Source organism: Hordeum vulgare, chromosome 7H (genome assembly GCF_904849725.1).
Source record: "Hordeum vulgare subsp. vulgare chromosome 7H, MorexV3_pseudomolecules_assembly, whole genome shotgun sequence".
In the NCBI taxonomy this organism is placed as follows: Eukaryota; Viridiplantae; Streptophyta; class Magnoliopsida; order Poales; family Poaceae; genus Hordeum; species Hordeum vulgare.
Window position 1 is genome coordinate 65,034,088 of NC_058524.1, and position 72,089 is coordinate 65,106,176.

The following is a 72,089-nucleotide window of genomic DNA, read 5'->3' on the forward strand; positions in this document are numbered from 1 at the left end:
CTCCACGTTTATTAGTTAGTTCTATCCCGATTATCTACACGACGATATTAATGTTGTCAAACATGCAAGAGGTGAAGCGGAAAATAAACTACCTATCTAGGCATTTTAAGTGAGGTCGGAAATGACATATAGCATCTCCGAGACGTCCTCACAAGTTAATTTACAATTCTGTCCAGATCTGAATTAACACATTTAATTGGTTGTTAAACAGCACAACAAATAGGTTCACGTGATTCTACGCTTCAAGGCAAGCAATCTACACGTAAAGAACATCTCCAACGGAGCTACGGAACAAAAGATACAAGCACCGCAAGATATGATGGCATGAATGCAAAATGTGTGCAACGGCGGCTACGAGCACTCCAAAACGTACAAACAGCAAGAGAAAATGAAGCTACACGAGATTCTAAACAAGTTTCATGTAGGACACGATCAAAACGGAGCTACGGTTCGAAAACTACGAGCAAAACGAGAAAACACTACAATCTGCCAAGAACAGCCACATAGCACTTTCTACGCCTTACAACTTCGGCTACACAACTCCGAGGAGCTCAAGCAAGGCACGGCATGAAAGAGGGCAAGACACACTACTACAAACAACTAACAACTACTAGCATGGCAGCAAGGAGCACTAGGAAAAGAAGACACAAAATGGCATCTGACGCACTATTTCAGACTTAGTGAAAATAACACCTCGTCAAAGTGCAGTTTTCAGCCTGAAGCAATATTGACAGAAGAAAAACCTTTAGCTACAGGAGTCCAAATGGCATGAAACTTAACAGCATGCTAGAGAAACATAAGGTGTACAAATAACTCCATTGGACCAACCTCAAAAGAGCTACAGATCACAAGATGCAAGCTAGACAAGACAGCAACAAAAAAATAACAGATTCCAGACTTAGAAATATTTCAGCTCCTCTGAAACAACACTATTCAAGCAACTCGAGGGCAGTCAAACAACACCTAAACATGCATTTCTATTGCAACCAAAAATACCAGAGGCTATACAAAACATCCAAGATCAAATCACTAGTTGACAACTAACTCAAACGAGGCCCGGAATAAAACCTACGGATTAAACAAAAGGGCTTCACGTCAAAATATCTCGCGAACTAACTTCCTTAAAAGCTAAAACTAATTGCACAGAAAAATCCATGAGATTTTTCTACCCCGGAAACATATATAATATGTGGGGTTTGCAACACAAAATTACGCTACACAATAATGCGAGATAATACCTCTAAACGGGAAAAATAAACTACCGGCAAAACCCTACATGGAAAAATACGAGTGACCGCTCTAAAATGTATGCAAAAATGAATCCTAAAACATGGACATTTATGCCACGACATCCGGGCTATCCGAACACGCGCGAAAATTATATACCGGTCGTTCCCCTATTGGGACAGCACGCCAAACAAAGCATTTGACGCGTTAAACTACGTCGAATGAAAATGCAAGTCTTATAATCGGGTTCTACGCGAGAAAATACACGTTTTACATCTATAAAACGTTGCAAACCGACTAACGGTTGAAAAGATACACGCGTTTTAAAAAATACGTCTATATCCTGAAGAGATAACTAAATTCGGAAAATCCTAAATTCTAACGGGCCGATTTGCAACCAGGCCCGAAACGGAGGCATGGCACGATTTAACTAAACTGTGCCCTGCGAGGAAAATAGAGGGGCTCGGGGTGCTCCTCACCTTGGGCTTGGAGGCGCTGGGCCTCGCGTGAAGGTGGCCTGAAGGAGGCTGGGCGACTGGGCCTCGGGCGCTTCTGGGCCGAGCGGGAGGCTTGGGGCAGGCCGGGACACCTGGGGGGGGGAGCTGGGCCGGCCTGCCCGGCAGGTCAAGGCCCAGGCGAGCAGCCTCGGCTCTCTCCCGAGCGAAGCGAGCAGCTGCGGCGGCGCAGCGCTGCCCGAGGGAGCTCCGGCGAGCGGACGAGAGCGGCGCTGGCTGGAGATGGAACACACCCCCTCGGGTCGGAGTCCGCCGGATCTGGGCGGCGACGACGGGGATCAACCTGGGCTCGGTCGCTGCAGAGAGAGAGGAAGAGAGGTGGTGAGGGAGAGGAGGTAGGAGGAGAAGGGAGAGGAGGCTTGGGGCACCGGTTGGACGGAGTCGGGGTCAGCGCGGTGGCGGCCTGCCGGAGCACCGGTGGCCGGCCGACGTGGAAGGAAGCAGGAGGGTCTCCGACGAGGGAGAGGCGAGGGGAGGCACCGGCATCGAGGGAACTCTCGGGCACGGGCGGCGCGGAGTGCTGCGGGCGGCGGCGCGATGCGGGCTCGGGCGGGCCCCGGATGGGCTCAGCGGGCCCGCGGCGGCTGGAGGCTGGTGGGAGGAGAGAGAGAGGTGGATCTAGGGTTTGGTGCGGAAATCGAGGAGGGATTAGGGGGAGGCTGTCCCAAAATAATAGGAGGTCTATTTATAGACAAATGGGGGGCTCGGTTAGCCGGAATTTCGTTCCGGATCCAACCGCGGGGTCGGATTCGGACGATTCCGGACGCGGGTATGGGTACGCGACCGTGTTGTGTAGATGTCCGGAGACGAGAGGAAGAACGGCGGCGCGGCAACAATTTTTAAAACACCGATAACCGTCCGACGGTAGACCGAATACGGTGCCGCTACGGTCGACTGTTCGGGTACCAAACGGTCTCCGATTGCGACGAAACTTGACAGGCGGCCTACCTATATTAAAATAAGACCGCGTGCCAAGTTTCACCTTGATCAGAGAAAGTTTTTAAACGCACTTTAAAAACAGGGTTTCCGACCGTGCCGCGGGCGCGTGCGTGTGCGGTCGGACTCAGAACGGACGACGACAAGAACCGGCAACTACTAACGAATGCAAGTTTTGAAAACGGGCGGCAACGGAGACGCCGATGCAATGCAGATGATGCGCATGATGCGATGATGATGTGGCAACTGAAAATACCCACACGACGAAAACGGAAAGAAAAGGGGAAGCTTCTGGAACGTCGGTCTCGGGCTGTCACAACACTCCTACACTACAAGAGGATCTCGCCCCGAGATCCAAGAATGAAAGGGGAAGAGGATGAGAAAGAACAAGAGGTAAAATTTAGTCGCTTCTTTGACAAACGAGTGAAACCAACAATCCTTAAAGGTTGCAAAGAGATGAGGACTGATATGAGAAGGTAAGAATTCACGGAAAATTTCGGCAGCACTTCGGTAGGAAAAAGGGACAAAAGATTCGAAAAGGTGGAAGAAATAGACAATATTCACCACAAACAAGTAAATAGAGCAAGAGAACACCATGATCTTGATAGAACAACATAATAGATCCAAAAGAGCAATACCACAATGCCTCCAGAACAAGAGAATATGAACTAGCTCAAGCGGAAGAAGAGAATGAAGAAAAGAATGACAACTACCATCTCAAATGAACTTGACAAGCATCCTTGCAAGAAGAATTGGACGAAGTTGTTGGGAAAAACAACAATGAAAAGAACAAGATAGTAGTGGGCTTATGAAAATCATCTCAACAAATATGAGGTGACAACCAACCACTACAAGAACCAGGGATAGATTGGGAACAACAAGATAAGAACAACTCTAACACGAAGAGGATACATTGAGAACTGGGATTAAAGACAAGCACCATGATAGCACAATCCCTAGGAAAAGCTTTAGGTGCAATCCAAACCAAAATAGCTCAATGAAGAAATCATGGGTAGAAAATATCTCAACACCATAGAATCGGTGGGTTTAATTATCTCATCCTTGAAAGGAAAACTCTTCGAGGCTCCTACACTAACAAGAATGCTATAATACCACCTCAAAGGATAAAGGAAGGACAAATGCACTGAAATGCAAGGGAAAGAATGCTTGAGGTTCTCCAACAAGAATCTTGAAGAACACTTTGAGAATGAATTGAAATCTTGATGAATCACCATGAAGGACCTCCGTATACAAATGAACGAAGCAAAGATATCAAGGTAGAAAAGACTAAGATTATACCCTGCCAAGATTTAGATGAAGCTTCGTAAAGAGATACTTAAGAGAACTTGGAACTCCGGAAAACAAAGATAGTACACGAGAAAAGAATTGAAACCATGAGCCAGTCCGGAAGAAGAATTCAGACTACTTATGAACAAGAATGAGAATTATGTTATGCTTATCCTTCATCAAGTTAAAGTGATGACAATCAACGGATTTAGCATAGCACTTATTCTTATAGAAATGAATCTTGAAGAGGCAGAGAGATAAGCACCATTTGAAGCATGATTAAAGGAAGCACCGGTATGAATTCACGATTGAATGGGAACACCACGAATTAATGGAAATGCAAGATAACGAAGAGATCATGAGCCAGCTGAGAGAAAACCAGAACAAGGCACCAAAATAATTGAGAGACGAACGAAGAGACAACAATTGAGAAGATTTGAGGATGAAAGCTGAAAGCTGAGAACGAAGAAGTCTTCTGAAATGATGGCCTTCGGAGGATCGAGAATGAAAACAACTCAGAAAAGCACCGGATAGCACGAAAGGGATTACTCACAATAGAAACAATTGAGAGGAAAACACGAAGCTGAGATGATAATCTTCACAAGAATGGAGCAAGATTGAGAATGATGACGAGAAACAACCCACGAATAACTGAGGCACTCCGGAATAAATAATAATGAAAGGTTGAGCCAAATAAGAGAATTAATTCAAATAGAACTCGAAGAAGGGATATGACTGATGAAATTCATACTTACGTCATAGTTGAAAAGAATTAATGATCTCCGGAAAAGATTAAAGAGCCAGGTAAGATCCTGGGAAAGAGCCTGTGGGTTATGGGCCCACTCAAGAAAATCACCGTTGGAAAAGATTGCTAGACCGAGAGATATTGCACCGGTACAAATGAGAACTAGATGAGGTTGAGAACCTCGAAATAATAAAAGAATTGAAAACTCAAAACTCAGAGATATCTTCAGCACTCCGGATAGAATAGCGATAACTGAATAAACAAGATAGGCTGAAACGAATCTCCAACATAGGAAAGAATTACAAGCACGAAAAGGATATGATGAACACGGATAGCTGAATTAAATTCGCCAGTAAGGATGACAAAATTGAACAAATATGACCCGAAGCTCCTGAAAATCTTCACGATGAATCACCAGATAAAAGAGAAAAGAACACATAGCGGAAGCACAATGAAAAGAAACTCTTGGATGGAAATTGAATCACTGAGAAAAGGGCGGGAGGGCGGGGAAAAACAAAGTCAACTTGAGACGGATGAGACAACTCCAGTAAGAATGAGAGAACGATTTTACGAAACTGGAGAGGATAGAATTCACTGAAGAGAAGCACACCGGTTGGAAGGACTTGATACGATGACTCCGGTTGAAAGGAATTGATAAGACAACTGATTAAACAAAAGGATTTGCATTCTCACATAAAAATATGAGAACACCTCTTAAAAAAGATCTGAAATCACCACTTGACATCGAAGCAACTGAATTACCATATCCAACAAAACAAAGGATGAGGCTTATGAAACAAGCCCGAACAAACTCATGAGAAAGATTTCCGTTCGATATTTTCGTGGACAGGATCGCACGGGCACGATTTACAGTAGCCACCAAGTGCAAGGCAGTGCACCTGAAATACGAAGCGTCCCCGAGTCGTAGCAAGCTACAAGGACTCTTTAAGACACAACATGTACCGTTGTAAGTCGACCGTGAACAAACGAATCCACTAGATGTCGAACCCCAACCTAACATCATTCATTTGTTGGAAGATTATCCTATAAGCAACTACTTGAATTCCCACCTATGAATTCCCGAAATATCTGGTCATGCAATCTGGTACACGGATACAAGGAGTAATATCACACAACTCCTATACTAATCCGTCACTTGTATCACATCCGTCAACACACGACCAGAATCTCGGACCTTCATCTACAACAGACCCTCGTGATCACAACGATACAAAGTATGGCAGTACTCCCGAACAATCTGCACCAGTACTGGGGACATCGGGGTTATCTCGCCACTACTAGTATTGAAGCAATTACGAACATCCTTCGTCCTGAGATACTAAGAAATCTGAATGATAACGATGTGCCCAAGAATCCCCTGGAGCTCAACTCCCCGGAAGAAAATCAAGTCAGACAGGAGGCACCAAGACAGAACTCCGTCACATCGGCATCATAGATTCCAACAATATCCGCGTGATCCTAAATTTTTTTTTGAGTGATAAGAGGAGTAGAGTAAATTATTACGTTAAGATTCCTCACCAGAGCATAGAAGAGGAGAAAAAGAATCCTACTCTCCGATATATAACTAAGACTCAAATAGTTTTTCACTAGACTCGACTCGGCCAAGTTCGATCAATCAAGGGGGCTCCTAGGTCGGTCCTTACTCTGATACCAACTTGTCACGCCCAATATGCGACCCTATCCTCAATTTGGCACGGGGCCTCGTCAGGGATAGAAGCGCATCTCGTCGTGTCGCAAGAATGGATATCGTTACAAGTACATTTACTGAAAAGGAGAGATATATAAAGAGTTGGCTTACACTCGCCACAAGCTACATCAGAGTCACCTCAGTACATTACATAATCATCAAAAAGTAAGAGCAGGGTCCGACTACGGACGAAAACAAACGACAAAAGAAGAACGACGTCCATCCTTGCTATCCCAGGCTGCCGGCCTGGAACCCATCCTAGATCGATGAAGAAGAAGAAGAAGAAGAAGAAGAAGTAACTCCAAATGAACAATCAACGCGCTCGCGTCATGTGACCTTTACCTGTACCTGCAACTGGTGTTGTAGTGATCTGTGAGCCACAGGGGACTCAGCAATCTCATTTCCAAAGGTATCAAGACTAGCAAAGCTTAATGGGTGAGGCATGGTTAAGTGGTGAGGTTGCAGCAGCGTCTAAGCATATATTTGGTGGCTAACTTACGAATACAAGAAACAAGAGGGGGAAGATCTACGCATAACAGACGTCACTACAGATGATCAAAAGAATGATCCTGAACACCTACCTACGTCAGACATAACCCCATCGTGTCCTCAATCGGAGCAGGAACTCACGAAAGAGACAGTCACGGTTACGCACATAGTTGGCATATTTTAATTAAGTTAACTTCAAGTTATCTAGAACCAGTGTTAAACAAAGCTTCCACGTTGCCACATAACCGCGGGCACGGCTTTCCGAAAGATTTAACCCTGCAGGGGTGCTCCAACTAGTCCATCACAAATTACCACAAGCCGCATAGAAATCCTCAATCACGAAGCTCGCGATCTCGTCGGATTCCCTAGTGGAAGACCTCAACTCTGAGATTACCCAAAGCATCACCAGAATCCCGATGCACAAGATATCTCGTCAAAGGTAAAACTAATCCAGCAAGGCCGCCCGCCGTGTCGACGATCCCGATAGGAGTCGCGTACGTCTTTCTCAGGACACGACGGATGAGCGATGGTTACCACGCCAAACGCCGAGTTGCCCCGGGTAGCGTTAATAAGCTGCTCTGTTTTGGACCAACACTCATGAGGAGCACTGGCCCGGGGGTTGATTAAATTATCCTCGGGGTCCGGAAAGTCCCTATGCACTTTTATTAGGTGAATAGGCAAATGTAGTACCAAAGTTGGGCCTTGCCAGACCAGCTTTAATCTAAAACGAATTATCAAGGGGGTCCCCATAACAACCCCGATCGTGTTAGGAGCGCTCAATTATGGAACATAACACCGGTAGCCGGTAACTAAAGGGGGCAAAGGTGGAACAAAACACCAGGCTAGAAAGGCCGAGCCTTCCACCTTTTACCAAGTATATAGGTGCATTAAATTAAATAGCATTAATATGGTGATATAACAAGGAACCCATGCTTTGCATGGAAGCAACTGCCCTGCAACTAGCAACGCTATCAACAGGGTTAAGCAAGCAGTAACATAGCCAATCAGTGGTTTGCTAGGTTGAACAGGTTAAAGGTTTCATGGCATTGTTGAGAGGCTGATATTTAACATGTGGTAGGCAACGAGAGATAAACGATAGCACCGACATAACTAGCATGGCAATGATAGTAATGGTATCTGGGGAAATGATCATCTTGCCTGAGATCCCGCTTGGAAGAAGAATGAATCCGTGAAGCAGACGAACCGACGTAGTCGAACGGGTCCTCACATCCGACACGCTTGCGGGCTCTATCGAGACGGGGAAAACCAGAAACAGGAATCAACACACGATATTCACCACACGATGCACAACACATATGATGCATGAGCTACTGAATACATGCAAGTCACGGCATGACAATTCACACAATCAAACACTACACATTAAGTGAAGTTCAATATGCACGAGTTGCATATTGACGAAACTCCACGTTTATTAGTTAGTTCTATCCCGATTATCTACACGACGATATTAATGTTGTCAAACATGCAAGAGGTGAAGCGGAAAATAAACTACCTATCTAGGCATTTTAAGTGAGGTCGGAAATGACATATAGCATCTCCGAGACGTCCTCACAAGTTAATTTACAATTCTGTCCAGATCTGAATTAACACATTTAATTGGTTGTTAAACAGCACAACAAATAGGTTCACGTGATTCTACGCTTCAAGGCAAGCAATCTACACGTAAAGAACATCTCCAACGGAGCTACGGAACAAAAGATACAAGCACCGCAAGATATGATGGCATGAATGCAAAATGTGTGCAACGGCGGCTACGAGCACTCCACAACATACAAACAGCAAGAGAAAATGAAGCTACACGAGATTCTAAGCAAGTTTCATGTAGGACACGATCAAAACGGAGCTACGGTTCGAAAACTACGAGCAAAACGAGAAAACACTACAATCTGCCAAGAACAGCCATATAGCACTTTCTACGCCTCACAACTTCGGCTACACAACTCCGAGGAGCTCAAGCAAGGCACGGCATGAAAGAGGGCAAGACACACTACTACAAACAACTAACAACTACTAGCATGGCAGCAAGGAGCACTAGGAAAAGAAGACACAAAATGGCATCTGACGCACTATTTCAGACTTAGTGAAAATAACACCTCGTCAAAGTGCAGTTTTCAGCCTGAAGCAATATTGACAGCAGCAAAACCTTTAGCTACAGGAGTCCAAATGGCATGAAACTTAACAGCATGCTAGAGAAACATAAGGTGTACAACTAACTCCATTGGACCAACCTCAAAAGAGCTACAGATCACAAGATGCAAGCTAGACAAGACAGCAACAAAAAAATAACAGATTCCAGACTTAGAAATATTTCAGCTCCTCTGAAACAGCACTATTCAAGCAACTCGAGGGCAGTCAAACAACACCTAAACATGCATTTCTATTGCAACCAAAAATACCAGAGGCTATACAAAACATCCAAGATCAAATCACTAGTTGACAACTAACTCAAACGAGGCCCGGAATAAAACCTACGGATTAAACAAAAGGGCTTCACGTCAAAATATCTCGCGAACTAACTTCCTTAAAAGCTATAACTAATTGCACAGAAAAATCCATGAGATTTTTCTACCCCAGAAACATATATAATATGTGGGGTTTGCAACACAAAATAACGCTACACAATAATGCGAGATAATACCTCTAAACGGGAAAAATAAACTACCGGCAAAACCCTACATGGAAAAATACGAGTGACCGCTCTAAAATGTATGCAAAAATGAATCCTAAAACATGGACATTTATGCCACGACATCCGGGCTATCCGAACACGCGCGAAAATTATATACCGGTCGTTCCCTTATTGGGACAGCACGCCAAACAAAGCATTTGACGCGTTAAACTACGTCGAATGAAAATGCAAGTCTTATAATCGGGTTTTACGCGAGAAAATACACGTTTTACATCTATAAAACGTTGCGAACCGACTAACGGTTGAAAAGATACACGCGTTTTAAAAAATACGTCTATATCCTGAAAAGATAACTAAATTCGGAAAATCCTAAATTCTAACGGGCCGATTTGCAACCAGGCCCGAAACGGAGGCATGGCACGATTTAACTAAACTGTGCCCTGCGAGGAAAATAGAGGGGCTCGGGGTGCTCCTCACCTTGGGCTTGGAGGCGCTGGGCCTCGCGTGAAGGTGGCCTGAAGGAGGCTGGGCGACTGGGCCTCGGGCGCTTCTGGGCCGAGCGGGAGGCTTGGGGCAGGCCGGGACACCTGGGGGGGGGGGGGGGGGGGGCTGGGTCGGCCTGCCCGGCAGGTCAAGGCCCAGGCGAGCAGCCTCGGCTCTCTCCCGAGCGAAGCGAGCAGCTGCGGCGGCGCAACGCTGCCCGAGGGAGCTCCGGCGAGCGGACGAGAGCGGCGCAGCGCTGCCCGAGGGAGCTCCGCGAGCGGACGAGAGCGGCGCTGGCTGGAGATGGAACACACCCCCTCGGGTCGGAGTCCGCCGGATCTGGGCGGCGACGACGGGGATCAACCTGGGCTCGGTCGCTGCAGAGAGAGGGGAAGAGAGGTGGTGAGGGAGAGGAGGTAGGAGGAGAAGGGAGAGGAGGCTTGGGGCACCGGTTGGACGGAGTCGGGGTCAGCGCGGTGGCGGCCTGCCGGAGCACCGGTGGCCGGCCGACGTGGAAGGAAGCAGGAGGGTCTCCGACGAGGGAGAGGCGAGGGGAGGCACCGGCGTCGAGGGAACTCTCGGGCACGGGCGGCGCGGAGTGCTGCGGGCGGCGGCGCGATCCGGGCTCGGGCGGGCCCCGGATGGGCTCGGCGGGCCCGCGGCGGCTGGAGGCTGGTGGGAGGAGAGAGAGAGGTGGATCTAGGGTTTGGTGCGGAAATCGAGGAGGGATTAGGGGGAGGCTGTCCCAAAATAATAGGAGGTCTATTTATAGACAAATGGGGGGCTCGGTTAGCCGGAATTTCGTTCCGGATCCAACCGCGAGGTCGGATTCGGACGATTCCGGACGCGGGTATGGCTACGCGACCGTGTTGTGTAGATGTCCGGAGACGAGAGGGAGAACGGAGGCGCGGCAACAATTTTTAAAACACCGATAACCGTCCGACGGTAGACCGAATACGGTGCCGCTACGGTCGACCGTTCGGGTACCAAACGGTCTCCGATTGCGACGAAACTTGACAGGCGGCCTACCTATATTAAAATAAGACCGCGTGCCAAGTTTCACCTCGATCAGAGAAAGTTTTTAAACGCACTTTAAAAACAGGGTTTCCGACGGTGCCGCGGGCGCGTGCGTGTGCGGTCGGACTCAGAACGGACGACGACAAGAACCGGCAACTACTAACGAATGCAAGTTTTGAAAACGGGCGGCAACGGAGACGCCGATGCAATGCAGATGATGCGCATGATGCGATGATGATGCGGCAACTGAAAATACCCACACGACGAAAACGGAAAGAAAAGGGGAAGCTTCTGGAACGTCGGTCTCGGGCTGTCACAAAGAGGTAAGGCAAAGCCGACCGCCACCTTCAGGGATATGTTCATGCATTTCACATGTAGATCACAATGTTCCCTCTGCGTGATATCATCCACGGGGTAGCGAGGAGCCGTGTTATCATCCATGGGCCGAACGAGCTATGTGGAACCCACGCTGCTTTTTCGTTGGGATGGTGGGCCGACAGTATTGAATGCAGGATCTTCGTGCCGCTGAGATGGGTCGGTAACCTGATGGCTGGTAAGTGCCTCTATTTGCTTCTGCTGCAATGCTACTATTTCTTCTATCATCTACAGCCGGTCTGCATCCAGTTTCTTTTTTCTCCCTGTGCTTCTATATGTGTCACTATTGTCAATAAACCCAATCTTCCATGGAATGGAGCCTGGTGTGCCTCGTGTTCGTCTAGTGTGTTTAGGGTTCCCGAGGGCACGTGTCAGCTCGTCGTTATCTCTGTCAGGATGGAACTTCCTGTCCTGCACATTCTTCATTGCATCTTTAATGGCTTTGAGGGGTGTTGCAAGCTGCTCTTTTGTATAAATACACTTCCCTGTTTGTGGGTTCAACTTCCCCCCATGTCGGTAGAAACAATTCCGTTTGGTCCACTCCAATGGCTCTGGATCGATCCCTTTAGCAATCAAGCCATTCTCAGTTTTCTCCCACTTAAGCATGCCAACCTTATACCACCTGACCCCATAACATGGTGATATTCCTTCTTTGCAGCATTCTTCTTATTTGTTTTTGACCTTTTCTTAGCTACATCTGATTTCTTTTACACCACAAATGCGTCCCAGTGATCTCTTAACTTCTCAAATGCTCTGGTGAATGCTGGAGTCTTGTTTTTCTTGATATAATGTTGGTCCAATCTTTCCTTCGAGTTGCAGAATTGTTGGGCCATCTTCTTAAGAGCCCACACCTTCACTTTTTGCTCTATAAGACTGTTATTTGGAGCCACCTCTGGCGGTAGGGTGAAATTTGTCATGAGCATTTTCCAAAGCATTTCGTTGGATCTATTGTTGACATAAGTAACTCCAACCGCTTTTGGCTTATTCCATTCTTGAATGCTGATTGGTGTGTTGTCCCTAACAACAACTCTGCACTGATGTATAAATCGGTTTGTGTTCTGTGTGGGAAGAGTCGGTTTGCCATTTGCAACGACTTCTTCGATCTTGAACCTTTCATTCTCGCCCAACCTTTTTTTGGGCCTCGTCTTTTTATAGAAGATTGGCTAGATCCTGAGGGCTATATAAAATAAGAAAGAAGCGTTAATATATGTACATACAAATCAATTAATGCTTCTAGTCAGCACATGCTTAATTAATATACCTCGCGGGACTTTGTACTAATTAAGATTCCAACACCGGAGCCGTCATATTCTCTCTCCAATTCCTCACCGGAGCCCTCATGTTTTGCCGGCTCTACTCTCTCACCGGAGTCGTTCAGAAAGTCTAACGTGATATCATCATCTCCTTCGCGGATTATTTCCCCCAACATCTCTTCTTGTTCTTCTTCTCTGTCGTGTTCCATCGTTTCTGCAAATATTACAACATGGCATAAACATAGGAGCAACAGGTTCATGGGAATTATCAAGGCAATATACAACCATGAGATAAGCTATTTTTAAGACTTAAAGAAATCATATGCATATGAGCAATGGATTAGTGGCAAACATCATGCAAAGTTGACAAGTTTTATAACACGCAGTTTCAGACGTAGCAATTTTTTAGCAAGTGTAAAATAATAACACTATCATAGCATGTTTGAAAGCTTGTTACAGTGCCTTACCAGCTCTTGTAGGGCAGTGGGGAGGACGCCGATGGACGGAGGGATTCCTCCGGCGGTTGTCGGGGACTCCTCACCGACGATCGTCACGGACTCCTGCGGCGATCGCCGGGGACTCTCCTCACTTCCACTGTCGGGTACGACTCCTCCAGTGATCGTCAGGGACGACTCCAGTGATCCTCGAGGACTCCTCATCGGCAAAATGCAAAGTTATATAAGTAGTTTTAAGACTTAGTGGAATTTAGCATATGTTCGGCGTTATGGTGCACGGCAGGGTGAACGCGTGGGTGCTCTTGGCTCCTGGGAGAACGCTGGCAGCAATATGGTCTCTAGCCACGTCGGTGATGAGGCACGGCGGCGGCGAGCTTCGACCGCGGTGGCCAACAAGGCTACATGAAGAAATCGACCGAGAGGGAGAGGGGATGGGAGCAGGAGCTCACGAGCTACAGAAGAAAAAAAATCCGGTTTTACTTTTCTAACATGTATCTAGCCAATCCCAAAAATAGAATAGAGGAGTAAATTTTTCATTATGGTATTTATTCGGCGTCTATATTTACTCCACCGCTTGGTGTCGGTGTAAAAATTCCCCACACCTCCTTTGTCTCTCCCCCTCCCCAATCCCCGTCGCTCGCAAATCTCTCGCCGCTCTCGCACCCCATCGTTGCCGTGATGGCTGATCCCATGGTTTTCGGTTCCCACCTCTCATCAGCAGCACAAATATGCATCGCCATGAATATATGCAGTGCAGACATGTCATCACACCGCCGTTGCCATGATGTTGTGGTCCCATTCGGACGGCTCGCCGGCTTCCTCGATTTCCCCGTCCCCTGGCCGCCATAGAAGAAGTATGTGGGCGTCCGAAAGCAAGCATGAGGGACGTGGGTGGCATTGGCTTGGGTCGCTTCACACTACTGAGCTCGCCGCCAAGGAGTGCGTCCATTGGCAGGTCCGGTTGCACGACGCTAATGTCTGCCTCAACTTTGTGTGGGGTGATATGCGGGTGCTCGATACTCCACCGACAAGGATGGTGAATGCGGCGGTAGGGGATCTAGCCATGCCGGAATTGAGGCATGGCGGTGGCGAGCTCCAGCCGCGGTGGCCAATGGGGCTATAGGGAGAAATCGACTGAGGGGAGAAAGGGTTTGGGAGCAGGAGCTCACGACGAAGCTGCACGAACGGTCAGCGGGCTTGGGGACAGCTCGAAGGCGACGGAACGATGACGGTGATCTCCGGCAGCCTCGCAATGTCGTGGTGGTTCGGCGTTGATTGAGGGAGAAAATAAAGAGGGAGATTGGGGGAGGGAGAAGGTGCGGTTAAATAACCCGGGTGTTTAGTCTCGGTTGGTGCCACCAACCATGACAAAAGGTTCTTTAGTCCCGGTTGGAGGGTCCAACCTAGACTAAAGGTAAATCTTTAGTCCCGATCGGAGCCACCAACCGGGACTAAAGCTAAATTTCAGCAGCGCAAAGGGTGTGAATACTTAGGCCAATAGTCCCGGTTGGTGGCGCCAATCGGGACGAAAGGCTCACCTTTAGTTCCGGTTGTACACACCAACCGGGACTAAATCTATTTTTCGTTTAGCTCTTTTAGTTTTAGAGCTTTTCAAGATATTTTAGGATATATTAAATAGGTGTTTTAATGAAAAATAGATTACGTTTTGCTCTTTTAGTTTTATACATTTTTTCCTTTGTTTTAATTATTTTAGTTTATGTTTTCTTGTTATTCGTTTGCCAAATTATATTATGTTTCTGTTAGTCAACATGAGGAGTTTTAATTTTTATTCTGGAACATTTACAAAGGAAATATTCATCATTAATTCCAAGAAAATTCTAGCATGTCAGAAATGTCATATTTGATGGTCTTGCGAAGTCTCATGTGTTCGAGAACAAGATAACATCATCAAATTCCCTCGAAACCAGGTATGTCCATTTTCTAGTTTGAGCAACTTTACAATGCTAAACATGTCCAAATGAGGTCAAACTAGGTACACCTGCTAAAATGGTCTAAATATTCATCTAGGCCAAGTGGTGCATCAAGGATAACAAATTAGCTTGGTCAAAGTATGTCAAAGCCAATTCTGCCCATCTCTAAGGTTTGGCAAAGTTACATTGGAAACTTTCTCCCATTGATCTCAAATTTGTACCACATTGCGAGATGGCCATGAGCATCACCCTCATCAAGTGCCACAAGTTGGAGAGCAAGTTAACTTTATCAAATCTTGTCAAGACCATTTCTCCCCATTTCTCCGGTTTGAAAAAATTACATTGCAAAGATTCTTAAAATGAGCTACAAATTTACACACTAGATCAAATTGATACCAAGCTCATTCATGTTAAATTCCAAAGCCATTTGATTCGTCTAAGTACATCTATTCATCATCAAACACCTTCTGCCATAATCTCGTGGTCAATTATTGGGGTACCAAATGTATTCTCCTTTAGCTCAAATTTTGACGAGAGCTCACCCTAGTCATATTAATTCTACCTCCACTAACTCTCTCTCTCTCTCTCTCTCTTACACAACTAAAAATATTGATCAAAACCCTCAATTACCCTTTCCTTATATTTCAAGCCTTTGAAATATTTACGAAGGAAATATTCACCATAAATTCCAAGAAAATCTAGCATATCACAAATGCCATATTTGATGATCTTACCAAGTCTCATGTTTTCGAGAACAAGATAACATCATCAAATTCCCTCAAAACCATCTTTGTCCATTTTCTAGTTTGAGAAATTTTACATTGCTAACATGTCAAAATGAGCTCAAACTTGGTACACCTACTAAAATAGTCTAAATATTGATCTAGTCCAAGTGTTGCATCAAGGAGAACAAATTAGCTTGGTCAAAGTATGCCAATACCAATTGTGCCCATCTCTAGGGTTTGACAAAGTTACATTGGCAACTTTCTCCCATTGATCTCAAAGTTGTACCACATTGCAAGATGGCCATGAGCATCACCCCCATCAAGTGCCACAAGTTGGAGAACAAGTTAACTTGATCAAAGCTTGTCAAGACCATTTCTGCCCATTTATAGGGTTTGGAAATTTTACATTATAAAGTTTCTTCGAATGAGCTACAAATTTGCACACTAGCTCAAATTGATACCAAGTGCATTCCTGTTAAATTCTAAAGCCATTGGATTCCTCTAAGTACCTCTATTCATCATCAAACACCTTTTGCCAAAATCTTGTGATCAATGACTGGGGTACCGAATGGATTCTCCTTTAGCTCAAATTTCTACGAGATCTCACCCTAGTCATATTAATACTACCTCGAGCAACTCTCTCTCTTACATAGCTCAAAATATTGGTCAAAACACTCAATCACCCTTTTTGGATATTTCAAGCTTTTGAAATATTTATAAAGGAAATATTCACCATAAGTTCCAAGAAAATTCTAGCATATCACAAATGCCATATTTGATGATCTTGCCAAGTCTCATGTGTTGGAGAACAATATAACATCATCAAACTCCCTCAAAACCATCTCTGTCCATTTTCTAGTTTGAGCAACATTACATTGCTAAACATGTCCAAATGAACTCAAACTTGGTACACCTACTAAAATGGTCTAAATATTCATCTAGGCCAAGTGGTGCATCAAGGATAACAAATTAGCTTGGTCAAAGTATGCCAAAACCAATTCTGCCCATCTCTAGGGTTTGACAGAGTTACATTGGCAACTTTCTCCCATTGATTTCAAAGTTGTACTACATTGCGAGATGGTCATGAGCATCACCCCCATCAAGTGCCACAAGAGCTTGTCAAGACCATTTCTCCCCATTTCTAGGGTTTGAAAATTTACATTGCAAAGTTTCTTCAAATGAGCTACAAATTTGCACACTAGCTCAAATTGATACGAGGCTCATTCATGTTTAATTCCATAGCCATTGGATTCCTTTAAGTACCTCTATTCATCATCAAACACCTTGTGCCAAAATCTTGTGCTCAATGATTGGGGTACCAAATGGATTCTCCTTTAGCTCAATTTTTTTACCAGACCTCACCATGGTCATTAATTTTACCTCGAGTAACTCTCTCTCTTAGATAGCTCGAAATATTGGTCAAAACCCTCAATTACCCTTTCTAGACATTTTAAGCTTTTGAAATGTTTACAAAGGAAATATTCACCATAAATTCCAAGAAAATTCTAGCATGTCACAAATGCCATATTCATTTCACTCTGCTTGCATGTTAGGTAAATCATATGAACCTATTTTTATTCACATTCTTAATTTTGCATGTTCATACATCGCTTCATGTAAATACAGTGATTCTAGATCAAAGCCATCATCATAATAGTTGTCTCCCATAACTATGGCTTTCAATCCAGAATCAAAGATGCAAATTATTCGGTTATCTTGTATATGTCGAACAGTTACTTGAACAATCCTACCATCTCATATGTTGTCCTAAGTTTCACCAGAAAGCAACCACAACTCATCGTGTGGACTAGGCTCGGCATAAGGGGTCCTCCGATCAGAGAAACCACAGAGTAGCACCAACTTTATGTCATGCAAGGTTTCTCTCTGATCATCTCAGATGCTTTTGTTTGGACATAATTGCATTGATTAACTCCTGTGTATAATTAAAATAATAAAAGGTAGGAATAACTGAAAATTCAAAACTTAATAAAGATTCATAACACCCAAAACAAATACATACCTAACTCTTACAAACTTTCCCTCTCGTATAATTTTTCTTAAGTGGGACTTTCGAGCTATAAGTCCGGAAACTCACTAGAAGGAAAGTGATAATGATGAAGCTGTTGGTAGATCACATCCCAGAGTGGGATCTTGGGGTCTAAAACTTTTGCTTATTGCGCCATGATGATACGTCTCCAACGTATCTATAATTTTTTATGGTTTCATGCTATTATCTTGTCAAACTTTGGATGTTTTGCATGCCTTTTACATATTTTTTGGGACTAACTTATTAACTCAGTGCCAAGTGCCAGTTCCTTTTTTTCCATGTTTTTGACCCCTTTGGAGGAGATTGTGAAACGGAGTCCAAACGGAAGAAAATCCCCGAAAAGATTTTTCTGGAAAATATCAAAAATACCGGAAGAAAAAGATACCGGAGAAGAGTCCCAAGGAAGCCACAAGCCTGGGGGGCACCCCCACACCCCTGGTCGCGCCCCAAGGGCTTGTGACTCCCTCGTGGGTCCCCCTGACTTGTTCTCGACGCCATCTGGTCTTATAAATACGGAAACCTCCAAAAAGAAACCTAGATCGGGAGTTTCGCCGCCGCAAGCCTCTGTAGCCACCAAAAACCAATCTGGAGCCCGTTCCGGCACCCTGCCGGAGGGGGAATCCATCTCCGGTGGCCATCTTCATCATCCCGACGATCTCCATGATGAGGAGGGAGTAGTTCTCCCTCGAGGCTGAGGGTATGTACCAGTAGCTATGTGTTTAATCTCTCTCTCTCTCTCTCATGTTCTTGAGATGTCTTGATCTCGATGTACCGTGGGCTTTGCTACTATAGTTGGATCTTATGATGTTATTCCCCCTCTCCCTTCTTGTAAAGGATTGAGTTTCCCCTTTTAAGTTATCTTATCGCATTGAGTCTTTGAGAACACTTGATGTATGTCTTGCACGTGTCTATCTGCTGTGATCAACTTGCGGGTTTGTGACAATTGGGAACCTATGCATATGAGTTGGCACACGTGGATTCATGTGAGTACTCGATGTATGTTTTGGTGATCAACTTGCGGGTTCGTGACATTGGGAACCTATGCATAGGGGTTGGCACACGTTTTGACTCTCCAGTAGAAACTTCGGGGCACTCTTTGAAGTCCTATGTGTTGGTTGAATAGATGATTCTGAGATTGTGTGATGCATATCGTATAATCATGCCCACGGATACTTGAGGTGACAATGGAGTATCTAGGTGACATTAGGGTCTTGGTTGATATGTATCTTAAGGTGTTATTTTAGTACGAACTCTTGAATAGATCGATCAGAAAGAATAACTTTAAGGTGGTTTCGTACCCGACAATAATCTCTTCGTTTGTTCTCCGCCATTAGTGACTCTTTGTTGCATGTTGAGGGCTAGTTATATGATCCAATTATTTTATCTTTGTTGAGAGAACTTCACTAGTGAAAGTATGAACCCTAGGCCTTGTTTCCACGCATTGCAATACCGTTCGTGCTCACTTTTGTTACTAGTTACCTTGCTGTTTTTGTAATTTCAGATTACAAAAACCTATATCTACCATCCATATTGCACTTGTATCACCATATCTTTGCCGAGCTAGTGCACCTATACAACTTACCATTGTATTGGGTGTGTTGGGGACACAAGAGACTCTTTGTTATTTGGTTGCAGGGTTGCTTGAGAGAGACCATCTTCATCCTACGCCTCCCGCGGATTGATTAACCTTAGGTCACCCACTTGAGGGAAAATTGCTACTGTCCTACAAACCTCTGCACTTGGAGGCCCAACAATGTCTACAAGGAGAAGGTTGCGTAGTAGACATCAAGCATTTTTCTGGCGCCGTTGTCGGGGAGGTTAGCGCTTGAAGGTATATCTTTAGATCTTGCAATCGAATCTTTTTGTTTCTTGTTATTTTGCTAGAAAACTACAAAAAAATGGAATTGAGGATACCTCATATGCTCCATCTTTTCAATGTCTTTCGTGAGCATGATGGGAAGGAAAATTGTGCTCAAGTACTGAAAGAAGAATTACATAGAATGCTTGGCATAGAATATGTGAATGATGAGCATGATTGCAATGTTGTTAGCACGAATTCTTTGAATACCCATGATGCTAATGATATGCAAAGCCACAAGCTTGGGGATGCTATATTTGATGAAGATGATATTTTTAGTTCCTCCACTTTGAATGATCAAAATCATTTTGATGAAAGCATGCCCCTATCTATGATGATTATTGTGAGGATACTTATGCTATAAATAAGAGGGATGATAAAACTTGTCATACTTTCGAGAACCCCTTTGCTAAACCTTGCTTTTTCATTGTGGACACAATTTGTAGTGCTCAAGTCTTTTACTATACTCCCACTACTATTCTTGAGAATAGATTTCCTTATGTGGAGAGTAGTAAGATTCCTATGCTTGTAGATCATGAAAATAAAGCTTTAGGTGCTGGTTATATTGTTGAATTCATTCATTATGCTACTGAAAATTACTATGAGAGAGGATCATATGCTTCTACTTATTGCAATAGTATCAAGCTTCCTCTCCATGTGTTGAAATTTTTGAAGCTATGCTTGTTTTGCCTTCCTATGCTAGTTGATTCTTGCTGCAATAAATAGTTTGATCACAAAATCCCTATGCATAGGAAGTGGGTTAGAATTAAAAGTGCTAGCCATATGCTCCATGATGCTCTCGTTGTGTTTCAATCCTTACCTTTTATGTGAGCATCATTGAAATCAATGCATAGCTAAGGGCGTTAAACAATAGCGCTTGTTGGGAGGCAACCCAATGAATTTATTTCTTTTTTTCCATTTTTTTGCGTCCAAAATTTCATAATTCTGTTGTGATTGTGTTTTTTGTGTTTATTTTTGTGTTTGTGCCAAGTAAAGCCTTTATGATAGCTTGGGTGATAGTTGTTTGATCATGCTGGAAAAAGACAGAAACTTTTCGCTCACGACATGATTTTTCATTTTTATTCATAAAGATCTTTTGAGTTGATTCTTTTTTATGATGGTATATATGATTTTTACCCAGGCCTTCGTAATTTTTCAGATTTTTTGAGGTACCAGAAGTATACGAAGTATACGGATTGCTACAGACTGGTCTGTTTTTGACAGATTCTGTTTTAGTTGAGTTGGTTGCTTGTTTTGATGAAATTATGGTTAGTAACGGGGGGGGGTACTAGCCATGGAAAAGTGAGAATACAGTAGCCCAACATCAATATAGGTAGAATTCAAGTTTGCTACGGTACCAAAATAAGTGGTAGTTTGTTTTCTTGTGCTAATGTTATCACGAGTTTCTATTTAAGTTTTGTGTTGTGAAGTTTTCAAGTTTTGGGTGATGTTCTCATGGACGATGAGATAAGGAGTGGAAAGAGCTCAAGCTTGGGGATGCCCAAGGGATCCCAAGCCAAATTCAAGGACACCAAAAAGCCTAAGCTTGGGGATGCCCCGGGAAGGCATCCCCTCTTTTGTCTTCAATCCATCGGTAACATTACTTGGAGCTATATTTTTATTCACCACATGATATGTGTTTTGCTTGGAGCGTCTTGTATCTTAGGAGTGTTTTATTTTTGTTTGGCCACAATCATCTTTGCTGCACACCTTTTTGAGAGAAAGAGACATGCACTCATTGTGATTTTGCTAGAATGCTCATAGTGCTTCACTTATATCTTTTGAGCTAGATACTTTTGCTCTTGTGCTTCACTTATATCTTTTGAGCTAGATACTTTTGCTCTTGTGCTTCACTTATATCTTTAGAGCACGGCGGTGCGTGATTTGGTAGTTCGCTTATGCTATGAAAGTAGTCCCAAATGTGATAGGTACCCAAAGAGGATACAAAAACCTCCATCTTCATGTGCATTGAGTAGAAAGAGAAGTCTTGATTCCTCGCAATTAGTTTTGAGACGTGGATTTGGTAATATTAAAAGCTATGTTAGTAGGGTGTTGTGAATCTAGAAATACTTGTGTTGAAGTTAGTGATTCCCATAGCATGCACGTATGGTGAACCACTATGTTAGGAAGTCGGAGCATAATTGATCTATTGATTGTCATCCTTTGTGTTGAGGTCGGGATCGCGCAATGGTTAACACCTACCAACCCTTCCCCTCGGAGTATGCGTTTAGCACTTTGTTTCGATTACTAATAAAAACTTTCGCAAAAAGTATATGAGTTCTTCATGACTAATGTTGAGTCCATGGATTATACGCACTTTCACCTTTCCACCATTGCTAGCATCTCTAGTACCGCGCAATTTTCGCCGGTGCACAAACCACCATCTGCCTTCCTCAAGACAGCCACCATACCTACCTATTATGGCATCTTCATAGCCATTCCGAGATATATTGCCATGCAACCTTCACCGTTCCGTCTCATGACTTATGTCATCATTGTCATATTGCTTTGCATGATCGTAAGATAGCTAGCATGATGTTTTCATGGCTTGTCCATTTTTTGATGTCATTGCTACGCTAGATCATTGCACGGAGGCATTGCCTATGGAGTCATCCTTGTTCTAAAGCTTTGAGCTTTGAGTAAATAAAAGTGTGATGATCATCATTATTAGAGCATTGTCCCATGTGAGGAGATAAAAAAAGAGGCCAAAGAGCCCAAATAAAAAAAAGAGAAAAGAGAGAAAAAGAGAGAAGGGACAATGCTACTATCTTTTCCACACTTGTGCTTCATAATAGCACCATGTTCTTCATGATTGAGAGCTTCTTGCTTTGTCACTACCACATGCTAGTGGGAATCTTCATTATATAACTTGGCTTCTGTATTCCAATGATGGGCTTCCTCAAAATTGCCCTAGGTCTTCGTGAGCAAGCAAGTTGGATGCACACTCACTAGTTCTACTTTTCAGCTTTCACATACTTATAGCTCTAGTGCATCTCTTGTATGGCAATCCCTACTCATTCACATTGATATCTATTAATGGGCATCTCCATAGCCTTTTGATACGCCGAGTCAATGTGACCATCTCCTTCTTTTTGTCTCACAACCACCACCACACTCTATTCCACCTATAGTGCTATATCCACGGCTCACGCTCATGTATTGCGTGATAGTTATAAAAAGTTTGAGAAAGTAAGAGTGCGAAAAAAATTACTTGGCCAATACCGGGGTTGTGCATGATTTACATTAGTTGTGTGATGATGATGGAGCATAGCCAGACTGTATAATTTTGTAGGGATAACTTTCATTGGCCTTGTTATTTTGAAAGTTTATCATTACTTTGCTAGTACGCTTGAAGTATTATTGCTTTCATGTCAATAGCAAACTATTGTTTCGAATCTTACGGATCTGAACATTCATGTCACGTGAAAGAAGTTGCAAAGGACAACTATGCTAGGTAGCATTCCACATCAAAAATTCATTCTTTATCACTTCCCTACTCGAGGACGAGCAGGAGTTAAACTTGGGGATGCTTGCTACGTCTGCAACGTATCTATAATTTTTGATGGTTTCATGCTATTATCTTGTCAAACTTTGGATGTTTTGCATGCCTTTTATATATTTTTTGGGACTAACTTATTAACTCAGTGCCAAGTGCCAGTCCGTGTTTTTTCCATGTTTTTGACCCCTTTCAGAGGAGATTTTGAAACAGAGTCCAAACGGAAGAAAATCCCCGAAAATATTTTTTCTGGAAAATATCAAAAATATCGGAAGAAAAAGATACCGGAGAAGAGTCCCGAGGAAGCCACAAGCCTCGGGGGCACCCCCACCCCGTGGCCGCGCCCCAAGGGCTTGTGACTCCCTCGTGGGTCCCCCTGACTTGTTCTCGACGCCATCTGGTCTTATAAATACGGAAACCTCTAGAAAGAAACCTAGATCAGGAGTTCCGCCGCCGCAAGCCTCTGTAGCCACCAAAAACCAATCTGGAGCCCGTTCCGGCACCCTACCGGAGGGGGAATCCATCTTCGGTGGCCATCTTCATCATCCCGGTGATCTCCATGACGAAGAGGGAGTAGTTCTCCCTCGGAGCTGAGGGTATGTACCAGTAGCTATGTGTTTGATCTCTTTCTCTCTCTCGTGTTCTTGAGATGTCTTGATCTCGATGTACCGTGGGCTTTGCTACTATAGTTGGATCTTATGATGTTCTTCCCCCTCTCCCTTCTTGTAATGGATTGAGTTTCCCCTTTGAAGTTATCTTATCGGATTGAGTCTTTGAGAACACTTGATGTATGTCTTGCACGTGTCTATCTGTTGTGATCAACTTGCGGGTTTGTGACAATTGGGAACCTATGCATATGGGTTGGCACACATGGATCCATGTGAGTACTCGATGTATGTTTTGGTGATCAACTTGCGGGTTTGTGACATTTGGAACCTATGCATAGGGGTTGCCACACGTTTTGACTCTCCGGTAGAAACTTCGGGGCACTCTTTGAAGTCCTATGTGTTGGTTGAATAGATGATTCTGAGATTGTGTGATGCATATCGTATAATCATGTCCACGGATACTTGAGGTGACAATGGAGTATCTAGGTGACATTAGGGTCTTGGTTGATATGTATCTTAAGGTGTTATTCTAGTACGAACTCTTGAATAGATCGATCAGAAAGAATAATTTTATGGTGGTTTCATACCTGACAATAATCTCTTCGTTTATTCTTTGCTATTAGTGACTTTGGAGTGACTCTTTGTTGCATGTTGAGGGCTAGTTATATGATCCAATTATGTTATCTTTGTTGAGAGAACTTCACTAGTGAAAGTATGAACCCTAGGCCTTGTTTCCACGCATTGCAATACCGTTCGTGCTCACTTTTGTTACTAGTTAGCTTGCTGTATTTGTAATTTAAGATTACAAAAACCTATATCTACCATCCATATTGCACTTGTATCACCATCTCTTCGCCGAACTAGTGCACCTACACAACTTACCATTGTATTGGGTGTGTTGGGGACACAAGAGACTCTTTGTTATTTGGTTGCAGGGTTGCTTGAGAGAGATCATCTTCATCCTACGCCTCCCGCGGATTGATAAACCTTAGGTCACCCACTTGAGGGAAAATTGCTACTGTCCTACAAACCTGTGCACTTGGAGGCCCAACAACGTCTACAAGGAGAAGGTTGCATAGTAGACATCACATGACCATGGATAATCTTCATCATTTAACAGGATGCTTGGGTCAGTCTTCACTGTGAAGGTTGGAATTTCATCAAACTTTTCATAATCTTCTGAGATGTCTGTCTTGTCCTCCACTCCCACGATGTTTCTTTTCCCTGAAAGAACTATGTGGCGCTTTGGCTCATCGTATGATGTATTCGCTTCTTTATCTTTTCTTTTTCTTGGTTTGGTAGACATGTCCTTCACGTAAAAACACGCACCACATCATTGGCTAGGACGAATGGTTCGTTTGTGTACCCTCTTGAGATCCACTGTTGTCGTTCCATACTGCAGGTCTACCTTTACCCCGCCTCTTGTCAGATTGACCCATTTGCACCGAAACAAAGGGACACTAAAATCACGTCCATACTCAAGTTCACATATATCCTCTATGTAACCATAATATGCCTCCTTCTCCCAATTGGCGTTTGCTGCATCAAAGTGAACAACAATGTTTTGGTTGGTGCTCCTTTTATCTTGGGCAGTCGTGTAAAATGTATTTCCATTTATCTCGTATCCTTGGAAAGTCATTACAGTTGAAGATGGCGTCCTGACCAATAGGTACAACTGGTCTTCAACAGATTTGTTATTGATGAGATGTGTTTGCAACCAACCACCGAAAGTTGCTATGTGTGTACGTTTAATCTAGGAGTCAGACTGCTCCGGGTTCTTGGAGTGTACAATATCCATGTGTTCCTCGATATATGGAGCCACCAACATGGAATTTTGTAGGATTGTGTAGTGTGCTTAAGTGAAATAATGCCCCTCCATACTTATTACTGCTTTCTTTCCTAGTGTGCCTTTTACACTAAATCTCCCCTCATGCAACGACTGAGGAACACCAATCGGCTTAAGGCCAGGAAAAAAGTCAACACAAAACTCAATAACCTCCTTTGTTCCATAGCCCTTGGAGATGATTCCTTTTGGCCTAGCATGGTTATGGACATATTTATTTAAGACTCCCATGAACCTCTCAAAGGGGAACATATTATGTAGAAATACAGGACCCATAATGGCAATCTCTTCGACTAGGTGGACTAGGACGTGTGTCATAATATTGAAGAAGGATGGTGGGAACGCCAACTCGAAACTGAAAAGACATTGGATCAAATCATTCTGTAAGCTTGGTAGGATTTCTGGATCGATTACCTTATGAGAAATTGCATTGGGGAATGCACATAGCTTCACAATGGCTAATCGAACATTTTCTCGTAGAAGCCCCCTCAATACAACCGGAAGCAATTGCGTCATAATCACGTGGCAATCATGAGACTTTAGGTTTTGGAATATTTTTCTCTGACATATTTATTATTTCCTTTATATTCGACGAGAAGTCAAATGGGACCTTGATACTGAGCATGCATTCAAAAAATATTTCCTTCTCTGCTTTGGTAAGAGCGTAGCTCGCAGGACCTTGATACTGCTTTGGATGCATGCTATCTTTTTCGTTCATACATTGTTGGTCCTCCCATACCTCCGATGTATATTTTGTCTTCCCATACACGCCCAAGAAGCCTAGCAGGTTCATGCAAATATTATTCTTCACATGCATAACGTCGATTGCAGAGCGGACCTCTAGGACTTTCCAATAGGGTAGGTCCCAAAATATAGATTTGTTCTTCCACATGGGGGCGTGTCCGTCAGCGTCATTCGGAACAGATTGTCCGCAAGGACCATTTCCAAAGATTGCTTTTTAAATCCTTGACCATATCAAATATACCAGCACCAGTACGGGGGACATGCTTTTTCCGGTTATCTACATCACCTTTGAAATGCTTGTCTTTCTTTCTTAGGGGATGCGTGCTCGGAAGAAATCGATGATGTCCCAGTTACACATTCTTCTTACATTTGTCCAAATATATACTTTCAGTCTCATCTAAACAGTGTGTGCAGATCGTATTTCAAGGTATTTCATCCTAAATTTTTGCACACATACACATAACATCCTTCTTTACTTCCATATTTTTTTTCAGATTTTTTTTAAACCGAAAAATTTGAATTTTGAATTATTCAAAAATTTCGGCCTCCATGAAGGCCGAGCTCCAAACGTCCGCACTCCCTTTTCGGACTCTCTCAATAACTCTTTGCAATCATCTTAAACTGGAGCCGCCACAATAGTCGATCCTTCATTTTGACGTAGAGCATCGACCACTATAATGTTTTCGCTACCATAGACTGTCCTTCATTATGACGTAGAGCATCGACCACTGTAATGTTGTCCATCCTCGCGAAGGCATTGTTGCACCCCCAAGCTCTGAATTAAAATTAAATCGTCAAAGAGTGTATTAGCAAGTTTACGAGTGGCGTTTTGGCTCCTACGTGTATATAGACCTATTATGAAATAAATATAAAAACACATTTCAAAATGTTCAAAAAATTTATGAAAAAAACCGCGTGTACATCCGGACATCCTATGTTTGTACACAAAAATTCGATGAAAAAGGAAAAAAATTGTGACCTGTATAAAAAAGAAAAATATGGGTCGTGAATAGCTGAAATCAAGCATCCAAATTTGCCTTTTTTACACAAGCCACAAAAAATGTCCTTTTTGGTTGAAACTTGGTGCACGTATATATAATGTCCGGATTTACACGTGGGATTTTTCCTCGAATTTTTTCAATGTTTTGTAATGTGTATCTAGACAATGGGTGTATATAGACCTATGAGCCAAATTGAATTTCCAATTGTAAACCTATTACACGCGCTCATGTAGCCACGCGAACCGATATTTGCCATGTTGCTGGGGCGCTCATGTAGCCACGGCAGCCAAGCGAACCGATATTGGCCATGTTGCGAGGGGCCTGTGATCGCATGCGCGAAGACAACTCCCAATACAGATCGCTCCCAACCACAACCCAACTACTCCCTCCGTTCCTAAAAATAAGTCTTTTAAGCGATTTCATTAAGGGTCTACATATGGAGCAAAATGATTGGATCTATACTTTAAAATATGTCTATATACATCCATATGTAGTCCATTAGTGAAATCTCTACAAAGAATTATATTTAGGAACAGAGGGAGTACCAAATAAGCAGCGACCCAAGAAAAAAAAATTGTTAAGCATTACTTGGAAAGAGACGGTGAGATACCCAGAAGAAAGAGCACTGTTTAGCACAGGCAATAGTCACAATTAGCAAGCCTTTCTTAATCTAGCATGAAAATGAATGTTGTTCTACTTCCGACACATTTCTAGACCTTGAAGATGAGAAAACATCAGCGAGCAAAGTAGCTCAGATATGTATCAGAACAAAAGACACAAAAGAAAAACGTAATTCAAAGAAGCTCAAATAAAGCAGCGGGTAGAATTTCTCGTCAAGGGAGTGAGAATACGGTTCTACAGTTTTACCATCACAAGAGTTCATCACCATGTCTCCAAGGTGGTAGTCCACGGATGAAGAATGAGTTGCACAAACCAACAGAAAGCTATACAAAATTACGGCACCACTGTCACACTTTATTTGACTTTTTACTGTCAAAGTTGCATCAGGGGCAAGGCCATCACCGCGCCAAAAACAGAGACGATAACCACCATCAGCCAAAACGGCACTCGCTTCTTCAGCTTCTTTTCGCCGCGGACCTCGGCCACTGGTCTTCCTATATTGTTCACCATGGCTGCCGCTTGCTGAACATCGGCAGGAGAAGGAGATGGGGCAGGTTTCTCCTGCGGCTCTGGTTCTGCACCAGTTTGCTCCTTTTCTTGTTGTTGGTTGTACTTCTCGACATACTCAGGAAACAGTTTCCTGAAGTGCGGGCAATTTTTGCTGTGGAACAAAAGCAGTGTTGATTTATACCTCATGGTTTGGAACAGGGAATATCTCGTGTCAGAAGGCGTAGTCAAGACATGAAACAATAATAAAGACCATTTCAGCACAAGCCAACAAATGCCAGCCATCTAAAAGTGAATTAAGTAAATGAAATTACAGCAATATCATGCAGCGATTTAACAGAAAATGAGCTCGTTGCATTTGGGACACAGGGCTTACTGAATGAGATATAGGATCCCCTAAAAACAAAAACTAAGATATCAATTATGGAAGCACGTTTACTGAACCGTAAGTGAAAGCTTCTGCCAATTTCCGCTCCTAAAGGATCAACATTTTTCTCGGTCACACAGGAAAGAGCTTAAATTATCTTGCAGTGAAATGCATTTACCTCTCACAGTTATAAGCAAGCGAAGCCTTTGCCAAACGCTTCTTTTCTCCATCTGTACTTCTGATGCTTCCGGTTGTAAGAGCATCATCCATCTACAAATACAAGAACAATTGTACAGTTTACATCAGAAGGCAAGAAGCTGAAAATAATTATGTTCTTTGGTGAACAAGATGGTTGTAAGGGTATAAAAAAAACAAGCTGTACAAGCATATCTTTTGCACTTTAAGCACCAGAATACGAGATTTAGTTGGCTAGCATGAAAATTAAGATTATCAGAACTGAAACATTTGACCAACAGTATTCTGTCCTTGCAAGTGAAATACCAACATTGGTTGTGTAAAAACACTCAAAAGAATTGCTCGCAGTAGTGCTTAACAAGTATTTATAATACAAATTGCTAGACTTCAATAACAGTTCATCTCCATATACTATGTATCAACAATTAAGAATGGAATTGAAGCATTTTTGCTAACTCGTAGATGATGAGAAAGTAACAACTTACCATAAATGAGAGGAGCCCTGTTAGAATGCTGCAGCACAAAAGCGTATGTGAGACCAGTGAAGAGAAAAACACAAGAATACCATACAGCAAAATATATTCACAGATTGACAATGTTAGAATAAGAAAATTGTGGTTGAGCATTTAATTTGAGGGCAAGTAACTGAAGACCATAAACTCAAGTAGCTGAAATTTAAAGGGGAAACATCTTATGGGGACACATCTATGTTCAAACATAGAGCTGAAAGTATGACTGGTATAGTTACCCACAAAATATTTTAAAATATGTCAATGAAAAAAATATTCCCCAGGCCCAAGGTAGAGATATCATTATGTGCGTACCTTGCTACAGACCACATGGGATTCCAAGATTCTGGATGAACTGCAAAAGCAAAGCAATATGAGAATCATTTCAATCCCGATCAGAAAAAAGTAAAATATTATCTGATTACAGTATGATGCTTACAGTCACTCATTGATAGGCATATCCTTTTGTGAGGGGCAAACCTGCCGCTGGGGGTTGTCATGCTGAACAAAGACAAATTGTAAGTACAAATCTAAGAGAAGTCAATTTATTAATTCGATACAACATTTTATCTAATTGCTTTCCTTTTAAACATCCAAATAACAAGGAATTGTCATTAAAAAAGCACAACCAATGCTCTAATGTTTCAGTACCTGATACTTGGAGGCTTAAAAGGGTAATCAGAAGGAAATTTAAGCTTCCCATAGTAATATCCACCTTCAGGGGGAAAAAACAAGTGCAAAAAGACTGTTAAATATCAAGTTATACAGTAAGATATTGTCTGGCATAGGACAGTACATAGAAGATAGTAGTTTCAAATATGCATCATATTTACCTTCAAAGGGTGTGGCTACACTTCCTTCAAGTACAAAATCTGTCAACCAAAAGACAGCATTAAGTAGCTGATGGTCTGATACAAACTTGAAAATCGGCAAAAATATAGACAGCACTGATAATAAGCATGACAACGATGAAAATGACACTCCCTCCGTTCCTATGAAAAGGGCATTTTTTTCTTCTCAGGACGTTTTTTAAAACAAGGCGCAGGGTATGATTCAAATGTTTTCTTCCTAAATTATCCCTGGTTCACCTTCACTAATCTCGTGATGTACGCTTGAATTGGTTGCCACATGCAGGCTGGAAGAAAACGGCATGGACGTCAGGCTGCTTTCGATGCCATGCATGCAGTGCTATAGGCCAAGGGCGCACAAGGACAACTGGGACTTGGAATTTTCCATGGTGGGCAAAGACGCCGGGCAGTAATTAATTAGAGGCAAAGTGGAAAGGAAATTTCTGGCGCTAGCCTTACTTAAGGTTTGCAAACAGAAATTTATGCCTTCTTCGGAAGAATGTAGGGAGTGTAATTAGAAGACAAACACGGATTAGACTGGAGAAAAGGTTGATGTAAAAAATATCTGCCATGACAGCATTCATGTGGTTAGAAAACAAATGAGGGATATATTATTGCCACTGATAGGTTTGCCACTCTACAAAGCACGGACATGGATGATTTATCGACCTAGTATGGCGAGACACGGTGACACGCCAGGATACACGTATCCCACAGTATCCCCTCATTTCCAAATTAAAGAAAGGACATGACTGGGATTCATTGGGGAATTGGGAGGCCCGATACAAACCCTATTTTGCAGGCTCGCAGACACGCTCGCCACAAAAGGAACAAGCTGCTCCAGGCTCTAGCAAACGTGTCACCGTTTCCTAAGAGCAGCAGCCTCTCCTCAACCTCTTCATATCTTTATGGCTCGTTGATGAGCTGCTGCTGCTTGCTTCCTCATGCAGCCATGCCATTGCTGCTTGCGTTTCAAATTAGCTGCATGATGTTGTGCTCGCTTGAATGCTGGTGCTACTGTCGAGTTTACTTGCTGTTAGGGAACATGACATCTGGGAGCCCCACCGCTGGTAGCCAATCGTCCATGGGTGAGAGTGAAGGGCAGCTTGGTGTTGATTCGAAATATCCTTTGTTTCTCATTGAGCACTTGAAAAGGGAGACAACAAATGGAAATGCGGAACTTTTCTGACCTCATATTATATGGCATATTTTAAAAAAATATATAATCACCATATCCCCAAATGTTTTTTTTGGAAAATGAAGTATTAGGTGTCCCTTTATTTATGTGGCCGTGTCTATGTCTCCGTATCACCGTGTTTGTGCCTCCAGATAGGCGCTTTTTAGGTGTGTCACTCACTAAAATCCGCGCAAGTAAATTTACACCAGTGACAAGTTTAAAACTTCATGATAAAAAATATTGAGTTAATCTAGAATGCAGAATTTTATTTTTCGCATAGTTGCCTAATGCCTAAAATGACAAGATTTGCAATTAAAATCTACACTTCAACATCAGGAGTGGAATGAAGCAACTCAACAATTTGGGGCATAAACCAAAGACACAACGTGCCAGTTCAACAGAAATTATGAAGACCCTGCAATATGTATCAAACTATCATGCAGCTTAATACAAGACATCATTGCACAAGTACAAACCAGACCAACTAAAAATTTGGTGGGGAACAATATTTATAGTGAACAGATGGGAGGTGATGAAAACTTAGATAATTAAAACGGATGGGCCATGAAGCAGTGTGCGACATAATGGTGCGAGACAGTGGCACAACCGCATGAGTTAATGCGATAATTGTTGAAAAATATCCAATAAAAGCACCAAATATATCATGGACCATTGGTTCCCCGTCTCCAAGTCCATGTCATTTACCAAACAAGCAAACAGATGACAATGATGCATGAGTAAGTAAGCTTTGGGCACAGGGAGGCAAGAACCACCGCTTTTAGGAAAGAAGCCTACAGATCCAAACTTCTATACACAGATCTTTCACACTGGATTTTTCGGAAGCTAATAACCAACCCTCCCGGCAACTTCCGGCGAGAGCACACGACTTTGGCTTATGTCATGCAGGAGCTGATAAGTTTTTCCTAGCTTCTCTACAGCCTGTGCCGGAAGTTGTTCCAGGGGCTAGGGAAAGCCCGAACCTACCCAAATCACAGGCCCAATTCACATTACAGGATTCTCAAGAACGGCAGAAGAATTTGTATACAAAATAGGTGGCCATAGACACATTACACAGATTAGCCCGGCAATTTAAACCTTAAATTTCGATACTACGGGTGAGCAAACATAAGCATGTCCATAACTACATGAAGCACGGGCTGTATGCAAAAGCTCCATATGCCACCACAACATAGCCACGCCCAGCAACGATTAACGCGGCACCAAACCACCAATTGCGACCATCATCCCCGAGCCCCAGACGTTTCTCATCGAATCAAATTACGGAAAACATACGCGGGCGATAAAGTGGAAGCTACTTACGCCACTCCAATATGTCGTTGGGCAGCGGGCGCGCCACGATCTGCGGCACCGGCTCCTGCAACCAGACCAATCGCGTCAGAGCCCCCCCTCGCAGAGCCGAAACAGACCCCCGCGTCAATCGACCCGAATCGAACCGAATCGAACGGGGCAGGGGAAGGGGAAGGGCGGGCTCACCTTGCAGAGCGCGTGGTACTCCTTCTGGAGGCGCTTGAGGCAGCCCTTGTCGGCCATGGCGTAAACCCTAGGCGGCCGCGCGCCGGCCACGGACCGGACCCCTAGCTCGCCCGAATCCAATCCCCCCACGCTCGATCGAGCCGCCGCCGCCGCCGCCGGGGACCGAACCGGACGCGCTCCCGTCGCGGCTGATCGGGCGCGGGGGCTCCGGGATTGGGCGATTTGGGGGGCGCGGGTTGGGGATTGGGGGCGAATCGGGCGGCGCGGGGGTGGGGGATCGGTGGCCGCGTGCCCCGGTGGAGAGAGAGGGAGAGGGAGGGGGGGTGGGAGCGGCAGCGTGCGGAGAAAGAGAGAGAGGGAGGGGGGATCAGCCGGGTGTCTTATCGATGGCGCCCGATTTGCCTCGAGATTCGGGCGGGCGTGCTCGTCGTGGCCGGTCAGGACGGACGCGCCGTTGGGTCGCACGCGTTTTCTGGATGGGTTTCGTTCGGGTCCACGCTCTCGTGGTTCTCTGTCAGCTTTTTGGGTATTATTAACGGCCGCTTTCGAGCTTCGGGTGCTGTCAAAAGGGAGAGGTTATATTTACGGCTTTCCAGCTTTTTTCGTCATGGCGTTTGTACGCTTTCGCTGGCGTGGGTGAATGTACCCCTGTGCCGCTTCGTCACGCTCGTCTTTTTTTTTCTTTCAGCCCCTCTTTGTTTCATAAGTCCTAGGACTTTTTTAAGACCCAACTTATAAGTTATAAGTCCCTACCTGTTTGTTTACAGGGACTTATAAGTCCCGAGTCCCTACCTGTTCCCTGTAAACAAACAGGTAGGGACTCGGAACTTATAAGTCCATGTTGCACCTAATAATACACTTGTTCACATGGATCGTCATCAGCCAACGCGTACGGCACACAGGATAAGCACCACTGCAACGAGGCTCACGAGAGGGCCTGTCCGGCGATTGGAGGCACCGCTGCAACGAACCGAGGCAGAACGAACCGAGGCGGGGCGGCGAACCGAGGCAGAACGAAACGAGGCGGGGCGGCGACCGGAGCGAGAGGCGGGGCGGCGACGGGGCGAGAGGCGGGGCGGCGATTGGACAGAGAGGCGGGGCGACGTGCAGGGAACGAGCCTGGAGCGACACGGGGTAGGTCCGGCCCGGAATAAGTCCCAATAAGCTCCTCCCTGAGAGTCTTATTTGATAAGTCCCAAATCACCATAATAAGTCCTAGTAAATCCCTTGTGTTTGAGAGGGTGTTTGTTTTCAGGGACTTATTGGTTTTGACACTTAAAAAAATCCCTATAAGTCCCACCTAAACCAAACACAAGGGACTTATTGGGACTTATTATGGTGATTTGGGACTTATCAAATAAGACTCTCTAGTAGGAGCTTATTGGGACTTATTGCTCGTAGCCCGCGGAAAAAGTCTCCCGCATCGATCGAGTGTCCGCCGCCCTACCCCTCGTCGCTCGCACCGCCCTACCCCTCGTCGTTCGCAGGCCCCAATCGCCGCCGCCCCATCGCCACATCGCCGCCCGCCCCGTCGCCACCCGGTCCGTCGCCGCCCCGCCCCGTCGCCGCCCGGTCGTCCCGTTTTCTGCCTCGGTTCGTCCCCCCCGCCGCCCCGTTTCTGCATTGGTTCTTCCCCCCGTCGCCCCGTTCTGCATCGCTGGAGTTTTCTGGTCCGCATGGTTATGTGAACAAGTGTATTTTATTAGGTGTAACATGAACTTATAAGTCCCTGTAAACAAATAGGTAGGGACTCGAGACTTATAAGTCCCTGTAAACAAACAGGTAGAAACTTATGACTTATAAGTTGGGACTTAAAAAAGTCCTACGACTTATGAAACAAACAGGGCCTGATTTAGGTGGGACTTATAGGGACTTTTTTAAGTCCCTAAACCAATAAGTCACTGAAAACAAACACCCTCTCAAAAACACCTCGAAAAGGCAGGGGTTCCTGCATTTCATTTAAAAATTAAAGTTAATCCAGTTTGTCAGAAAAATCAGACCCGAAAACCTATTCGTTACATTCGTTGACACAAACTGTGCCGCTTCGTCAGATAGGTCGTCACAAACTTTCCTCGGCTTATCGTTATCGTGTGGCCGAGTCAATGCATCTTAGAACGTGTTCATGGACAAGATTAAGATTAAGGATGAAGGCCATGTTGATCCATGTTTCGGCCTCCTTCATTTGACATTTCGCATGTATATTCAGGTCAACATCAGTTTAACCATATCACTTATTCTTTTCGTTTCGGTGCATTTGATATTTTATGAAAATTAAATAATTCCAAAACATTAAGGCGTGTTACGGTAATACTAGTTGCACACATATTAATTAGGTCTTGTATATTAATTGAAGGATCAATGCATGTAGTTTATGCGGCGAACTTTTTGGATTTGAAGAAGTTTCCTAATTAATACTTCCTCTGTCACAGTTTAGAATGCAAGGTTCCGTTTACATGCATTTTTAGAATAAAAGACGATTAAGGCGCGTGACATTTACTGCTTGGTTAATTAGAAATACTAGTAGGCTGCATGCACTCATCATTTAGTGGTTCTGTGAGTTATTGTGCATTATCTTCTCAAATACTTAGCATCGTGTGGTTATTATGTGAGCACTTGGAAAAAAAATAGAGTCAATCAAGATTCACCTTGGTCCCAGAGATCGTTCATGCGTGCCTTCTAAACCGTAACGGAGGGAGTAACACGTTTTGAGTTGAGAAAGAAATATTGTGATTGGCTTTCATTGTCATTCAATTTTTCTCCTATCCTAATATTTACGTGCCTAGGTTGCAATGCATCTCCTAAGATACCTAATGCACCAAGACGAAGGGAGGAACAGTTACAGACATATATAATCGCAACCAAAAACAAAGGATTTCAATAAATTTTTACATCCAATTGATCCAATAAGTTGCCAATCCGATTGTTTGCACCAAAAATCTCCATCTTTAGCTCTTGGTCTGTCTCCCGTAAATAGTACCTCACTCTTTAGTTGGTCCAACATCCTTTGTTTGTGCGAAGCGTTTCAATTTGCTCGCACGGTTTGCTTAGACAATGTTTGACACACAGTATCCAAGTCTGACGTCTTTACAAACAACATTTTTGGAGTCCTCTAAAACCGCCTTGATATTAGGCTTCCTATTTTGGATCTCAAGCTTCTTTTTTCTTGTGTCTATGAAGATGCCAAACCTCTTCGACTTCTTTCCCTTCTTCACCTTATTGTGCGCATACTTGTCTCCTCCTTTGTCATGACGACCTCAAACTTCTTCATCATTTTCGCCGCTACCCCTCTCGCTTCTCCTTCTCCTTCCCTCACTTCCTCCCCCGGATCCTAATCACCTACTTGGCCAAAGAAGGTCCATCTTGGGTTAGCATGGTTGGATCACCACATTTATCTTCACCGAGCATGACGATCTTGATGGAATTGGCAATAGCGGCGGGTCACTTGCTTTGCCCATTCAACTTCGAGCAACAATGCATTTATATGGAAATGCTTCTTCTCTATCTTGTAATATAGTGTGCATGCATGTACGTGCTAGCAAAGTAAAACAATGGATAAACAACAAAGTTGCGACAAAACCACAAAATCGATGAAATGATTCATACATAAAACAATAACCACAAAACTTACGAGCTCTTGGATTGTGTTGTCAACTATCTATCGGGTTTTCAGTTGATTTGCATAGTTAATTTTGTTTCTTGAAGAAAGCACACATGAGATCTAATGGAAATTAGTTCGGCAAGCACGTCGAAACACGTATGCGGTTGAACGAGAATCATGACATTCCAACAACAACAAAAAGTGATTTTTATGTTAACTATAAAAATATAGAATGCCAAAGACATGGCTGGAGAATATAGACGAAAAGGCCGATCGCATATATAATTTAAGCGTGAAGGATTTTATGGTTACATAAATAAGGCGAAGGAAACTAAAGGTTATTCCAGACGAAAATAAGCACAAACACGACACATGCACACAAAACTGTTGCCCAAGATCGACAACCCAAAAAAGTACCGGTAGTGAGATGAATCTTAAGTTCCCGATTTAAGATGAGGAGCATGTGTGGACGTGACAATCGAGAAACGCAAGGGGGCTGATAATGGTACCGAGGTGAGGCACCGATGCAATCTCGCAAACATCATCTATAGTGGCACCATAGTTAACCATAATGAACGACGATGCCTTCACATCTTCAGAAGGGGTGGCTGAGGAATCGGCTAGCTCCGCCGCGTCGATGGCCATGGCAAGGCCATTGTATGGTAGACATGTCAAACATGTAAGAATGTAACTTCTCAAATCCAAATCGTGGACTAAGGAATAGCCCCCCCCCCAGACTAAAAAAGGAAAAGGAAAAAGGAAGAGACACCTAAAGACTCACACACTTTGAGAGGGTGGAGGCACAGTCTAGCTTTTGAGTATCTTTGATCTTGACATAACTCTTGCTTATCTGATTGCGGTTGCGTAATTAGAATATGCTTCGATTGTTTAATAAAGTGTCTCGAGAGCGGTTCTAAAAGTGATCTAGACTCGAAAAACTCATAGTGTTTTTTCTTTTGGATTTGGAGTTAGCATTCACGCATGCCCAACTCATAAACCATCACAATTTATATACACACTAGATATATGTAAGTCGCCTGAATTTAGAATTTGGGTTAGTCCATTTTCACGTGAATGAAGTAACAACCTAAGGGAAGGATGGAGCTTGCTGGAGAAGACCTATGGGTCTATCTTAGGGTGTCACACGACCCTAGTATCTATCTTAGGACGGAAGACAACCCCATTATCTCTACTCCTAAATGCTTAGTTTTTTTCATTCATTTTTTTCATATCTCCTCCCACCACCCCCTCCCATCCTGGTCTACCAGTTTATTTCTCTCCCTACTCTTTTATTACAAACCACCACTTTCATAACGTATAAGAAATCACGGATCTAACTTTCTTATTAAGTCATCCATATCAATCGATGCATCTAGTTAGTGCAATTTGTTTTAGGAAACAATAACATATTTTTAGAAAATAAATAACATATTTTAAAATAACTTTCCTAACTTATCTAAATCAATCGATCCATTTCATTAATGCAATTTGTTTTAGGAAACAAATAACACATTTCTAGGAAATAAATAACTTATTTTAAGGAAATTTTTGCCTCACCTCCCACCATATCTTCTGATATTCCCTCCCACTAAAAACCGAATCGACCCATCCGATTCTCCTTTCAAAAAAAAATTGTGCTTGCTTTGATAGGTGACGGGTCAATTAACTAACTAAAAATTAAAAAGTCGTCCATATATGTGAGAAATCACAATCGTGTCCATTACTATTGAATCACAATCATAAATTTTTCTAATAAAAATAAATCACATGTCTTTTTTTACCTTGCCAAATCACTAACATTGAAACGGAATCTCTACTCCTAAATGCTTAGTTGCTAGAATAACATCTATGTTTTTTCCGTCCCCCACTTTCGCATGGTTTTTTTGACTCTCCTCCCACCACCCTCACCTGGTCTATCGGTTTATTTTTTTCGTCCACTTTTTATTATAAACCAGGATTTTACTAACGTATAACAAATCACGAATCTAGCTTTCTCAAGTTAACCAAATCAATCGGTCCCTCTTATTAATGCAATTTGTTTTAGAAAACAAATAACAATTTTTTAGGAAATAAATAATAAATTTTAATCTAACTTTCCTAACTTATTCAAATCAACCTCTCTCTCATTAGTTCAATTTATTTTAGGAAACAATTAATATTTTTTTAGGAAAAATTAACAAATTTTAAGGATATCAACATCTAAATCATGATAAAAAAATCCCCTTCCTATTGGATTTTCTCCCTCCTATTAAAAATCAAATCCCATTCAAGTGAGAGGTGTTATTTCGTGCTTGCTTTGGCAGGTGCTCGTTTAATTTAGTCACGTAAATAATGTTGGAAATATGCCCTAGAGGCAATAATAAAATGGTTATTATCATATTTCCTTGTTCGTCATAATCGTCTATTGTTCATGCTATAATTGTATTAACAGGAAACAGTAATACATGTGTGAATAAATAGATCACAGTGTGTCCCTAGCAAGCCTCTAGTTGGCTAGCTCGTTAGTCAACAGATGATCATGGTTTCCTGATCATGGGCATTAGATGTCATTGATAACGGGTTCACATCATTGGGAGAATGATGTGATGGACAAGACCCAATCCTAAGCATAGCACTAGATCGTATTGTTCGTATGCTAAAGCTTTTCTAATGTCAAATATCTTTTCCTTCGACCGTGAGATTGTGCAACTCCCGGATACCGTAGGAGTGCTTTGGGTGTATCAAACGTCACAGCGTAATTGGGTGACTATAAAGGTGCACTACGGGTACCTCCGAAAGTGTCTGTTGGGTTGGTACGAATCGAGATCGGGACTTGTCACTCCGTGTGACGGAGAGGTATCTCCGGGCCCACTCGATAGAACGTCATCATGAGCTCAATGTGACTGAGTTAGTCACACGATGACGTGCTATGGAACGAGTAAAGAGACTTACCGGTAACGATATTGAACAAGGTATAGGTATAGCGACGATCGAATCTCGGGCAAGTTCTATACCGACAGACAAAGGGAATCGTATACGCGATTGATTGAATCCTTGACATCGTGGTTCATCCGATGAGATCATCGTGGAGCAAGTGGGAGCCACCATGGGTATCCAGACCTCGCTGATGGTTATTGGCCGAAGAGGCGTCTCGGTCATGTCTGCCTGTCTCCCGAACCCGTAGGGTCTACACACTTAAGGTTCGATGACGCTAGGGTTATAGGGAATTGTTATACGAGGTTACCGAAAGTTGTTCAGAGTCCCGGATGAGATCCCGGACGTCACGAGGAGCTCCGAAATGGTCCGGAGGTAAAGATTGATATATAGGACGGATGGTTTCGGACACCGGAAGTGTTTCGGGCATCACGGGTAACGTACCGGGACCACCGGGACCACCGGAGGTGGCCCCGGGGGTCCACAGAAGGGGGGCAACGACCCTGAGAGGTAAGGTGGGCCAAGTGGGAAAGGGAACCAGCCCCTAGGTGGTCTGGTGTGCCTCCCCACTCAACCCAATGCGTGGGGGAGAGAAAAGGGGGGGGGGCAAACCCTAAGCCAGGTGGGCCTAAGGCCCACTAGGGGTGCGCCACACCCCTCCTCTCCCCTTGGCCGCCGCACCAGCCCCATCTAGGGCTGCCCCCCAGAGAGGGAAACCCTCAAGGGGCTCAGCCCCTCCCTCCCCCTATATATAGTGGGCACTTTTGGCCATTGGAGATCAGACTTTTGCCTCTCCCTCGGCGCAGCCCTGCCCTTCTTCCTCCTCCTCTCTGTCGGTGCTTGGCGAAGCCCTGCCGGGAGACCTCGTCTCTCCATCGACACCACGTCGTCGTGCTGATGGAGTTCTTCCCCAACCTCTCCCTCCTCCTTGCTGGATCAAGGTGCGGGAGACGTCACCGGGCTGCACGTGTGTTGAACGCGGAGGTGCCGCAGTTCGGCACTAGATCGGAATCGCTGCGAGTACGACTCCATCAACCGCGTTCTAGCAACGCTTCCGCTTAGCGATCTTCAAAGGTATGAAGATGCTCTTACCCCTCTCTCGTTGCTGGTCTCTCCATAGGAAGATCTGAATATGCGTAGGAAAATTTTGAATTTATGCTACGTTCCCCAACAGTGGCATCCGAGCGAGGTTTTCTATGCGTAGATTCTATGCACGAGTAGAACACAAAAGTTGTGGGCGATGATGTGTCAATTTGCTTGCCGCTACTAGTCTTATTCTTTTCCGGCGGTATTGTGGGATGAAGCGGCCCGGACCGACTTTACACGTACGCTTACGTGAGACTGGTTCCACCGACAGACATGCACACCGTGCATAAAGGTGGCTAGCGGGTGTCTGTCTCTCCTACTCTAGTCGGATTGGATTTGATGAAAAGGGTCCTTATGAAGGGTAAATAGCTTTGGCATATCATCGTTGTGGCTGTCACGTAGGTAAGAGGGCGTTCTTGCTAGAAACCCAAATCAGCCACGTAAAACTTGCAACAACAATTAGAGGACGTCTAACTTATTTTTGCAGGGTTTGACATGTGATGTGATATGGCCAAAGTTGTGATGTTGCATGTATGATGTAATGAGATGATCATGTTATTGTAATAGGTTTAACGACTTGCATGTCGATGAGTATGACAACCGGCAGGAGCCATAGGAGTTGTCTTAATTTATTGTATGAGATGCAACGCCATGTGCTTACTACTTTTACTTCATTGCTAACGGTTAGCCATAGTAGTAGTGATAGTAGTAGTTGGCGTGACGACTTCACAGAGACACAATGATGGAGATCATGATGATGGAGATCATGGTGTCACGCCGGTGACGATGATGATCATGCGATGCCTGAAGATGGAGATCGAAAGGGCGAAGATGATAATGGCCATATCATGTGACTATATGATTGCATTGTGATGTTTATCATGTTTTACATCTTATTGCTTAGAACGACGGTAGCATAATAAGATGATCCCTCTTAAAATTTCGAGAACGTATTCCCCTAAGTGTGCACCGTTGCGAAGGTTCGTTGTCTCGAAGCACCACGTGATGATCGGGTGTGATAGATTCTAACGTTCGCATACAACGGGTGTAAGCCAGATTTACACAGGCGAAACACTTAGGTTGACTCGACGAGCTTAGCATGTACGGACATGACCTCGAATACAAGAGATCAAAAGGTCGAACATGAGTCGTATGGTTGAATACGATCAGCATGAAGTTGCTCACCATGGTGACTAGTCCGTCTCACGTGATGATCGGACACGGGTTAGTCAACATGGATCATGTATCACTTAGATGACTAGAGGGATGTCGATTTAAGTGGGAGTTCATACTTAATTTTATTAAATGAACTTAATTGTCATGAACTTAGTTTAAAAATTGTCTTTATAAATATTATAGATGGCCAACGTCAACCTCAATTTCAACGCATTCCTAGAGAAAAACAAGCTGAAAGATGATGGTAGCAACTATGCGGACTGGGTTCGCAACGTGAAGCTCATCCTTGAAGCAGCTAAAAAGGCTTATGTCCTTGATGCGCCGCTAGGTGACCCTCCCGCTCCCGCAGCAGCCCAGGACATTCTGAACGTCTGGCAAACGCGGAGTGATGACTACTCTCTAGTTAGGTGTGGAATGTTATACAGTTCAGAAATGGGGCTCCAAAGGCGTTTTGAGCAACACGGAGCATATGAGATGTTCCAGGAGCTGAAGCTAGTTTTTCAAGATCATGCCCGTGTCGAGAGATATGAAGTCTCCGACAAGTTCTTTAGCTGTAAGATGGAGGAGAACAGTTCTGTCAGTGAGCACATACTCAAAATGTCTGGGTTATACGGTCGTCTGACTTCACTTGGAGTCGAACTTCCGGATGATGCTATAATCGACAGAATCCTCCAGTCTCTCCCACCAAGCTACAAAGGCTTTGTGCTTAACTACAACATGCAAGGGATGGAAAAGACCATTCCCGAGTTGTACTCGATGCTCAAGTCTGCAGAAGTAGAAATCAAGAAAGAGCATCAATTGTTGATGGTCAACAAGACCACTAGTTTCAAGAAAGGCAAGGGTAAGAAGAACTTCAAGAAAGACGGTAAAGCTGTTGCCGCGCCCGGTAAGCCAGATGCCGGGAAGAAGAAAAAGAACGGACCCAAGCCTGAGTGCTTCTACTGCAAGGGAAAAGGACACTGGAAGCGGAACTGCCCCAAATACTTAGCGGACAAGAAGGCCGGCAACGTTAAAGGTATATGTGATATACATGTTATTGATGTGTACCTTACCAGCGCTCGTAGTAGCTCCTGGGTATTTGATACCGGTGTTGTTGCTCACATTTGCAACTCAAAGCAGGAACTGCGGAATAAGCGGAGACTGGCCAAGGACGAGGTGACGATGCGCGTCGGGAATGGTTCAAAAGTCGATGTGATCGCCGTCGGCACGCTACCTCTACACCTACCGTCGGGATTAGTTTTGAACCTCAATAATTGTTATTTAGTACCAGCTTTAAGCATGAACATTGTATCAGGGTCTTGCTTAATGCGAGACGGCTACTCATTTAAGTCAGAGAATAATGGTTGTTCTATTTATATGAGTGATATGTTTTATGGTCATGCTCCGCTGGTGAATGGTTTATTCTTGATGAATCTCGATCGTGATGTTACACATATTCATAGTGTGAGTACCAAAAGATGCAAAGTTGATAATGATAGTCCCACATACTTGTGGCACTGCCGCCTTGGTCATATCGGCGTTAAGCGCATGAAGAAGCTCCATACTGATGGACTGCTAGAGTCTCTTGACTTTGAATCATTTGACACATGCGAGCCGTGCCTCATGGGCAAGATGACTAAGACTCCATTCTCAGGTATAATGGAGAGAGCAACCGACTTACTGGAAATAATACATACTGATGTGTGTGGTCCAATGAACGTTGAAGCTCGCGGTGGTTATCGTTATGTTCTCACTCTCACCGATGATTTGAGTAGGTATGGGTATATCTACTTGATGAAGCACAAATCTGAGACGTTTGAAAAGTTCAAGGAATTTCAGAGTGAGGTTGAGAATCAACGTGACAGGAAAATTAAATGTCTACGATCTGATCGTGGAGGAGAATATTTGAGTCACGAGTTTGGCACACACCTAAGGAAGTATGGAATCGTTTCACAACTAACACCGCCTGGCACACCGCAGCGCAACGGAGTGTCTGAACGTCGTAATCGCACTTTATTAGATATGGTACGATCTATGATGTCTCTCACCGACTTACCGCTATCATTTTGGGGATACGCATTAGAAACTGCAACATTCACTTTAAATAGGGCACCGTCTAAATCCGTTGAGACGACACCATATGAACTATGGTTTGGCAAGAAACCTAAGTTGTCGTTTCTTAAAGTTTGGGGCTGCGATGCTTATGTGAAGAAACTTCAACCAGAAAAGCTCGAACCCAAAGCGGAGAAATGCGTATTCATAGGATACCCTAAGGAAACTATTGGGTATACCTTCTATCTTAGATCCGAAGGTAAAACCTTTGTTGCCAAGAACGGATCCTTTCTAGAGAAAGAGTTTCTCTCGAAAGAAGTAAGTGGGAGGAAGGTAGAACTTGATGAGGTAATTACACCCCCTCTCGAACAGGAAAGTAGCGCAGCGCAAGAAGTTGTTCCTGTGGTGCCTACACCGACTGAAGAGGAAGTTAATGATGATGATCAAGTTACTACTGAACCACGAAGGTCCACAAGGGTACGCTCCGCACCAGAGTGGTACGGCAACCCTGTGATGGAAATCATGTTGTTAGACAACGGTGAACCTTCGAACTATGAAGAAGCGATGGCGGGCCCGGATTCCAACAAATGGCTTGAGGCCATGAAATCCGAGATAGGATCCATGTATGAGAACAAAGTATGGACTTTGGTGGACTTGCCCGATGAACGGCGAGCCATAGAAAATAAATGGATATTCAAGAAGAAGACTGATGCAAACGGTAATGTAACCGTTTACAAAGCTCGACTTGTCGCAAAGGGTTTTCGACAAATTCAAGGAGTTGACTACGAAGAGACTTTCTCTCCCGTAGCGAAGCTAAAATCAGTCCGAATCATGTTAGCAATTGCCGCCTTTTATGATTATGAAATTTGGCAAATGGACGTCAAAACAGCGTTCCTTAACGGGAATCTTAAGGAAGAGTTGTATATGATGCAACCAGAAGGTTTTGTCGATCCTAAAGGTGCTAACAAAGTATGCAAGCTCCAGCGCTCCATCTATGGGCTGGTGCAAGCATCTCGGAGTTGGAACATTCGCTTTAATGAGGTGATTAAGGCGTTTGGGTTCATACAGGTTTACGGAGAAGCCTGTCTGTACAAGAAAGTGAGTGGGAGCTCTGTAGCTTTCCTCGTACTATATGTGGATGACATATTGTTGATGGGGAATGATATAGAGATGTTGGAGAGCATAAAGGCCTATTTGAACAAGAGTTTTTCAATGAAGGACCTTGGAGAAGCTGCATACATATTAGGCATCAAGATCTATAGAGATAGATCGAGACGCCTCATAGGTCTTTCGCAAAGCACATACCTTGACAAGATACTGAAGAAGTTCAATATGGAAAACTCAAAGAAAGGGTTCTTGCCAGTTTTGCAAGGTATGAGATTGAGTAAGACTCAGTCGCCGACCACGGAAACAGATAGAGAGAAGATGAGTTCTGTCCCCTACGCTTCAGCCGTGGGCTCTCTAATGTATGCCATGCTATGTACCAGACCTGATATAAACCTTGCGATAAGCTTGGTAGGGAGGTACCAAAGTAATCCCGGTGCAGAACACTGGACAGCGGTCAAGAATATCCTTAAGTACCTGAAAAGGACTAAGGAAATGTTTCTCGTTTATGGAGGTGACGAAGAGCTCGTCGTAAAGGGTTACGTCGACGCTAGCTTCGACACAGATCCGGATGACTCTAAGTCACAAACCGGATACGTATATGTGTTGAATGGTGGGGCAGTGAGCTGGTGCAGCAGCAAGCAAGAAGTCGTGGCAGCATCTACATGTGAAGCGGAGTACATAGCTGCTTCAGAAGCGGCTCATGAAGGAATTTGGATGAAGGAGCTCATCACCGACCATGGAGTGGTTCCAAGCGCGTCGGGTCCTATGACACTCTTCTGTGACAACACTGGAGCCATTGCCATAGCCAAGGAGCCCAGGTTTCACCGGAAGACGAAGCACATCAAGCGCCGCTACAACTCCATCCAGGACCATGTCCAAACTGGAGTGATAGATATTTGTAAAGTACACACGGATCTGAATATTGCAGACCCGTTGACTAAACCTCTTCCACGAGCAAAACATGATCAACACCATGATGCTATGGGTGTTCGATACATCACAATGTAACTAGATTATTGACTCTAGTGCAAGTGGGAGACTGTTGGAGATATGCCCTAGAGGCAATAATAAAATGGTTATTATCATATTTCCTTGTTCATGATAATCGTCTATCGTTCATGCTATAATTGTATTAACAGGAAACAGTAATACATGTGTGAATGAATAGATCACAATGTGTCCCTAGCAAGCCTCTAGTTGGCTAGCTCGTTGGTCAATAGATGATCATGGTTTCCTGATCATGGACATTGGATGTCATTGATAACGGGATCACATCATTGGGAGAATGATGTGGTGGACAAGACCCAATCCTAAGCCTAGCACTAGATCGTATTGTTCGTATGCTAATGCTTTTCTAATGTCAAGTATCTTTTCCTTCGACCGTGAGATTGTGCAACTCCCGGATACCGTAGGAGTGCTTTGGGTGTATCAAACGTCACAACGTAACTGGGTGACTATAAAGGTGCACTACGGGTACCTCCGAAAGTGTCTGTTGGGTTGGCACGAATCGAGATCGGGATTTGTCACTCCGTGTGACGGAGAGGTATCTCTGGGCCCACTCGATAGAACATCATCATGAGGTCAATGTGACTAAGGATTTAGTCACACGATGATGTGCTACGGAACGATTAAAGAGACTTACCGGTAACGAGATTGAACAAGGTATAGGTATACCGACGATCGAATCTCGGGCAAGTTCTATACCGACAGACAAAGGGAATCGTATACGGGATTGATTGAATTCTTGACATCGTGGTTCATCCGATGAGATCATCGTGGAGCTAGTGGGAGCCACCATGGGTATCCAGACCCCGCTGATGGTTATTGGCCAGAGAGGTGTCTCGGTCATGTCTGCCTGTCTCCCGAACCCGTAGGGTCTACACACTTAAGGTTCGATGACGCTAGGGTTATAGGGAATTGTTATACGAGATTACCGAAAGTTGTTCGGAGTCCCGGATGAGATCCCGGACGTCACGAGGAGCTCCGGAATGGTCCGGAGGTAAAGATTGATATATAGGACGGATGGTTTCGGACACCGGAAGTGTTTCGGGCATCACGGGTAACGTACCGGGACCACCGGAGGTGGTCCCGGGGGACCACCGAAAGGGGGCTGCGACCCCAAGAGGTAAGATGGGCTAAGTGGGGGTGGGAACCAGCCCCTAGTTGGGCTGGTGCGCCTCCCCACTCAGCCCATGGCGCAGGGGAAAGAAAAAGAGGGGGGGGACCCTAACTTAGGTGGGCCTTAGGCCCACCAGAGGGGTGCGCCACCCCCTCCTCCCCATCTGGCCGCCACACCCCCCATCTGGGAGGGCTGCCGCACCCCCTAGGGTGGGAACCCTAGGGGTGGCACCCCCTCTCCCCTTCCCCTATATATAGTGGGCACTTTTGGCCTTTGGAGGACAGTTTTCCCTCTCCCTCGGCGCAGCCCTGCACTTCTTCCTCCTCCTCTCTGCCGGCGCTTGGCGAAGCCCTGCCGGGAGACCTCGTCTCTCCACCAACACCACGCCGTCGTGTTGCTGGTCTTCTTCCCCAACCTCTCCCTCCTCCTTGCTGGATCAAGGTGCGGGAGACGTCATCGGGCTGCACGTGTGTTGAACGCGGAGGTGCCGTTGTTCGGCACTAGATCGGAATCGCTGCGAGTACGACTCCATCAACCGCGTTCTAGCAACGCTTCCGCTTAGCGATCTTCAAAGGTACGAAGATGCTCTTACCCCTCTCTCGTTGCTGGTCTCTCCATAGGAAGATCTGAACATGCGTAGGAAATTTTTTGAATTTATGCTACGTTACCCAACATTGAGTAGGTATGGGTATATCTACTTGATGAAGCACCAATCTGAGACATTTGAAAAGTTCAAGGAACTTCAGAGTGAGGTTGAGAATCAAAGTGACAGAAAAATTAAATGTCTGCGATCTGATCGTGGAGGAGAATATTTGAGTCACGAGTTTGGCACACACCTAAGGAAGTGTGGAATCGTTTCACAACTGACGCCGCCTGGCACACCGCAACGCAACGGAGTGTCCGGACATCGTAATCGCACTTTATTAGATATGGTACGATCTATGATGTCTCTTACCGACTTACCGCTATCATTTTTGGGATGCGCATTAGAAACTGCAGCATTCACTTTAAATAGGGCACCGTCTAAATCCGTTGAGACGACACCGTATGAACTATGGTTTGGCAAGAAACCTAAGTTGTTGTTTCTTAAAGTTTGGGGCTGCGATGCTTATGTGAAGAAACTTCAACCAGAAAAGCTCGAACCCAAAGCGGAGAAATGCGTATTCATAGGATACCCTAAGGAAACTATTGGGTATACCTTCTATCTTAGATCTAAAGGTAAAACCTTTGTTGCCAAGAACGGATCCTTTCTAGAGAAAGAGTTTCTCTCGAAAGAAGTAAGTGGGAGGAAGGTAGAACTTGATGAGGTAATTACACCCCCTCTCGAACATGATAGTAGCGCAGCGCGGGAAGTTGTTCGTGTGGCGCCTACACCAACTGAAGAGGAAGTTAATGATGATGATCATGAAGCTTCGGATCAAGTTACTACTGAACCGCGAAGGTCCACAAGGGCACGCTCCGCACGAGAGTGGTACGGCAACCCTGTGATGGAAATCATGTTGTTAGACAACGGTGAACCTTCGAACTATGAAGAAGCGATGGCGGGCCCGGATTCCAACAAATGGCTTGAGGATATGAAATCCGAGATAGGATCCATGTATGAGAACAAAGTATGGACTTTGGTGGACTTGCCCGATGACCGGCGAGCCATAGAAAATAAATGGATCTTCAAGAAGAAGACTGATGCAAACGGTAATGTAACCGTTTACAAAGCTCGACTTGTCGCAAAGGGTTTTCGACAAATTCAAGGAGTTGACTACGAAGAGACTTTCTCTCCCGTAGCGAAGCTGAAATCAGCCCGAATAATGTTAGCAATTGCCATCTTTTATGATTATGAAATTTGGCAAATGGACGTCAAAACAGCGTTCCTTAACGGGAACCTTAAGGAGGAGTTGTATATGATGTAACCAGAAGGTTTTGTCGACCCTAAGGGTGCTAACAAAGTGTGCAAGCTCCAGCGCTCCATCTATGGGCTGGTGCAAGCATCTCGGAGTTGGAACATTCGCTTTAATGAGGTGATTAAAGCGTTCGGGTTCATACATGTTTACGGAGAAGCCTGTCTGTACAAGAAAGTGAGTAGGAGCTCTGTAGCTTTCCTCATACTGTATGTGGATGACATATTATTGATGGGGAATAATATAGAGATGTTGGAGAGCATAAAGGCATATTTGAACAAAAGTTTTTCAATGAAGGACCTTGGAGAAGCTGCATACATATTAGGCATCAAGATCTATAGAGATAGATCAAGACGCCTCATAGGTCTTTCGTAAAGTACATACCTTGACAAGATATTGAAGAAGTTCAATCTGGAAAACTCAAAGAAAGGGTTCTTGCCAGTTTTGCAAGGTGTGAGATTGAGTAAGACTCAGTCGCCGACCACGGCAGCAGATAGAGAGAAGATGAGTTTTGTCCCCTACACATCAGCCGTGGGCTCTCTAATGTATGCCATGTTGTGTACCAGACCTGATATAAACCTTGCCATAAGCTTGGTAGGGAGGTACCAAAGTGATCCTAGTATGGAACACTGGACAACGGTCAAGAATATCCTTAAGTACCTGAAAAGGACTAAGGAAATGTTTCTCATTTATGGAGGTGGCGAAGAGCTCGTCGTAAAGGGTTACGTCGACGCTAGCTTCGACACAGATCCGGATGACTCTAAGTCACAGACCGGATACGTATATGTGTTGAATGGTGGGGCAGTGAGCTGGTGCAGCAGCAAGCAAGAAGTCGTGGCAGCATCTACATGTGAAGCGGAGTACATAGCTGCTTCAGAAGCAGCTCATGAAGGAATTTGGATGAAGGAGCTCATCACCGACCTTGGAGTGGTTCCAAGCGTGTCGGGTCGAATGACACTCTTCTGTGATAACACTGGGGCCATTGCCATAGCCAAGGAGCCCAGGTTTCACCGAAAGACGAAGCACATCAAACGCCGCTACAACTCCATCCAGGACCATGTCCAGAGTGGAGTGATAGATATTTGTAAAGTACACACGGATCTGAATATTGCAGACCCGTTGACTAAACCTCTTCCACGAGCAAAACATGATCAACACCATAATGCTATGGGTGTTCAATACATCACAATGTAACTAGATTATTGACTCTAGTGCAAGTGGGAGACTGTTGGAGATATGCCCTAGAGGCAATAATAAAATGGTTATTATCATATTTCCTTGTTCATGATAATCGTCTATTGTTCATGCTATAATTGTATTAACAGGAAACAGTAATACATGTGTGAATAAATAGATCACAATGTGTCCCTAGCAAGCCTCTAGTTGGCTAGCTCGTTAGTCAATAGATGATCATGGTTTCCTGATCATGGGCATTAGATGTCATTGATAACGGGATCACATCATTGGGAGAATGATGTGATGGACAAGACCCAATCCTAAGCATAGCACTAGATCGTATTGTTCGTATGCTAAAGCTTTTCTAATGTCAACTATATTTTCCTTCGACCGTGAGATTGTGCAACTCCCGGATACCGTAGGAGTGCTTTGGGTGTATCAAACGTCACAACGTAACTGGGTGACTATAAAGGTGCACTACGGGTACCTCCGAAAGTGTGTGTTGGGTTGGTACGAATCGAGATCGGGATTTGTCACTCCGTGTGACGGAGAGGTGTCTCTGGGCCCACTCGGTAGAACATCATCATGAGCTCAATGTGACTAAGGAGTTAGTCACACGATGACGTGCTACGGAACGAGTAAAGAGACTTACCGATAACGAGATTGAACAAGGTATAGGTATACCGACGATCGAATCTCGGGCAAGTTCTATACCGACAGACAAAGGGAATCGTATACGGGATTGATTGAATCCTTGACATCGTGGTTCATCCGATGAGATCATCGTGGAGCAAGTGGGAGCCACCATGGGTATCCAGACCCCGCTGATGGTTATTGGCCGGAGAGGCGTCTCGGTCATGTCTGCCTGTCTCCCGAACCCGTAGGGTCTACACACTTAAGGTTCGATGATGCTAGGGTTATAGGGAATTGTTATACGAGGTTACTAAAAGTTGTTCGGAGTCCCAGATGAGATCCCGGACGTCACGAGGAGCTCCGGAATGGTCCGGAGGTAAAGATTGATATATAGGACGGATGGTTTCGGACACCGGAAGTGTTTCGGGCATCACCGGTAACGTACCGGGACCACCGGAGGTGGCCCCGGGGGTCCACCGAAGGGGGGCAACGACCTCGGGAGGTAAGGTGGGCCAAGTGGGGAAGGGAACCAACCCCTAGGTGGGCTGGTGTGCCTCCCCACTCAGCCCAATGCGTGGGGGAGAGAAAAGGGGGGGCAAACCCTAAGTCAGGTGGGCCTAAGGCCCACGAGGGGTGCGCCACACCCCTCCTCCCCCCTTGGCCGCGGCACCAGCCCCATCTAGGGCTGCCGCCCCCCCAGGAGAGGGAAACCCTCAAGGGGGCGCAGCCCCTCCCCCCTATATATAGTGGGCACTTTTGGCCATTGGAGATCAGACTTTTGCCTCTCCCTCGGTGCAACCCTGCCCTTCTTCCTCCTCCTCTCTGCCGGTGCTTGGCGAAGCCCTGCCGGGAGACCTCGTCTCTCCATCGACACCACGCCGTCGTGCTGCTGGAGTTCTTCCCCAACCTCTCCCTCCTCCTTGCTGGATCAAGGTGCGGGAGACGTCACCGGGCTGCACGTGTGTTGAATGCGGAGGTGCCACAGTTCGGCACTAGATCGGAATCGCTGCGAGTACGACTCCATCAACCGCGTTCTAGCAACGCTTCCGCTTAGCGGTCTTCAAAGGTATGAAGATGCTCTTACCCCTCTCTCGTTGCTGGTCTCTCCATAGGAAGATCTGAATATGCGTAGGAAAATTTTGAATTCATGCTACGTTCCCCAACAAATAATAGATAATCAACACCATATATGTGAGATCACCTTACTGCAAGACCGACATATGGTATTTCTCAATAAACTTCCAAAACAAAGTCAGATATCCTTAATAAAAAATCCATTATCCCACACACTATATCATTTATTATAATCGTTGTATCTACTATTAGTTGGCAATCACAAGTTTCGTAATACAATAAAAATACCATATCCTTTTTTTGTTATCAGCGTACACAATCGTGCACCAATGCGGAGGCACGCCGTGTGCGACACAATGCTGGACACTGTAGCTAGGCCTCACATCGACGCGATGCTCCAGAATGCGAGGGCGTGGATCATGGCGTCGAGGAAGGTCGTGGCAGAAGGTGAGTCGTCATACCGCCGCGTACGCGCATTTGTTGACACGGTCATATTATATTTTTTGTGAGTTATAGAGAGATCCACACATGATATATTCTGAAATCGAATGTGTCCATTCAAATGTCAAAAAATCGTTAAGGAAATATGTCCTATAGTACTCGATAGTCATTGTCGTGTCGTTCGTAGCAGCCATTCATGTGAAAATATTTTGTAAAACAAACATAGAATCAATTAGCAAATCAAACCGTCAATGAAATTAATAGGTAGACAATTATTATGCATGCAATTAATTCGGTGATTTAAATACTCCATCCGTCACAGTTTATAAGGCATGCACCTGTACCTAGGTCGTCAATTTGACTTATATAAAATATATTGTTTAATATAAAAATTATATCATTAAAAAATAAAACATCTAAAGTTTCTAATGATATTATTTTTTATAATATATGTCTCTGATTAAGTTTGTTAAATTGACTACCTAAATACACGTGCCGGACTTATAAACTGAAACGGAGAGAGTAGGACTTTTTTGCATCAGACCAATTTGGAAACCGAGCCGTTAATACAATTAATAATTAGGTAGACTGTTAATTATGCCTACACTTGATTGTATGTAGGAATTTCCTAATTAGACAGATAATTAATAGATTTAATTGAAGGTCAATTAGACATACATGAAGAATTAGATAGGCCATTAATTATTTCTGTAATTAGTTAAACAAATAGTAATCATGTTGAAATATTTTGAAAACACTCGTGGCCAATGATGATCAATAGACTTTGAGGGATATTACCAGGCACCAGTTGCCAATAAGGACAAGAACTACCATGGGCTTGGTACATGGGCGACCTGGCATTCACCAAGTTGGATGACGACTATGCTCTCAGGATGTTCACACATTGACAACTGTCGAAACATTCACGGATAAGGACAATACAACACAGTATTGATCAGATGGTTCATGCTGTAATAAAAATAAAGTGTGTCCCATGAATAAGAAGAGAAAAAAACTAAAGCAACCAAGTGAGCCACTATGTTAGAAAAGAAATGAGTGTTTCAAAGAAATAAGGAGATGGTATTTAAAAAATAAGTAGAAACGAGAACTGAACTTGACGAGGGAGGACAAAACAAAAAGATAAGGTGTCACTGCTGAACGCACTAATATTAGCGCGGTGCCGGTTGGCGCCAACGAAACGGGTTGACGAAGAGGCTATGAGTAGAAGATGTAGGAAATGACGGGATCGAGAGAACAACAATTATCTATTCTAGCAATGAATGGTACGTGGGTTGGAGGTGGAGCTTATGGTGACTATGAATGCTTTCAATTTGCCACTCGCCTCCCACTCCAGTAAGCACTTGTAATGTTGAATCGACCTTTGATAATGCTCTTTATAATTATTTGTTGTTTCTGTCATCCATTCAATCGTACTCCCTCCGATTCTTTTTACTTTACGCATAACAATCAGCCCAGATACCAAGGAGAGCCAATCATGCAGAAAACTAGACGCTTTTACCCCCACTGTATGCATCGTATCCACCAGTATCTCGCTAAGGCTGGTTGTAATGGGTAGTATCATATGTTAGTATCATGCATATGATACTAGTGTATGATACCACAACCGTAATGCATAGTATCATGTGTTAGTATCATAGGGTGGTCCATTTATTGCAATGCAAGACACATAGTAGCACATCATTTAATATGATACGGTATCATGATATGATACTCAACCATCTCTTTCTTCATTTAACTCTATGCCACCTCATCGAAATTGCCTAGTTGGAATGCATGATACTACCTATGATACTTCCATTACGAGCAGCCTAAGTTGTAACTGCTGCCGTTTTAATTGGCAGTCGTTTCGCATGCGGCCCAGCCAGCAGCCACTGCATGCATGAGTGCTTATCCCTCTCCCTCCTAAATTGACGGTACAAAACCGAAAAAGCAGGGCATAAATGGAAAGGTTGGCTGCGGAGACCTAGCGCGCATACTATTAACGAGAAACACACTTTTTTATACGTAGGCTATTGAGGACCGGAGGGGGTATTGTTAGTCTAACCCACCTTATCATATTGTAAATATAAAAAGTTTCATCCCTACTGAAATGCATGGCGAAGATGGAGTGAGATACTAAAGGAGAAGGCTGCAGCGTAAACTGTCCCGCTATGGTGAAAACGCGAGCGGGAGGAGGAGGGTCCGATATAATAAAAGAAGAACGCATCATGGGGTGGAATTTTTTTTGTTGAGCCCGCATGTTGAAAATAACATGACACATAGCCTGTAGCAACCATTTAAGAATATTACAAATTATAGGAATATATATTGCGTAGTCACATTCTTCATGGAGGTTAATGCTAGAATATTTGTATGTCAGATGAACAATTTTCATGTATTCGTAACTAGGTCGCTAGAATAGGATACCACATTTTGAGTATGAAGCTAGACTGCCTATATATTTGTGTTATTCCTCCTGAAATTGGTTATGTTGAATTTGCTGTAGTTGAAGCTTCTCGCAAGATAATTGCTTCTGTTCTACTGATAATAACTTCTGAATTTTATCGGTCTTGAATTTTATTCTTTGGTGTGTTAGATTAATTATGTAACTGGTGTTCCTTCTATAGACCGGTAAAACACTCTCTATATGAACCTATCGATGACACCATGTTAGTCAGAATTGAGTTTATGAACGTAGCAGGATTCATATTATCATGATATGGGCAACACGTTAATAGAAGTTATATACACATTGATCTATCACTTGCACACTTATTGAGGACTAATCATTATTCTATATTTTTTCGTACGCTCTTTCTCCAAATAACTTGTTATTCTTTCTTTAGAATATTAGTTATGTTCAACTTATTAGGTGAATACAAATTACTACTCCCTCCGTTTCTAAATATAAGTCTTTTAAGAGATTTCACTAGTGGTCTACATATGAAGCAAAATGAAAAAAAAAATTATATTCTAAAGTATGTCTATATACATCCGTATATAGTCCACTAGTGAAATCTCTAAAAAAACTTATATTTAGGAACGGAGGGAGTAGAAGATTAGCATAAACATTAGTGACATCAAAACTTATATGTATCTATATGTGTGATGATGGCATTTTTTGTTTGTATTCATCACTCCTTGATCATGCTTCCTGCTATATAGAAAAAAAATAGATGTTTCAGTTTTTTTTATTTCACACTTCATTATAACGTTTCCTAGATCTGGGACATCAAGGTCTAAAAATATATCTTAATTTGGATAATTAAAGTGAATTTTAATTATTTCTCATTGTTACATGCTATCAATTTTATGCATGTAAATTTTAACATATACTGTGATTATGTTTGCAACTGATTAAAAATATATTTATGACGCGTGGCTATGCACAAACATTGTACTAGTCTACTTAAGGGCGTGGGGTGGTGCTGGTGCGGAAAAAAAACTGATCATATAGAAGGATGGTTGGGGGCGGCGACAACACGATGGTGGGTGGCGGTTGAGGGGAGAGCAGGGCGGAGGCCGACGGTTAGGCCCAGTGGCGGATCTAGCTATCTGGCAAGGCATGGCATCTGTCACACCTAAAACCTAAAGCTAATATATCTACCTGCTGAGCATGGTAATGGTACTAGTACGTAGCTGACTAGCTGCTAATTCTGAGAAAAAAGGCTGACTATCTTGTGGGGCTGATGTAAACTTCACGAAACAAAAACATGAGAACATGCACGCGAAACCAATAGAACTTTAATTTTGAACTTTTATTTCAGTGAATTTTTAGACAGCTGCAGTATACATGTATTTCTTCTTGATAAGCTTTGCCACACCAAAAAATTATTCCTGCCTTCACCACTGGTTAGGCCAGTGGTACGTGAAGCAGTTTCGAGGAAGAGGATGAACATGAGGTTGGGCGGGAGGTTGAAGAAAGCGGTCTGGCCCTTCATTTTGCATCGGATGGCTTAGACGAATACGACCGACCCTACAAACGTTTTCGGTGGACTGGTCAGTGAGTGGTCACTAGCCAGTCGGATTTATATATTGTATGCCTCTGCCTTGCTAGCTCAGTGCCACATACTCGCACACTCCTCCCGGCCGGCATGGCTGCTCTCTCGTCACCTCTCCTCATCTCCATCCTGGTGGTCCTCGTCGCCACCGCCACCACAACCCAATGCCGCCCTCAGAAGCACCACCGCCATGCCGCCAAGCCCACCCTTGCACCGCTGGCCGCCGTCCACGCCATCTGCGGCACCACCCCGCACCCGGCGTCCTGCCTCGCGTCGGCCGCCGTGCACCTCGACGCCGCCACGGCCCATCTCCTGGCGTCGTCCATCACCGTCCCCCTCCTCCCCGCGAACATCCTCTCGGTCGCGCTCGCCTCCCTCCGCGGCGCGCTCTCGGCCGTCTCCTCCCTCTCCCCCGCCCTCTCCTCCACGCTCTCGGCCCCGTCGTCCTCGACAACGCCGCTCCGGCGCGGCGCCGCGCAGGACTGCCTCGAGCTCCACGACGCCACGCTCAGCTCCCTCTCGCGCTCCGCGTCGCTGCTCGCGTCCCCCGGCGAGGGCCTCCCCTCGGTGCGCGCGCACCTGTCGGCCGCGCTCACCAACAAGGCCACCTGCCTCGACGGCCTCGCCGGCGCCTCCGGCCCGCGGATGGACGGCCTCCTCGCCTCCCTCGACGACGCCTACGAGCACGTCTCAAACTCGCTCTCCCTCGTCGCCCGCGGCGGCGGGGCCAGCTTCCAAGCCACGGTGGCCAAGATCATCCACCACAACCGGCGCCTGCTCCAGGACGACGAAGACAGTGACGGGGACGACGACGACAACAGCCGCGACGAGAACGACGACGACGGAAACGGCCGCAATGGCAACGACGACAACGGCAGCAGCGATGGCAACAACGATAGCGGCGAGACGGTGATCACGGTGGCCAAGGACGGGTCGGGGAACTTCCGGACGGTGGGGGAAGCGGTGGCCGCGGCGCCGAACAACAGCGAGGCGAGGACGGTGATCCAGGTGAAGGCCGGGACGTACGTGGAGAACGTGGAGGTGCCCCCGTACAAGACGAACATCGCCCTCGTCGGCGAGGGCCGCGACGTGACGGTCATCACCGGCAGCCGCAGCGCCGCCGACGGCTGGACCACCTTCCGCACCGCCACCGTCGGTAATCACCAGCTATTCTTACTAAGTTATACTACTAACTACAGCAGTGTCAGAGGGTACATTGCTGTGTGTTGCCATGCATGCACGGCTGCTGACGTGTGTGCAGCATTGTACTATCTGCACGTACACGTAGCCGAGAGGCTCACTCACTCTGAACTGATAGAATAGTCAAGCGTAGGACATGATGCACGGAGAATGCATCACCTAGGAATCTGGCCTGAAGCAGATCTATCTAAATTTACGTTTTTGGGCGCATGCAGCTGCACGGGTCCAGATTCCATAGGTGCATGAGTCGAGTCGGATAGTAGTACCACTGACCCACCATCACGTGCATGTGCACGCTAAAATCCGAAACACCGCCATGGACCTGCATGCCTGTCACCTGTCAGAATGTTGGCTGCTCTTAACCCACCACCCATAGCTACCTTCGCTCGACAACAACTCGCCAACAAAACACAACCCTTCCGGTCATAATACCCGTTTATAAAGTGTTTTTCCATAAAATTAACGGCTGCGATTGACTGATCAGACGTGCACACATTCTCGTGTCGGGCTGACATGCAGGGGTGTCCGGCGAGGGGTTCCTGGCGCGGGACATGGCGTTCCGGAACACGGCGGGCGCGGCGAGGGGGCAGGCGGTGGCGCTGCGGGTGAACGCGGACATGGCGGCGGCGTACCGCTGCGCCGTCGACGGCCACCAGGACGCGCTCTACGCGCACTCCTTCCGGCAGTTCTACCGCGAGTGCACCCTGTCCGGCACGGTGGACCTCGCCTTCGGCAACGCCGCCGCGGTGCTCCAGGCGTGCGCGCTCGTCGCCGGCGCGCCGGTCCCCGGCCAGTCCAACGTGCTCACGGCGCAGTCCAGGGCCGACCCCAACCAGGACACCGGCTTCGCCGTGCACAACTGCACTGTGGAGGCCTCGCCGGAGCTGCTCGCCGGCGGCGTCAGCACCCGCACCCGCACCTTCCTCGGCCGGCCGTGGGGCGCGTACGCGCGGGCCGTGGTCATCGGGTCGTACCTGGGCCCGCTCGTGGACCGCGACGGGTGGACGGGCTGGCCCGGCGCGGAGCCGGGCCGCGCAGACACGGTCTACTTCGGGGAGTACGGGAACGAGGGGCCCGGCGCCGGCACGGACGGGCGCGTGGGCTGGGCCGGGTTCCACGAGATGGGCTACGACGAGGCCGCCCAGTTCGCCGTCGACAAGTTCATCTACGGCGACGACTGGCTCGCCGCCACCTCCTTCCCCTACGACCAAGGCATCTGAACTACGCGGGGTCTGCAGAATTCAGAGGCTAATCTTGAGCCGTTACTGCGTTAAATTCCGGTGAGATGTTCAGTAAGTTCTGTTGAATCCGTCTGTGTCATGAACACATTATCCAACTGAATCAGATGATTTTTGGATCTGTTAAGACTTAAGCGTGCAATCAATCAGCAGTTTTTACCATTTTACCAATTGCAAAGCTTTCTATGAATTTCCGATCTGTTAGGGCAAGATACCGCCATTTTCGAAGTGGTTCGTGCGTTCCAACTTGCAAGTGGGCACCAAGTGCGCTAGAGTTTTGTAACGCTGAAGCTTATAATTGGTGATGACACGGCATGCAGCAACAGCAAGAGGTTAAGGAGATCCTACTGTCTGTCTGGGCTGTCCACAATGATGGCGACATGCGCACAACATCATCCAGCTTCAGACGCACGAGAGAGGGTGTTCTACCGACTTGGTTCTCTATTATTATCTGTGTTGATTGATGATTGATTCATTAGTCTGAAAAAAAAATGAACACACTTTTTTTCTTTTTTCATCCACTTGTTTCCATGGGCAACGTAGTTTTGCTATCTGAAATGTCGCTGTGGCTTCTTTTAACGAGAAACACTTTCTAAAGGCCTCTTGTTCCCTGTGCAGTAAGAACAGAGGATGATACCTCACAGTCACAAATCACATATTGCAATGGGGTAGTTGCAGCCATCAGATATTCGGATCTCCTCATCTATCTTTTCATCGACACAAGTAGTATCAAGATCTCACCCTTTCAGAGACATTTCTAACCATTTCCGTATAGAAAGATCGTCACTGTCTTATAACTGATTCGTGTGCTAGTACAAGTAAAGCAAAACACAAGTAATTCGGGTGATATTTAACCAGGCTGTTTGCAGAATGAAATATCACTGCTCGTTAAGCAGGGCATTCGGCACACATGGCTGTGCTTCCGGTTATTCCAATTATTGCTCTCACTTGATCGGTGCCCGGCCCCCCACCCCTTGATCAATTCAGAGCTGCCACTTCTGATCGTTCTTGCTCAGAAGAACGTCGTCGGCGCCGTCCTCGAAAACCCGAAGCGTCGCGAGGTGGATGAAATCGGTGACCTGGATTCCCACAGGCCTGCTCTCACAGCACAAAATGAGCAAACTTGGTGAGCATCAGACACAAGAATTTTCCACCAGGCAACAAACACTTCTTTCTCGGTTTCTCCTACCGAGGAGAAAGAAGTAAACATTCAGAAACAGATGATCAGTGCAACTCACCATGGAAAGCAGGCCTTCTCCGGCAGCCGCATTCCGAGCCTCGGGCCTTCGTCATAGCCCTCGCAGACGAGCTCCCCCTTGTCATCCCTGTAGCACACGATCCCTCTCACCTGGTCCTCGAACACCTACCGATCAGATCACCAATTCAGGGAGGGTTTACTCGAAAAGAAGAAGAATTCAGAGAGGGCTTACTCGAAAAGAAGAACAATTCAGAGAGGAATTGAGGGAACCGAGATATCTCGTTGGATCGATCAACCATACACATGGATTATACAAGTGTGCACGGACCAGTGCAAGATGATTTATAGTAGTATACCTTGTTGCCGGTTGCTGCAGAAGAGCAGAGGTGTGGGGACGATGAGTTGCAGCCATGGGATGCAGAACTCCTGAAGCTCAGGGCTGCCGCCGGCTTCCTTGCGCCGAACCTCGGGCCGGAGGTGACCACGGAGGAAGAAGCTAGATGAGGATGGCAGCTGGGGCTTCTGAACGCCATTTTCAGGTGAGGAGTCTGGTGAGGGGTTCAGGAGGGCAGCGTGCCCTGTTGCCTATATGGTGAATCCTGAATGATTTTTCTTGGGAAGGGGAAGGAAGAGCATGGCCAGTTACAGAGCCATCAGCCATGGCAGTATGGCACTTTAATAAGGTGTTTGTACTATCATCTTGTAGGTTGTAGGGGCCTGGGTGGCAATCATCGGAAGGAAGGAAGCAGCGGCAACCGCAAAGCTTGCAATATCCATCTAATTTTCTATTGCGAGCTGCACTTGGCGCGTCGTGGCCTTCCACTGTAGGCGTCTGATGACTTGTTTTGTTGGACTATATCATCTGCATTTCAGTTGCATTTTGGTAATCCATGTTGCTATAGATACATTATTATACATGCTCAAAACTCTGCAAATCTTAAGACCAGAACGCAAAATCTTTTATAGCACGGTACTTGTTTAAAATAGAAGTGTAACTGTCCACAGCTTGCATCACACAAAAACACAAAATCTAGGAAAGGGATGGATGGCCACTGCAACCAGCCAGCTTTGGTACAATTAGCAGTGTCTGTCAATCTACATGTAGTATAATAATCATGCGCGGCTGAAGGTTTTGCCTCGTCGGGGTCGGCGGGCCCGCGCCATTACCTCACCAACATTATCATCGTAGATGTTAATGGCATTCCCCAATGGGATTCCACATAAATAAACCCTGATCTGACGTGACAGCAAACAGCTAGCCTTATCCGATGATGTGCGCCAAGAATTGGTAGTTGTGCTAAACAATTGCTTCGCCATGTGACCATCTCGTTATCAACGGGGCAACGATCTCAAGAAATAGGGGAGGGGTAGTCATCTTGTCTTGTAGCATCGGTGCAATCCAAGCCACAAATGGATGGCTATGAGTTATGGCATGGCGAACATTGGGGGCATTTGCCATGGAAAATAAGAAACGATCTAAAAATCGACAGGTTTAAATGATACTGTCACTAGTTTTGTCACAAGAGACAAATGACTATTTTCAGGGTCCCTCTGCCCCCATCTTTTCACATAAAAGGTAAGAAGATAAGAATTACTCAGGATCAGTAGTTAATGAATTGCTCAGAATCAGCAGTTAATGATTTTTCTATGATTTTCAGGGGTTGTTACAAAGGCATCCGTTTACTTCCAGGTGTGTTTTCGCAATCATGTTTTTGTAGTAATCGGGCTGCCACCAGCTAGATGCTATAAGTAGCCGTGGCACCCAGAACAGTCGAGGCACAAAGGGGTACGTACGTGTATGTGGAAATGTTGGGTGAGGAGTCACATATCAGATATCAGAATCACACTTGCTTGGAAAACTTTGGAGTGTTAGCCACTGCGGTGTGAATGATTTTGGTTCGGTTCCTGTTGGTCGAAGCCGACACACCTGAGCTCAGTGCCCTGAGTTGTTGCAAGAAAAGAAAGAGAAAAGATCGCCGATACACCGCGGCACCGATTTAAATCGAATCGGTGTGTGCCTCAGTAAAAGTAAACAGATGTTGTATCGTGTTACAGTTTGTGATGGCTAGGCATAGGTGCTTTGCCAGGTTGATGAAACCGGTGAGCTGAGCTGCCGGGGACTTGTTTTGGCAGCTCAAAAGGGGGATGCTTTAGGCTGACCGGACACAAGAATTCACTGTCACTCAACGACTTTCTTCTTTCTCCTGCACAGCGGTGGCACAAGCACAATACTATCCCTGCCACATTGTCTTCGAACACCTACCGATCATATCGCCAGTTCGGAGAGCTGCCATGACACCTCTTGGATCAAGCAACTCAGGGCATGACCATCGCTCCACGGTGGACCGATGCCCCGCATATACACGTAGGACCAACAGTCCATCTGGAGCAGAAAAGCAAAAAGACAGTTGCTTGCAGAACCAAATTAAACAACCTCTTGCAGAGGAACAAGGGTAAGGATGTCAAGAGCTTCTCGACTGCAATTTTCTGATTTCCTGGTGGCTGCCGAGGAGCTCAGGGGTTCAGAGGGCCTTGCTGGCTATATTCAAAAATCCCAGTCCATTTCTTGTCGGCTGCAGAGTCGTGCCACTTTCGGGACCATATATATAGTAGGTTCGTGAAAACGTTTCAACCATCAGTCACTTTTTTCTGGAACCTTCGGATTTTGATCAAACACCCCAAAATAGATCATCACTATTCATCTTCTTCCTCCTCATGACGCCCCCTGCCTGCCCCTAAGAGCATAAAAATTATGATGCGCAACTATAGCACTTTTAATGCGTCGGGACCAACATTGTTTTGCTTTTACAGACGTCTAAAAAACACGCGTCTAAAAAATACGCAGTGTAAATTATGAAGCGCGCTATCCGGCGTCCCAAATTTGCTTCACGCGATACGTTTTTTTAGTGCGTGTCTATTTTTTTTAGCACGCGCAGTATTTTGCAGCCTCTGCTAGAGTTGTTTTCCGGCGCAATTTTTTTTTAAATTTTTTAGCATGCGGAGCTCTTTTTGAACGCCTGTTGGAGATGATCTAACTGCGGTGCTTCACCAGCAGGCTGTTCACTACCCGCGTCTCGCGGGTGCTACCATGCATAGCCTGGCTGCCCCGCCCAGCCGCCCTTCCCTCAACCTCCCCCTACCGCGGCACCGCCGTTGTTTGCTACCGCCCGGGTCATCCCTCTAAGCCCCACCGCACTTGTGAAGAACTCGGTCGATCTCTTGCAACCCAACCCCTAAAGAATAGATAGTGGGGCACTGGCTCCCCCTTAAGATACATAGTGGGGCAATGGCTTCCTCTATGATAGATATTAGGGTTATCAGTTCGTGAGCACTTTATGGATATACGACTTTGTACTTTAATTTTTTTAATAATATGACTACATGCATCGATTGGTACAGAACCCGGGGACTTCGTTCCTCTCTTTTTTTAAAAAAAGAAGAAGAAAGGAAGGAGGAAGGTAACTGATGCAAGAAAACATTTCAAGTACCTGAGAAATAGCAAACCGGACATTTTGAGGTCTTGGAGCGTAGTTGCATTTAGGTCTTGGAGCGTAGTCATGAGAAGGATGGAGCAAGCGTGTCAATCTAGTCGCCAAGGATGATGAACATATGGATGAACTGCTATTCGTGTAGGTGATTTGTTGATTGATATTTACAGGTGACAGATGTTCGTAATATTTGACCTAAATGTATCATTGTGCTTTACATGTAGTGGAAAACGGATTCGCTACAAGCGGTTCATCCTATTTTGATGACAGATTTCCTACAAACAAATACAATTTTCTATGCTTGAAGAAAACTCCGTAGGAATCCAGCATCCATCCTATTTTGAGACTTCGACTTTACAGGGTGGTCCAACCCGCTAGAGTTGATGACTTTTAGTGACCAAAAATAAACAACAGGAACCATAAGAACCGGCTCAGCGGCAGAACTGGTTTATTTTTGAAAACTTGAGATTTTGTTGTGTAGTTCAACATTATTTTACAAGCATGAATATTTTTTGAAAAAAATTGAAAATAAATTGGCAAACGTGGAACCCATTTACATTATTTTTTCAAATTGTTAATAAATTTTAAAATTTTGAACAATTTTAAATTTGGAAATTTGAAGAACATTTTAGTTCCAAACATTTACCAAAAATGTGTTTTTTTTCCAATTCCAAACACGTATTTTAAAATATGTTTTTTTGGTAAACGTAAATAAACAATTTAAATACCAAATATTTTTTCGTAATTTGAAAAAATCATGATCTTTTTTAATTATGAAATAACATGGAAAAAGAGAGAACAGAAAAAAATGGGGAAACAAAATACCAGTAAAGAAACAAGAAAAAAGTTGCTAAAGAAAAAAACAGAAAAACAAAAGTGAGAACAAAACATTATAGAAGGTTCCTAAAACCAACAAAAACCAGAGAGGGAGCCTCCTTTGGTTGTTTAGTTTTTTTTTAGGAATTGTATATGGTAAGATTTTCAATGGAAACAAAAATTCGTTGGCATTTGTAGCAGTGGATTCCTATTTCTATGAAGGATAGGAACCAGTCCATCATATTTTAAAGGAAAAAAAAACATTAGTCCGGGCTCACTGAAAAGGTTCCTATCCTATGCTTCAAATGACATCTCTTCCATATATGAATTTAGATACATGTCATCTCACTTCCTACGATTTTTCTATCCCTATGACATTTCTATCCTATCCTATGAACCAAAGGAGTCCAGAACCTTCTCAAACCCGGTAACTCCATGTCTCTGTATGCTACCTGGTTGGCCCGGCCCAGTCGTTTGCTAAGCACTATGTGTTTCCTTGATAGTTTGACGAAAAGAGCATCGTCTAAGAAAATTCCGCGTTAAACCGCCAGGAACTCCTGTTGGCTGCTCAGGGGGGCAAATAGTTCAGCATTGCACTCGAGCGGGCTAGCCCATGTAAAGTGTTCCCCCTCCTACGCATCTTTTTTCTTGCTTGGTTTTCCGAATGCGTTTAAGTAATGGCCTTTCTTAAACCCTGTTTGAAACCATAATAGATTATAATAATCTGGATTATGAAGATAGATTATATAATTTAGTTTATAAAAATAATCTAGGTGAACATGTTTGGAGACCAAGTTATATAAACCGTAATCCAAGTTTTATATTGTACAATGACATGTCTGTCCCCTGTTTTTTAGTTGCAATTGTAATAATCTAGGTGGACATGTTTGGAGGACTAGATAATTATCTTCAAGTTTCCAAGGATAATGGGTCATTAGTAATTCATAATCTGATTTTAGCTGGGGTAGAGTAGATTATGAGTTTTTAATAATCTGGTCATCTAGTTTTTATAAAATGCAATATAATATGTCCTGTTTGGAAACATAATAGATTATAAAAACCGGATTATATAATTTGGGTGGTTCCAAACAGGGCCTTACTGTACCTTACAGTTTGGTAGTTGGTTCAAAACGTAAATAATTTTTGAAAAAGTGAACATGTTTTAAAATCTCTGAACATTTTTTGGAAAATATGATTTTTGGATATTGCAATTTGTTTTTAGAAATATGGAACAATTCCTAGGATCACGAACAATTTTGACGATTTTTCGAATTTGTGAAAAAAATCCAAAAATAAAATTATTTAATTTCAAACAATTTTCGAAACAAAAATATTATTGGAAATTCTCAAACAATTATTGAAAATGATTTTTTAACAATTTGCTGAATTTCCAAATCATTTTTGAAAACGTGATGAATTTTTGGAATTCCTTAAAGTCTTAAAATACAATTTTTGAAAATTTGATTTTTTTTTGTAAATTATATGAATTTATAGAATACAATTTAAAAGGATAAAGAATGCAAAAAGAGAAAATAGAGAAAGAAAACAGAAAACCCAATAAAGAAAGCAACATAAAAATTAAAACCGGTTCATGAACCCTCTAGAAGGATCCCAAACCGCTGAAGGCTTGCTTGGAAACTTACGGATGGTTTCAGAAAGAAATTTTATCACTGAAATGGGCTGCTCAATTGATCTCTCGCTCGCCGTCCATGTGCGTAGCATCCACAATGGGACGCAATCTACATCACAAAGGAAATGCGAGAGATTGACTAATTAACGAGTACCCCCCGCGCGGGCTTCTTAGCCGACAATTTTGAGTGCACGGGGGAGCGTATCTAGCCACTATATGGAGTAAATTGCACGGAGGTATCATAACTGAGCCATTGGAAGCAGATTGGTATCAAGATTGGTAATTTTTACGGGTCAGTACCATGTGTAGGGCGATACGTTGCAAAATTGACTAAAACCGGCATTTATACGTATTGACGGGCTTTCTGACTGGTTGGGCCCGCCCGTCAAGTGCCACGCTGGCCAATGGGCGTGTGCCTACGTGCTGACTCGGACGAGGCCGTCTCGAACCGTTTACGCGCTCGGTCGCTCGTCCGATCAGGTCGTCTCCTCCCTCCCCTCGAGCCCCCCTCTCCGTCGCGGATACTCTGCTCTGTGTGGCGATGGCGGCGATGAGTCCGGCAGGCGGTGAGGGCGGCGGCGATGACGACGGCAGCGGCGGCAACCTCCCCCGCTCAGGCGTCGATGACTCGACAGGAGGAATAGACGACAATGGCCCCTACTCCACCTCGGAGGTCTGTAGCGATGACGACGATTTTGCAGAGCCGACGTTATCAATGGAGCAGAGGTTGCGTTTGGCGCATATTTGGGTGGGGAACCCTAGCACCGCCCATCACTGGAATCATGGAATCGGTGGTGTGCTGTAAGTTATCCTCTCTTCCTTTTTTGCTAACTCAAATTGGGGATTAGGGTTTTCTTCCTTCATGTATGTTCCGACTCTAAATTGGTACTATGGCAGGTAGGCAACAATATTCAATTTGCTAGTGAATTATTGTGTAATTAGGATTAGTGCTAGGTAGTCTAAATTGGGATTAGGTGTAACCTAACTAGGAAGATTTATCCTGTTAACTAATTCTCTGTAACTAGGATTATGGCTAGGTAGTCCAAATTGGGATTAGGATTAGGTGTAACCTAACTAGGGCTGTCATATTCTCAGTTTATTCATAATTTGTTTGATTTGCAGTAATTGTATTTATTTGATTTTTTAACCAGGGCTAAGGGTAAATAATTCATCCATGACTATCCTGTAAATATAAAATCTATGTATATTAACCAAAAGTGGTAAAAGTCATTACTGAACTGAGAATAGTATGATGTCATTTTGTGTTATTTCATTTTGCAGTTTGTATGACGACATTTTGGAGGTTATGATCTATTTTGATGGTGCTGACAGGTTAGAGGTGAAGCTCTGCAGTTCAGATGTAACATATTTGAATATAGTTGCAGCCTTAGGGGAGAAAGGGTTGACGATGGAAGAGAGTAATGCTGAGTTGCAACTGATAAAGAGGCAGATTGAGGAATCCAAGGTTCTAAATTTGCTAGTGAGGGCATGTCCATCTCATGTCAGCCAGTTTCAGAGGCAAGAATTGTCCACAATTGTGTATGAAGAGTCTATGGTATATGATTTTAATGAGACACCCATCTATGATGTTGATCAAGACGGAATTGTCTTTGAAAGTCAGAGTAGCGGCTCCAGTGCATCTCATAGTACTGGTGTTTGCACACAAGAGAGCAAGAATGTAAAAGGAAACGTGAAAGTTGTTTTAGAACTAGAAGAAGATGGATATGAGGGCAGTGGTGGTTCTGATTGTGAAGGTGAAGATGGCAGTGATGGAAACCCTTTTTGTATGGGTGATGCTGATGACATAGAGATGGAAGACGGAAAGAGACACACAGAGTATGATGAAATAGAAGAGGAAGAAACAGATGATGAAGAATCTGAGGAGGAGAAAGTCGTGCATTATGAGGGTGACAAAGAGGTTGAGGAATTATTTCAAATGGATGAAGATGACAAAGTTGTTTCACAAGATGAAGACATTGTAGTTCTACATGAAGAGAAGAAGAAGAAACAGAAGCTTCCAGTTAGGAGAGGGCCTACGACAAGGTCACATTCAATTGTACTAGAAAAGGAGGAGTCTTAATTCAAACCTTCATCTGATGAAGAAGAGAAAAGATTGTTGAAGGAGGCTGATGATGATGGTTTTGAACCATTGTCATTTATGCTGCCAAAGAAAAGGAAGAGCATGACAAAACAGAAGCCTCCTAGAAAATGGTACAATGATAAAATGGAGCAACCACATGAGCAATTATGTCTAAAGATGTGTTTCAAGGATCAACATCAATTCAGAGAGGCTTTGTTGAACTTACACATCACTCAAGGCAGAAACTTCAAATATCATAGGAACTCAGATCAAATGATAATTGTACAATGCAAACAAGAACATTGCAACTTCTTTATGGTGATAGCAGCTATAAAAGGTGAAACTACTTTTCTAATTAAGAAGATGAGAATTGAGCACACCTGCCCTGTTAGTACAGAGACAACAAGGGTGAGTGCCAAGTGGCTTGCTGACAAATATGAGTCAGTGTTCAGATCTGATATAACAAGTGGTATTCAGACTTTGATTGATGCCTGCATGGAGAAGTATGATGTGGATGTGCCCAAGTTAATGGCATATAGGGCAAAAAACCTAGCAATTGATGATGTGTTAGGAGAACACAAGAAGCATTACTCTAGGTTGAGAGATTATGCTCAGACAGTGATGGATACAAACCCTCGGAGTAGAGTAGTAGTCACAACTGTAACTCCAACACCCACTACAAAAATCCCCCATCCAGGCCCAAGATTCCATGCCATGTTCTATTGCATCAATGGAGCAAGGGAGGGGTTTCTCAAGGGGTGCAGACCATTCATTGGTCAGTTTATTTACCTTGTGAATTAGTTACATATTGTTTCATCTTTAAATCCATTCGAATATTTTAGATGTTGATTTTGCTTGCTCATCGAGGTGTTGATGGGTGCTTCATTAAGTTAACTACTGGTGCTCAACTACTTGCTGCCACTCGTAGAGATGGCAACAAATATATATACCCACTAGCATTTGGTATTGTTGGGCAAGAGGACACATGTAGCTGGTGTTAGTTTCTACACCAACTTAAAATATGCCTAGGAGGAGAAGTGGGACAGTTTGGTCCATACACAATAATGTCTAATAGACAAAAGGTATGTGTTCTTGCATCACCTCACCTTATTCTTATATGGTTGTTATCTGCTAGATAGTAGCTTAGCTAGTTTATATGTGTGTCCAGGGCCTACTAAATGCAGTGAATGTTGTCTTTCCTAACTGCAACCAAAGGTTCTGCCTTAGGCATATACATGCAAACTTCCAAAATGTTGGGTTTAGGGGGGAAGATCTAAAGAAGTACATGGACAATGCTGCCTATGCATATAGTGAACACGAATTTAACATTGAAATGAATGACCCGAGAGCTGAATGTGAGGAAGCTTGGAAGTGGCTTTGTGCAACACCCAAGAAAACATGGGCAAGGCTTGCATTTTACACAAACTGCAAGACTGATCTTGTAGTTAACAATTTGTCTGAGGTGTTCAACAAGTATGTCCTAGATGTTAGGAAAAAACCAATTAGGACAACGTGTGATGGAATAAAGGATAAGAAGATGTTGAGGTGGCATAGGAATAGGGAGAGTGGAAAGAAAGCTAGATGGGAGATAAGACCCCATTATAGTGAGAAGCTAGAGGTTGAGAAGGAGAGGGCAAAATTCTGCAAACATATTCAAGCTGGTGTGGACTTATGGCAAGTTACAAGTGGGCAGCAAACCCATGCTGTTAACTTGCAACTTGACAGATGTGGGTGCAGAAATGGGACCTTACTAGCATCCCATGTAACCATGCCATCTCAGCAATAAACAAGGGAAAAGAAAACTAGAGGATTATGTCAGCAAATTCTTCAAGAATTTTTTTATGTGGTAGCTTATGAACCAATGATCTATCCAGTTCCTGGTGAGCATGATTGGACAAGGACCCCTGGTCCAAACACTGAACCAACTGAATTTAAAGTGAAGAGGGGAAGAAAGAAAGAGAAGAGGATCAAGGGGAAATTTGAAGTGCCAAAGCGAAAGGACACATCAAGAATGTGGACTATAACATGTGGCAATTGTGGACTCCAAGGCCATAGGTATACAAACTGCATGAAACAGTTGAAGCCTGAGCTGGCTTTGAGGAAGAACAAACATGTGGTAATCCCCTTTGAAGTACTAACATGTTTTCCTTGTTGTAAATTTCCTTCTTGTACTATTTGATAACTGATTTCCATGTTTATGCAAGCCTACTGGAAGGAATTCAAATCCTGGTGTTGCTGCTGCTCCTACACTACCACCAAGAGCTTCTAATCCAGCTCCTACACCACCACCAAGAGCTTATGATTCAGCTCCTACAACAACAACAAGAGCTTCTGATCTAGCTCCTACAACAACAACAACAACTGGAATAGGAGGTGCTGGTAGAGGTGGTGCTAGTAGAGGTGTTGCTAGAAATGTTGGAAATATGCCCTAGAGGCAATAATAAATTAGTTATTATTATATTTCTTAGTTCATGATAATCGTTTATTATCCATGCTATAATTGTATTGATTGGAAACACAGTGCATGTGTGGATACATAGACAAAACACTGTCCCTAGTAAGCCTCTAGTTGACTAGCTCTTTGATCAAAGATGGTCAAGGTTTCCTGACCATAGGCAAGTGTTGTCACTTGATAACAGGATCACATCATTAGGAGAATCATGTGATGGACTAGACCCAAACTAATAGACGTAGCATGTTGATCGTGTCATTTTGTTGCTACTGTTTTCTGCGTGTCAAGTATTTGTTCCTATGACCATGAGATCATATAACTCACTGACACCGGAGGAATGCTTTGTGTGTATCAAACGTCGCAACGTAACTGGGTGACTATAAAGATGCTCTACAGGTATATCCGAAGGTGTTCATTGAGTTAGTATGGATCGAGACTGGGATTTGTCACTCCGTGTGACGGAGAGGTATCTCGGGGCCCACTCGGTAATACAACATCACACACAAGCCTTGCAAGCAATGTGACTTAGTGTAAGTTGCGGGATCTTGTATTACGGAACGAGTAAAGAGACTTGCCGGTAAACGAGATTGAAATAGGTATGCGGATACTGACGATCGAATCTCGGGCAAGTAACATACCGAAGGACAAAGGGAATGGCATACGGGATTATATGAATCCTTGGCACTGAGGTTCAAACAATAAGATCTTCGTAGAATATGTGGGATCCAATATGGGCATCCAGGTCCCGCTATTGGATATTGACCGAGGAGTCACTCGGGTCATGTCTGCATAGTTCTCGAACCCGCAGGGTCTGCACACTTAAGGTTCGACGTTGTTTTATGCGGATTTGAGTTATATGGTTGGTTACCGAATGTTGTTCGGAGTCCCGGATGAGATCACGGACGTCACGAGGGTTTCCGGAATGGTCCGGAAACGAAGATTGATATATAGGATGACCTCATTTGATTGCCGGAAGGTTTTCGGAGTTACCGGGAATGACGAATGGGTTCCGGGTGTTCACCGGGGAGGGGGGCAACCCACCCCGGGGAAGCCCATAGGCCTTGGGGTGGCGCACCAGCCCTTGGTGGGCTGGTGGGACAGCCCAAGAAGGCCCTATGCGCCAAAGGATAAGAAATCAAAGAGAAAGAAAAAAAAAGGGGAGGTGGGAAAGGAGAGAAGGACTCCACCTTCCAAACCTAGTTGGATTCGGTTTGGAAGGGGAGGCCTTCCTCCCTTGGCTCCGCCGACCCCCTTGGGGCTCCTTGAGCCTCAAGGCAAGGCCCCTCCCCTCCCACCTATATATACAGAGGTATTAGGGCTGATTTGAGAACTTTTCCACGGCAGCCCGACCACATACCTCCACGGTTTTTCCTCTAGATCGCGTTTCTGTGGAGCTCGGATGGAGCCCTGCCGAGATCAGATCACCACCAACCTCCAGAGCGCCGTCACGCTGCCGGAGAACTCATCTACCTCTCCGTCTCTCTTGCTGGATCAAGAAGGCCGAGATCATCGTCGAGCTGTACGTGTGCTGAACGCGTAGGTGCCGTCCGTTTGGCACTAGATCGTGAGACGGATCGCGGGACGGTTCGTGGGACGGTTCGCGGGGCGGATCGAGGGACGTGA

The 72,089-nt window shown here is 44.5% G+C and overlaps 3 protein-coding genes across 4 annotated transcripts; 1 reads left to right on the forward strand and 2 right to left on the reverse strand.

Moving 5' to 3' along the window:
• Positions 1 to 28,200: 28,200 nt before the first annotated feature.
• LOC123407474 (ubiquitin-conjugating enzyme E2 34-like) lies at positions 28,201 to 33,449 on the reverse strand. The gene is made up of 9 exons (XM_045100610.1): positions 33,115 to 33,449; positions 32,941 to 32,995; positions 30,429 to 30,467; positions 30,247 to 30,310; positions 30,035 to 30,096; positions 29,911 to 29,950; positions 29,572 to 29,599; positions 29,070 to 29,161; positions 28,201 to 28,678 (listed from the first exon to the last, which is right to left on the reverse strand). The coding sequence occupies exons 1-9, from the start codon at positions 33,169 to 33,171 to the stop codon at positions 28,390 to 28,392; spliced, it is 726 nt and encodes a 241-aa protein (XP_044956545.1). The 5' UTR covers positions 33,172 to 33,449; the 3' UTR covers positions 28,201 to 28,389.
• Positions 33,450 to 56,368: 22,919 nt separating this feature from the next.
• LOC123411714 (pectinesterase-like) lies at positions 56,369 to 58,964 on the forward strand. The gene is made up of 2 exons (XM_045104677.1): positions 56,369 to 57,520; positions 58,084 to 58,964. The coding sequence occupies exons 1-2, from the start codon at positions 56,458 to 56,460 to the stop codon at positions 58,782 to 58,784; spliced, it is 1,764 nt and encodes a 587-aa protein (XP_044960612.1). The 5' UTR covers positions 56,369 to 56,457; the 3' UTR covers positions 58,785 to 58,964.
• Positions 58,965 to 59,474: 510 nt separating this feature from the next.
• Positions 59,475 to 60,710, reverse strand: LOC123411715. Of its 2 annotated transcripts, none has more exons than XM_045104679.1 (3): positions 60,357 to 60,710; positions 60,041 to 60,150; positions 59,475 to 59,897 (listed from the first exon to the last, which is right to left on the reverse strand). In XM_045104679.1, exons 1-3 carry the CDS (start codon positions 60,531 to 60,533, stop codon positions 59,786 to 59,788), a joined length of 399 nt encoding a protein of 132 aa, XP_044960614.1. In that variant the 5' UTR covers positions 60,534 to 60,710; the 3' UTR covers positions 59,475 to 59,785. The 2 variants fall into 2 exon arrangements, with proteins under 2 accessions (XP_044960614.1, XP_044960613.1); XM_045104678.1 differs by having other exon boundaries at positions 59,567 to 59,897; positions 60,041 to 60,165; positions 60,357 to 60,692.
• Positions 60,711 to 72,089: the final 11,379 nt, after the last annotated feature.

What these genes read in the sequence shown, in the direction of transcription:
- LOC123411715 (XM_045104678.1), bottom strand. Translation starts at nt 60,533, where the DNA reads ATGGCGTTCAGAAGCCCCAGCTGCCATCCTCATCTAGCTTCTTCCTCC. An exon ending in CTGCAGCAACCGGCAACAAG is followed by an intron (nt 60,166 to 60,356) that starts GTATACTACTAT and finishes TCTGATCGGTAG; the next exon opens with GTGTTCGAGGACCAGGTGAG. An exon ending in GAGAAGGCCTGCTTTCCATG is followed by an intron (nt 59,898 to 60,040) that starts GTGAGTTGCACT and finishes CTGTGAGAGCAG; the next exon opens with GCCTGTGGGAATCCAGGTCA.
- LOC123411714 (XM_045104677.1), top strand. Translation starts at nt 56,458, where the DNA reads ATGGCTGCTCTCTCGTCACCTCTCCTCATCTCCATCCTGGTGGTCCTC. An exon ending in CTTCCGCACCGCCACCGTCG is followed by an intron (nt 57,521 to 58,083) that starts GTAATCACCAGC and finishes GCTGACATGCAG; the next exon opens with GGGTGTCCGGCGAGGGGTTC.
- LOC123407474 (XM_045100610.1), bottom strand. Translation starts at nt 33,171, where the DNA reads ATGGCCGACAAGGGCTGCCTCAAGCGCCTCCAGAAGGAGTACCACGCG. An exon ending in CAACGACATATTGGAGTGGC is followed by an intron (nt 30,468 to 32,940) that starts GTAAGTAGCTTC and finishes TTTGGTTGACAG; the next exon opens with ATTTTGTACTTGAAGGAAGT. An exon ending in CTTGCTTATAACTGTGAGAG is followed by an intron (nt 28,679 to 29,069) that starts GTAAATGCATTT and finishes TTTGTTCCACAG; the next exon opens with CAAAAATTGCCCGCACTTCA.